Below are 72,089 nucleotides of genomic sequence, written 5' to 3' on the forward strand. Positions count from 1 at the left end.
AAAGTAGTAAAAGGGATAAGAGATGTTTATGGAAGTTCGACGATAAATCGTCTACGTCTATGTCTCCCCTTCTTGGTTAAGATCGATTAACCAAGGATCCACTAGCACTTCAACTCTTGGCCTTGATGGCTCCAAGGATAGTCGTACAACTCAACACGATCACCGCGCCGATACAACTCGAACACTTGGCCTTAAGGGCTCCAAGGATAGCCTCAACACAAACACTTGGCTTCACACTCAAGTGCTTACAACGATAGCACAACACACTTGGCTTCACACTCAAGTGTTTACAACAATAGCACAACCAACTCACAAACTATTTTTACAAACACTCTCAAATATATCACACAAACACTTTGATAGTGAGAAATTGCTTGCAAAGGAGAGAAGAGATGAGTTGGTATATCTCCAAATGAACTTGGATGGCCTCTATTTATAGTTGGCAAAGATTTGAATCTTATTTGAGTACTTGGAGCGTGTGTTAAGAAGTCAAGGAGTAACAAAAAGTGTTTGGCGCTGCTGCCTACTTTTTCCCATCACTGAGCGGATTTTGTGGAAAAATCATATCTCACAATCTAACCGTTGGATTGATCTGAAATTTAAACCAAAGCTTTCAAACATCTGGATCTTTATTCTGAACGGTGAAGATTTTATTTGAACAAATAAATCATGCCCAGTAGTTTTCGAAATTCGCTTCATCATGTTTTCGAACTTGTTCTGTGCAACAAATTTGAAAAATTTATATCTCCTAATCCATCCGTTGGATTGACCTGAAATTTGGAAAGAAGCTTTATAACATCATAAGCTTGTATCTGATAGGTGGAGATTGGATTTAGATTTCTCAAACATTCCCAATTATTTTCTGAAGTCGAATCTTCATGGTTTCGTTCCTTGCAGAAGTGGGTACTATGCAGCATATATGAAAAAATTCATATCTCTCATTCTAGCCGTTGGATTGCTCTCAAATTTAGACAGTGCATGTAACACTTTTTTATCTAGATTATGACCGGTGGAGATCTGATTTGGAGTCATAAAAAATTTCCAGTAATTTTCGGAAGTTGCTGCTCCATACTTTGGCTTCTTCTTGTCTTTTTCTAAATATCTCTTAACAATGTTCCATGACATCCACATAACATTATGTCCATTATATGAGCAAATTGAGACTTCATAAATACATTGATAGCTTCAAAATAACTTCCAATAATTTATTTGTCAATAAATCTAATCTGTAAAATCTCACTTTAAATGGTTAGTAACAATTAACCGAGTTTTGTAATCATCAAAACATAATATTATGAGACTTGTTAATGCATTAAAAACATTAATCTCATCACACGAGATTTGTATGCGTTTAAGGCGTAACAATCATGTATCTATTGCACCAATAATAAACAGGTCACAACAAAATAAATCTGTTACCTGAAATTTCATTCTCATGTGCAATTTCATTCTGATCCTCTGTATACTTCTGGAATTTGTTCTTCATTCGAATCTTCTTAGAATCTATGTGTCTTCGAACAGATTCTAGCACATCTGCCTAAATACTCTTTACATTGCTTGTGCGGATATCTTCCTCCACAATGAGTGTAATAACCTCTAACATACTCTGCATTCAGAATCAAACTATTCCGTCTCGATTCGCTAGAGTTAGAGAATTATTTTCGTATCGTTTACTTCGTACCTGCTCTGGAATAGAAATTGTAACTAAAGTTGTGTTTATCTCACACACTATAGCATCTTTACAATTTCATTCTTTCTGTCTCATCATTCAGCTTCAGTTCTATTAGACAAGGCTATGTCTTTCATAAAATATGTCAATCGTCAACAGTTAATCAAACATAATCTTCGAATTCAAGCCATAATTAAACAACTCAATCTTGAGCTTCATTATTATCATCTACAATTCATAGAATCGTAGTAGTAGGCTTGAAAATCTAGGAATATATTCTTCAGTCTGCAAATTGTTCTAATTCTGATTGGTATATTCTTCTTTTTCTCATCATTCCTATCTGTTGTGGCAAAGAACTATAAGTAAAACTCTGTTCTATGTACTTACCAACAAATTAATATACCTCTGTTCTGTCAGAATTTCTTCATCAGAATCTATCAGCTGGTTGCTAGGTTTCGAAATTGGTAGACAGTCAATCTGATACATCATTCATCTATATCTTTCAGGTATCTGAACGACTGGTCAAGTTCTTCAGGCCAACTTCTCCTGCAATAACATTTATTCATTCACTGATATTCTGTTCTGTTCAATCAGAGATACTTCTTTCAGCTGAGCAATACTGTTCTGTTCAGTCTGACCATACCATTCTGTTCAGTCTGGGGTGCTTACGTCACCCAAAGAACACTGTTCTATTCACTTCTGGATGCCAGGGTGCTGGATGCCAGGGTGCTCGACGCCAGGGTGCTGGGAGGCCAGGGTTCTCTGGCAGGCAAGGGAGGACTCCTCCTGGCAAGGCAAGGGAACACCTGGCAAGGGAAGGGAGGACACCTCCTGGCCAGGGAAGGGAGAACACCTCTTGGCAAGGGAAGAGACCTCTTGGCAAGACAAGACTCCTCCTAGAAAGGCAAGAATCCTCCTGGCAAGGGAAGACTCCTCCTGGCGAGGGAAGGGAAGACACATTTTTCCTATTTTGCTGATCTTCTCTCGCCACCAACCTAGAAACCATCTCGCGTCCGGGCTCTCGACAATCACTCGGGTTTGGTGATAACCCGGCCACCTACCTAGAAACCATCTCGCGTCCGGGCTCTCGAAAATCACTCGGGTTTGGTGATAACCCGGGATATTTCATCGGGGTATCACCACTCATCCTAAAGATAGTTGGGCTAGGACCTGCTCTGCTGTCCCAAAAAAACTAGTCTCCAAACTCGAGTGACATGCTATAGCCTCCCTCCTGAACTCTCCAGTAAATGCTCGGGCCTCAAACCTCCGGGACTTACATGAGAGGTGTCAGAGCGCAGACTGCCCTGGGTTTTTAAATAGATGCTATGGGGCTGCCTTGGACTTTGAGTAGGTGCCATGGGGCTGCCATGGATTTTAAATGAGTATCAGGGTGATAGATCGCCTTGGTTTAAATGCCATGGGGCTGTCATGGGCCTTGAGTACCGGGGTGGCAGATCAGCTGGGTTTAAATGTCATGGGGCTGCCATGGGCTTTGAGTACCAGGGTGGCAGATCACCTGGGTTTAAATGCCATGGGGCTGCCATGGGCTTTGAGTACCAGGGTGGCAGATCACCTGGGTTTAAATACTCGTGAATTACCATGGGCAGTGCCGTGAATTACCACGGGCTTTCCTGGACTGCCATGACGGAGATAGTGTCATGGGCTTTTAGGCGCCAGGGTGGAAGATCGTCTGGGCTTCGAGATAAAGATATCAGGGCCTTACTGCTAGATGGCATGCCCGATAAATAACTTCTGGTGGGGCTTACTGCTAGATCGCATGCCCGAACTCGGTGTGACTGCAAAAAATCATGAAACCAAGGCAAAAATAATCCAAGATAATAATATCTCATATTTTGCACGAATAATATAGGATATTAAATTATAAAGACACATTCACCCCATTTAATGTTCCTATCTCCGAGAACGCAGCTAGGGTAATAATAAAAAAGAGGTGCCCGACTTGCATATCCGTGAGCACACACGAATTGTGAGCAATAATTCACATGAATTTGATTGGTCCATGTGTTGAATGTCAAAGCTCCAATCAAAAAGTTTGTAGCAAAATCCACGTACCCACAAATAAGTTGGCAACCAAATTAAATTATCAAGTAAAGATAATTAATTATAAATGAATGTCCAAGCTCCCGGGTCCTAAATATGCAAGTCTACGTGGAAACTTGTTATTTAAAGCAATGAGAAATACCAAAGCTTTTAAATATTAAAATTTGACTAATTCATATGAAAAGAGAAGCCATCAATGGACTTATCTTGCTCCGGGAATATGAGCCGGGTTCTTAGGATTGGGAAAATGAGAGAAAGCCCGGCTTCCTCCAAGTGTCCATCTCAAGCCTCGGGGGCTCGACTTCTTCAAACCAAAATGCCAAGACTCCAGTCAAGACGCTTTTGTGAGAAATTCCCATGTGCCAGGGACAAGTTGGTAGGAAATGAACAATAAATTATTCATATTTAGGGAAAAGTGTGATAATTTTGGTACGAGAATTCGGGCCTAAATATTAAAATGTGTCAGAGGCATACCTTCTCAATTCATTTATCATACTTTAACATCCATAGATCCACTTTCCTCCTCCCCACCCATTTATAATTTAATATTCTCTCACCCCCCTCACGCGTCACCTTCCACTCCCAAACCTCACCATGTCCAGCAGCCCAGACTCCTCCACAAAGTTATTTAGAATCTTATATATTCCAACACGTATATAAATATACCTGGTCCAAACGCTCGGCAAACCCGGATGAGATTTGGATTTGATATTCCCGGGCTAAAACGCATGCTCTCTCGGCTTCTCCATCTGTGACCGAGGACCCCATCCTGGTTCACACCAGTTGATGCGAGGATCACAAAAAGATTTTCTGGAGTGATGAGTATAGGACCCAGTTGATAAAATAGCAAGTTCTCTCACCTCGGGAATATGAGTCGGGATCTTAGGATTCACAGAATGAGAGAAAGTCCTGCTTCCTTCAATTACCCACTTCAAGATCTGCGAGCCTTGCCTTCGAGAATCCATGGCATGAAACTTTCTTGAGGCTAAATACCAGGTGCCCAGCTTCATCTTCTCGCTGGAGTGAAGTCAGGAGGCTGAAATACGGTAAGTGGTGGTGGTGGTCTGAGAAGTTTCTTCTCCCGGTGAGCACTTCAATCATCTTCCCAGAGGTAAGCCAAGAAAGTCTGCACCCTGCACCACTTTCGAGAATCCATGGCACGACGAACATGAGTTTGAGAAGGCGGCTCACTCAACCCGGGTAGAGGCGTATCGGCCCGGGCTGTTGATTATACAGTTGGTAGAGCCCGGGTGACTCATCACAAACTCGGGCTCCTCCAAGCTCCCTTCCCGGGCTCTTGGCTTGTCGAAAATGGGAAAGCCCTGAGAGCCCTTAATTCCCGGGAGAGGCTCGCGCGGAGGAGTGCACAGAGGCTGGATTGGATGATTTGTTGCATGGGATCGAGTCTCATAAGGCTGGATTTGGTTTCGGCAGTCCAATCCCCGACTTATAGATTACAACGTTATGACCTTGGAGTGCAAGCTCACGGCTCCAATTACAGCTACCAGTCGGCCGGGGTCTTCGGCACGGATGTATAACGTAAATCGGAAGGAAGACGTCGATCCTTTTAAGCTTCCCGAGTGGGATGTCCAATATCCCGGGCCCAAATACTAAAGAACGTCAGCAACTTATCTTCTCTCCCCTCCACGTTTTCTCTCGCCCCCGGATACATGAGCCGGGTTTTTAGGATCCAAAAAAGAGAAATTCCAGCTTCCTCCAAGTGTCCATCTCAAGCCCGGGTGGCCCGACTGCTTCAAACCAATTTGCCAAGATATTTATGTATCATACTTTAATACTCGCAGACCCACTTTCCTCCTCTGCATTAATGCTCCTTTTCTAACGACAGAGTTGGCCATCTTGGCGTCCAACCCATGAACCCGGGCAAAATACACGGGCCCTTGGTTGCTCGTATTCCCGATATCAACTCCTTCCTTCATCTTGTGAAACATATCATATTTAAATAAAATAAATATTTTTCCATGAGGGCCCCAAACCTGACATATTCTCGGCATGGCTTAAATTTGAGCAATAACTCCAACAAGGCAATAAACAGGCTTGGTCCACATGCTGGAATTGAAAAAATGCAATGAAGAAGACAAGAAGTCTTTAATAATCTTTGACCCTGTAATATAATATTGTTCTTATTCTTTGCTGGTAACGGTGTCTTCTCGCCTCGGCAAATCCAGACGAGCTTTGGAGTTGAGATTGGCGGGCTAAAACACGTGCAGCCAGCACTCCCGGTGACCTAGGGCCTCTCCTGCCAAACCTGGTTCACACCGGTGGCAGCAGCGAGGATGCTGGTGAGCGTAATGCTCATGGTGTTCTTGGCTCGGACAGAATTGGCGCCGAGCATGGCAAACCCGGGCTGCACGTACAACACGAGATAAGTGACAATGCAAAAACTCTGCATGAAAAAGATAGTAGCATTTGCGAAAGGGGTCCCTCCTCTTTCCAGCGGAGACAGTGGCGGCAAGGAGGCACCTGGCGGTGTCGCCAACCCCTAAAATATAATTGAATTCGGCTGCGACACTAAACTGGGTATGCCATAGTGGGTACCCTAGATCTCTGATATGTGTCCGACTACTTTGCACCATGTTGTCAAAATATTCACTCCCCGAGACACTCATACCCGGCTCGATAACATCGGGCTCCAGAATGTGCAACCTGACCGTACCGGGCTTCCAGGGGAGACGTGGTCCAGAGCATCTGAATGTGAGCTGCTCTGGAGAAGATCATCTTGCCTTCCCAAATAAGACGAAACTCTGAACGGTCACATGATTAAATCGCCAAAAACCAAGCTTAAACAATGAGGCAGGAGGAAGATGACTGCCCGCAGCAAAGGTGAAGCCCGCAAGCTTTAGAATTATAAAATGAATGTCTGCCATTTATCCATCCAAAATCATTGCAACCACCGGAGAATGAATGCAAGGGGCCATGAGAACAGCCGCAAAACACAAAAAATCGAGCAAGAAACAGCAACAAAAAGCCTTAAATCACGTAGAAACTTAGAAAATCGAAACCAAGCTTCCAAGTCCTAAGTCACCGGAGAAAAGAGGAGCCACCGTCATAGCGAATCAACAGAGACGTCAATGTGAGGGAGGGAAAGGCTTCCAACCAAGAGTCCAGCCAAAGAATCGATCGAGACCAACTCCCGAGCAGCCTCACCACAACGCCCAAAAATCTGCAACTCACGTAACTCAACCCGACGAGCAGTCGAGGGAACGAGGAAGATGGAGCTGTCGAATCAGGAGATTAAGGCAGTGAAATCGATCCAAGATGCGAAGAGGAGCAGCCAAAAAATCGAGACCTAGGGATGTTTCTTTTATTTTTGATTGACCGTGTTATCTACGCCTTACAACTCAATTTTCCACGGACGGTGCCAATGATGCGATTATCATAAAATGTGTACCTGGGGTGGGTATGACCCCGGGATAGAAATAGCAGCAAGCTTCCTCGCCACGTCGTGAAGTTCCTCTACAAACCAGAAACAAGGAAACTCGTCAGTGGGACGCCGGAGGGTTTTCCGGCGTCGCCACTCCGATGCTTAAGTTAGACTAAGATGTATGGAGTGGGCTTATTAGATTTAGAGAAATTGAGTGTGAATGTGAAGATGTATATCAACGTAATAGAACATATCCTAGTCAGGCTAAGGAACCTGGTATTTATAGGAAACTCTTGAAAAAGAGTAATGATTGAATGAAATGGGTCTCCTGATAGCATTAAAGGTGACAAGATGTTTTTCCGCAATTTCTGGACAGTGCCCATGCCTACTCATTATTACTCTCTGTCACTTTCACATGGTGCCCATGCTGTGGGACCCGTGTTATGATTTGGCCTGGGAAGGGTCCCCTGACCTGGATGACGGGGTGCTCAAGGTCAGGGTGCTTGACGCCAGGATGCTGGGAGACCAGGGTTCTCTGGCAGGCAAGGGAGGACACCTCTTGGCAAGGCAAGACTCCTCCTAGAAAGACAAGACTCCTCCTGGCAAGGGAAGACTCCTCCTGGCGAGGGAAGGGAAGACACATTTTTCCTATTTCGCTGATCTTCTCTCGCCACCAACCTAGAAACCATCTCGCGTCCGGGCTCTCGACAATCACTCGTGTTTGGTGATAACCCGGCCACCAACTTAGAAATCATCTCGCGTTCGGGCTCTCGACAATCACTCGGGTTTGGTGATAACCCGGGATATTTCACCGGGGTATCACCATTTCCTAAATAAGATATTTTTTACTCTCCACTTATTATATGAAAATATATAACTTACAAATTTACGTCTTCATGATTTGTAGGCTTGGAAAATATTTCAAATAGTTGAGTGTTTGTGTGCTAGATGAAATTACTGTTAACTGTTTCACACACTTAACCTACATATCCAGCATTATCATTCATATTATACATCTACTGATAATCTACATGATTCGATCATCTAATATATATCACATACCAATAAAATGGTATCACAGACGTCGTTTGTCATTTGAGTCATTAATGAAATGATGAAAGATACATGATATAATGATAATAAATTAATATACTTATGGTAAGATAATGATATATGATACTAATATTTTGTAAAACTAATTGAACCAAACATTGGATCATAAAACAAATTAAGATGAATAATCAATCAAGATTTTATCTTTCACAACATGTGACACTTATTATGATAATCCATAACTTGATATATGATTTAAACTACTAGTCCGCGCCAATAATTTGATGTGAAAATGCATGTGGTTTAGGGATGACAATTATTTTCAAACCTGAAGGAGAATTCAATATTCGACTCGAATAGAGATGAGCATGAAAGGATTTTTTTTGGACCCGATTAAATAAATTGGTAATTGGATGTGATGATTTTTGGGTTTGGTGATGGAAATGGATGTAGTAAGTTAGTAACATCCTACCTATACTCGACCCTAATATATATATATATATATATATATATATATATATATATATATATATATATGCATATTTATTTATATCAAAGAAATTAAATGTTATAAATTCAAACTCACTTTTGTTGAATGACGATAGTTACATGGAACGAAAAAGATTGTTTTTATTTATTTATTTTTTAGAGAACAAACCATTTCATTAGATATTTCGGTAAATCATGGAGCACAACAGTATGCAAAATATATGAGAGGTCATGCACAAAAAAAAGTCATGCAATTAGTACGTGATGATATGTAAAACTAATATTATTTTTGTAAAATAATAGTATTGAAATAAATTGGGGAAATTGGGGATGAGATGAAAGTTGAATACCTATGAAAATAAATTGGAATGGATACAATAAATAAAAATAAAAACACTGACAAAAAATTTTATTTGAACCCGACTTATTGTTATCTTTGATGTAACCGGATGAAAAGTGAAACTGCTCTTAATTTTATGGGTTATTGTGTAATAACTGTAATTTTAGGGGGTACAATGAAATTAAACCAACCCTTGAATATCAACCTATCTTTCTCCTTGTCTGAGACTCTCATCCTCCTCCGAGTTCTACATTCAATATCAGCGCCGCAACAAATAATTTCTACGCTACAGAGGTGGACAGAAAATGGGTCACACGAAGGAGCAGCTCCTGTCTCTTTTGCAGGTTCTTTTTTTTTTGGGGGGGAATTTGTATATATTTTCATTCAAATTCTTGTTTGAGCACGAAATCGGCGAGATGAAATGTTTCAAGTCCGGGCCTCGAGTGATTATTGTATATTAGTGGACCTAAATGGAATAATAGATCGATAGGTTTTGAAAGGGTGTTCGTTGTTTGCTGATATGGTGAATGGGTTTTGTTGTAATTAGAGGATGGCATACCTTTCTTCACTTTGTTCACTTCAAGACTGTAATTTTGAAAATTTCCTTGATTGAGGGGAGTTTGATTTTGCTTATGGCCATTCTTTTGTAGAGAAAGAAATCTTGGAATGTATAGAAGGGGGCTACATACTCATGGAATAACGAAGTGAAAATGTAATTATTTGGTCTAACCGCCTCATTTTGATGAAATCGTTTCGATGTGTTGAATTCTTCGTAGAAGCACGGGAATTTGTGTCGAATGTTTGATTTTCGATGGTATTGGTACTGTTTGTTTTGTTTTCTAGGAATGTGGAAAGTTAATTTTTATTTTTGTTCGAATATTTGGACAATGATGAGATTTGAGATGACTCATAGCTTGTTGGCTGGTTTAATGTCAAGAACTCGCTACATTTGTCAATCAGGCGGTATAATATAGAAAGCGTTAACAGAACTGGAATCAGTTATTCAAGTTATAATTTTGATGACATCTATTGTTAAATTTTATAGTAACCTCTATGCTAATTTATTTTCAGGAACTTAAAATAGAATTTTCCCAGTACGAGCATCCTGTTGTTTTGACAGTTGAAGAGCAGGTAAACAAATTTGGGCGCTTAGAGGTTTCTTATTTTTACTGAAGTTAAAGTAACCTTTTCCTTTCTTTTTAATCAGGCAAAGTATGTTGGTCAAAAAAACGGTGCATTGACCAAAAATTTATTCTTGAAGGTAAAATGATCATGTCTGTAAGAATGCTCACGCATCCACTTGTTTATTGGTCTGGACAAGCATTCCTGATACTGTGATACATTTTGTCTGTGACAGGATAAAAAACAACGATTTTACATTGTTTCGGCTTTGGCAGAGACAAAGGTAGATCTGAAAGGTATGCTCCTTTCAAAGTTGATGGTATCAATGTTCTTATTAATTAGATTTTCTTTTATGTTTCCATTCACTGGCACAATCTTCTTCATTACTTACACATCCGCAAACTCATATGTGTGAACACTAAAAGAATAATTTTATCCCTTGGTATACAGTTATGACTCAGAGGCGTTGAACACTGTAATTTTTTTAGTTATAAACTAAAATTTGTCTTCTGTGATGTACCTAATTTTGTTTCAACCACTGGAGCTCACAGTTTTGTCTCAGAGGCTTGGTCTTGGGAAAGGAGGTCTAAGAATGGCTCCTGAAGAAGCACTTGGAGAAATAATTCAGGTATGTACATGTTAGAAGAATAGATTATGCATTTTACGAGTTTCCTTGCTAATTTGCTTTTCGCTCGTTGACACATTTTGCTAATTTATTTTTAAGGTGCCTTTGGGTTGTGTAACCCCATTTTCGCTTGTGAACGAATCAGCTAGGTATATCTTTTCTCCGGCCCTGTGCCAATGCAGTGTATTTTTATGCTGTTTCTTGCATACTGTGACTAGGCTATATTTTTGCTCACATTTTATTGTGACTTTTGTGAAGGAATGTTTCGATGTTGTTAGATCAAAGACTGAAAACTCAAGAATACTGTTTCTTTCATCCATTGTCTAATGATGTGTCAATTGGTGAGCGACTCTACATTTTTACATAAAATTACAATAAATATGACCTAATGTGAGCCTTTTTTTTCACTGCTTCATTATATTTTTATGTGAATTCACTAGCATGGCTCACCTTATTTGTTAGTTGTTATCTTTCATATTCTCTTACTATACGCCCTACGGATTCTTCTCTTATATTTCTTAAGAACACAGTGACAAGTGTTGTTTATAGAAGTCAGGTGAATTAAGTGATAGTTTTAGAGTTTGGTTATGAAGAAAATTGTCATTCTGCACCTAGAATGTGCTTGAGAAACAAATATGAATTTGCATGTGTATAACCAGAAGCAAATGATTACTACAATCGGCTTCAGTGAGGATTCACCATCCTTCTGAGTTCTGTCTAAGGTGCACTAAAGAATACCTCAAGACTTTTACGTGCCTTGGCCAGGCTTCAGCAAAGGGTTGTCTCTTGGTGTAACCCTAAGAGCGACGATCATGTCTTGCTGTTTCTTGAGCATAGGGGCCACGTGTTTATGATATCTACGCTGCAGTTTCACTCTTTCTTCCTTTTGTGTTTAATGAAGTTGTGTCCATTGGAGTTCAGAGTTCAAGCTATTTGTTGAATCTTCTGTTAGTGATTGCAACTGGTTTCTTCAGATCGTGAGTGATACTTAAAAAATAATTATTGACTTTACTTCCGAAGAGCAAACTGAGACAAGGAATATGAATGATAAATTGGTTTTCGCCAGCCCATAGCATGTCCAGTAAAAAAACTGTCCAAATTGTTAATCCCACTAATAATTTTCAGGACCTTGACCTTCAGTTCTATGCCATTGTTTTATCACTGTTTTGTCATGTTTCATTTCTGGTTCCAGCTCTTAATGCGCATGATCTTGACAAGTTTCTGAATTCAATTGGGAAACCACCGGCATATGTTGACCTAGAGGTAATTAACAACGCTTCGTCAGCGTCCATAAATTTTCTTAACAATAATGGCTTGATTTTTAAAATAACCGTGTTGATTTTGCAGGCCGATCCTACGGTAGGGAAGGATCAACCACCAGATTTAGCTGGTCTTGTTCCGTCGGGTGCAACTGTCTTGTCTGATCCTCCGGAGAACAAAGCTTCCTCTCAAGGCCCTGAAAAAATTCCTGTCTCTGTGAATAACAAGCCAACTGCTGTCACAGGTGTGTATAGTCATCAAGACAGTGTGTAAATTATAGAGAATAAGTAATCAATTTACTTTTAAGGTTAGAAGGAAATATATATTTTTCGAATTTACTCCACAATCATAGTGTTTGTTATACGATGGAGTGAACTTGAATTAATGTGCTGTGTGCATATCTTTGATCAATACCAAAAGCTGTAAAACCATCCGATGCATCTGAAAAGGAGAAATCACGTGCTGCTGCGAATTCGCCCATAGCTTTTGCGGACCCTGACAAATTTGTCGAGGAAATCTTGGAGAAGACTGTGTCCACAGCTCTTTCCGGGGTTTGTATTCTGTTATACATTCTGTGCCTATTACTTCTCAGACATAGCTTTCGATGTCATTTGTTTTTTCCCAACAGATTAAGCAGCACATAGACAAAGATCAGGAACAACTCTCTATTACAATATCAAACCACATGAGAAAACAACTTGGTGCGCAGTTGAAGTTCATTTCTGTAAGTATAAATTTCTCGCAAAGCACTGGCCTGTAGTCCTGTATCATATTTTCTCTCTAGTTCTCCATTTACGTTCAAACAAAATCCTCGCTCTGACACAAAACATAGCCTCTGAAGTTTCTGTTCTGTTCTGATTTTGTTTTTTTTTTTTTTTTTGGGATTTGTTGGCATTTCCGCAACCTCGAAATAGACTTCATTCAAGCTATTGCCGGTTTTTATTTTTTCATTATTGCAGACTATGTTCAAGAACACTGCATACACGGAAGGCTTTCGTGCTGGCATTCACTGTCAACCCAACAAATGGTGAAGTTCTCTACATCAATGAAAAAGAATGTGGTAAAAAAAAAAAAGAAAACCATGATGGAGAAACTGTTCGGTTCCATTTCTTGATGTCCTTATTTATTTATTTATACTTTGCATTGAACCAGTTCTCACATTTCATCTTCCAGTTTATAATGGAAATCCGTTTTAATTTTAGTACCTGTCTCGTGTCATTCAACCTTAGAACATGAAAAATAATACCAGAAGCCCAGAACCTTGTTACATCATATCGCGGCTGGGTTCGTATCCCTGGGTGTAGCCACTGGAAGTTTACTAGGGAAATAACAATCACAAGTCCGAGATTTCGAACCCGTTCGTCCCCTTGAGCTGTTAAAAGTAGGGACCGAGTTTCGGACGCGGCCCCCAAGGGATAAAACTCGAGTACAAAAGATTGTGAGATGGAGGCCAGTGTGAAATTATTAATTGTCCTTCAAGCTCGTATATTTTAGAATGCTGAACTCTACTCAACTATAAAATATATTAAGTTTAATTTTAAACTCTATTTTTAATTATTAATTCAGCATGAATTAGCTTGAGGAAATTTATTCTTGATCATCGAAATATGTCTAATATTTGGTTCCATTCAAATGAATCTCGTTTGCGAGGTAATAAAACAACAAAATGTCATATGACCCATTTGTGACAAAACTTCCACTTATAACAAATTCACTATCGCGTTTCTCGCAAAATTCATATTTTTTAAAATGTAAATATTTTAATTAAATTAGTTCAATCTTGGATAATGAAGACTCGATCATTAAAAAAAATAAATTTTGTTGTATTTATTTTATAATCTGAGGATCGCAATCTCATTATTAATTCCATAGGAGATGCCGTTTTGTAGCAGTCAATTATTGTTCTTTCTCCTTTGTAAGCGTCAACGGTCAGAGTTTTACTAATTTCATTAATTAATGGGCCACTTGATCCCCTTGTATTTATCAAATGAAGCTTTGAGTTTTACTCAAATAGCCTATTTATTTCTTTTTTTTTTTTTTTTAAAAGTCTATTTAAATAACAAAAAGTCATGAGCTTTTTAAAAAATAAAAATAAGAACTAATTAAAATACCCTCTATTAAAAATACGAAAAAAGAAGAATATAAACGAATAGAAAGGGGGGAAAACTATTTAAGCATATCTTTATTTTATGCAAGTAATCTTTATCTTATGCAAGTATTTATTGCATAAAAAAGGGAAAAAAATGAAAAGAAACCCTTTTGAAACATTATTTAAAACTAGTAATCCATGTATGAGAATTTTTGCGTCCATAAATAATTTATCTTACATCTAAAAATAATAAATAATTTTTTATATTATTAAATTGAAAAAATACAGTTGAAAGATGATAATTATAAATAATAAGAAAATTTTTTTTCATCCATTAATTTGATCGAGATGGTTATGCTAAGAGGTTCATGTATTATTATTATTATTATTATTATTATTATTATTATTATAAGTATAGATAATAAGTCAAATGAAGGAGTTGGAATTAGGTGACTTGCCACCATTAATTCATTCATATTTCTTCTCCCCAATAATGAATGAGGTTTTGATAATCTCCTTGTGGACTTAATTATCATTCTTCCAACTCTTGCTGAATTTTATTACATATGCAAGTCAAAACGATTCCGTGAATGTTTCACGATGCATCCACAATAAATAAATATATATATTCCCTGAAAATATATTAATGACACTATCGAGAAAATGTCAAATGATTATAATTTATGTGAAGCAAATAAACAGTAGTGGACCATGCATACCTATATTTATTTGTGAACCTTATAGCCACTCGTTTAAATTTAGCAAAATATATTTATTTGAATACACGTAGAACATAATTTGAATCAAACAAAATGATGTGGATCAGCTAACATTCTACGTCATCTCAGATAAGGAGTGCCAACATTATGCCTTTATCCATTTCATACCATCGTTGGGCCATGCACTTGTTTCACTTTCACACACACACGTAACAAGGTTTGATGGTCTTTTAATTTGTTTGATTTTATTCCATTTATAATCGAGAAAAGGCTCATTAAATCATGGAATCAATTGCATATGTAATAAATATGAATCGGGTCGTTCGAACCTGACTTCAATAACACGAGCTCGACTCAAAAAATTGATTTGTATTCGGGTCTACTCGAGTGACACCCCGACCTCCTATCACATATGGATAATAATTTTGTTAGGAGGGTGGTTTTCATAAGAATCATGCTTATAGGCCATGGTTTCACATCAAATACCGATGTGTTGACACAAATTAGATATGTATGCTTCGTCATCAAAGTTAGATAAGTTTTGAATTAATTGGAAAGGTTGGATCAATTTCCATTTTAAATCTTACATCTCTCAGCATCAATTTCCACTTGGTATTGATAATAATCATAGAAATGGTGGGGACAATTGTTAACTAAAGATTCCTTACACATCAAAATTATATGTGGTACAATTTCATAAACTACGATATCGTGTGTTGTCGTAGGGTAGAAATGTTTGGTATTCAAACAAAATAAATTGAGCATTTTATGAAAGGGTTTCGCGTGCGTGGACGCCCCCCAACAACTCAAAACCTACATTATTTTGGATAAGCTTATGTGTTGTCTTTGATCCATGTGACCATTTTCCTATTCAATAATTTTAGATTGAGGAAAATTGAAAATATTCCTTGAACATCAAATCAATTTAACTTTCAAAATTTGTGTCCTTAGTTCGTTTTTTTTTTTTTTTTTGAAAAAAATTATCTCTATTCTTGGGAGGTGTATCTACGACCCTTACAAACTTTTTCTCTTTGAACTAGCTTTTGTATATGTATCTTGGTGAATGGTACATGTTCAATAAAAACAAATGTCATAAAGTTCCACAAATGAAAAAACAGAAGCCACGAATGAAAATATGTGAAATATAAAGCTAACACACAAATTGAAGTAAGAGATCCACGCTATGGTGATCCATTGACCATTGATCTCATTTTTCAACCACACCAGGGGAGAAAATATGCATTTGTATCAGTTAATGTACAAAAAACTAAACTTTAGGCAAAAATGGAAACTTCCATTGCTGTCTAAATGGGTCTATGTACAAGTTTCAGCCTTCATCAAACCAACCTACGGAAACTCTCAACCTCCCACGAGCTTTTTTAGCTTCACCGGGGGTGTGCGCACATTCGATACATTCCAAGAATTTAATATATTTACATCTACCAATATTGTTTGTATTTTAGAAGTTAATTTCACAATATTTACCATCAATCCTATTCTGAACTGCTTTGACAGCAGCAACTCTTGCCGCTGTAGCTGCCTTGTTTGCAGCAGTCACCGCATTGTTCACTTGTTCGTCCACACGAGGAAGATTAATTGCAATTTCTGCGCTTTTTCGAGCAGCCTGTAGAGGTACAAAGATGTAAGACAAAAGGATCACGCAGGGGAAGAAAACTACGGAGCTGATGGATAGTCTTATCGGTAAAAATATTTTATTTTAACACACAAAAGTTTAAGCATCACACTCCGCTCGTTGTGTCAAATATAGCTAGCTGCACATGAAGTTAGGGACAATTGTTGCTCTCCAAGATGGCAAGATCCCACTCCTAATAATTGCACCAACTTATTTGATTAAGTTGCAACTCAAATATTTTAAAATACTAGCCCAAATGCTACATTTCAATCGCTGTGCCGTATGGGCAACTACACAATACATCAAAGTCAATTATTCCTCCCAAGCATTATGATTTGGGGAACCGTCTCACCTGAACTGCTCGAAGGACTGCATCGGCCATAGGGGGAAGTGGAGTCCTAATATTGCCACCACTCCATTCGCCACATTTGATCTCACCATTTCTGAAAGTATAAATGCCATAACCTTGCTTACCGCCCTCATGCCATGACCCCTCGTAAAGGTGACTGTTGGCAAATTGATACACACCAAAACCATGCATATAATCACCAAAATACTCCCCAGAATATCTATCTCCATTCCTGTAATATCATAAAATTTTACCAATATAAGTTGAGTTCCATTTATACACAGTAACTGGTGCATCCAACATTATATCTACTAAGCTACTATCCAACATCATAACATCACATTTATTAAGCTACTATAAAATTTTACCAATATAAGTTGAGTTCCATTTATACACAGTAACTGGTGCATCCAACATTATATCTACTAAGCTACTATCCAACATCATAACATCACATTTATTAAGCTACAATCTATTTATTTGATCGAGGTGATCAAGGGTCACAGACCAACCCGACAGGAGAGGTTGATACTATAATCTGTATGGCATAATCAACAAGTTTGATTCCAAGTTTCAACTTTTCAACATGGCCACGCAAAGCTTACACTAACCCTTATTCTGTACAACTTTCGTTTTTATAAAAATCTTCAGGCTCAAGTTTAAGACCTCATCACAGCAAAGGATTAAAATCACCATCTTTGAAGTTGAACAATAAAGAGTTCACATATAACAAAACCAAATGAAATGCCAAAAACTTAGCTTACCAAAATGGTTACGAGAAAATAATGTGTGTATGCGCGTGTGGTTTCGAACAAGAACAAAAATCACATCAAATTCAAAAGATTTAGCACAAAAAATACACAGCGAAATTAAAAATTAGAACTTGGAAACCAAAGTTCATTCAAATTCACAATCACCTGAAATGATAACAGCCATGGCCATGTTTAACTCCACCCTTGAACTCTCCACTGTAAGAGCTTCCATCAGCACAAATCTGCTCTCCAATCCCGTTACTCTGCCCATTACACCACTCTCCAGCATAACTATCCCCCGTGTAAAACTTGTAAACTCCATAACCATGTCTCAATCCCTGCCTATACTGCCCTCTGTATCTACTCCCTCTTGCCCAATTCTCAATACCATATCCATCATACCTACCATCTATCCAATCTCCTTCATATCTCCCATTCACAAAGTAATTGTAAACTCCACTCCCACTGCACTTCCCCTTGTGAAACTCTCCTTCGTAGAAATCTCCATTGCTGTAAAAATCCACCCCTTCTCTTATAATCTTTTTCGTACTCTGTTTCTTCTCAGTTTTCCCAATGCCCGGCTCTCCAATAAACCATTGCACAGGTTTTGACGGGCTTTTGGAGCCAAAACAAGAAATCCCAACTCTTCTCACATAATCATCACACAAATTTTTGTAAATAGAAAAGTTTTTCCGGATTAAAGCTTTTATCTTCGATGCAAAGAAGAGCAAAATCGCCATAAAAATCAAGAGCAGCAGTACATTCTCCGACGTGGGTCTGTCATCTCTGTAGAAAAAACCGAAAAGGGTGTAAACCGATAGCAAGAAGATGGCCAGAACAGGTGCCAAATGGCCCGAACCAGATCTCGATCCGGGTCGAAAAAATGGCGAACAAGGTTTCCTGTGTGGCTTCTGCTCTTCAATATCCTGCGTTTCTCGATCAGATGTCACCTCGTTCACCGAAGATATGGTATGGGTTGATGATTCGACGGTGGGAGATGAGCGGAGGAGTGAAGAATGCGTCCTACCAAGATTTGCCTGACTCTGCTGACCGTCCATCCTTAAACGTCCACTGATTCGATCCCCGCCGATCGATCGACCTATCTATCTTATTTTTTTCCGCCACCTCTCTTGTTTCCACTAGTTCCTGTATCTCGATAATCTTGTTGCGCAGTCTGCCGCGGGTTCCATCACCACCAAGCAGTGAAGTAAGTGCGCATGTTCAGAAATTTTGGGCACAGAGAACGCAGAGTGGTGAATTGTTCGGAAAGAAGCTGATTAGATTATTTATATACGCCTAAAATGAGATGATGTGGGCCCATCTGCATTTTGATTTTGACCGTCGATTACTGATTTGATTTCCCATTCTTGGCCGTTGGATGGGACTGTGGACGGGAAATATTTATTGGCACGTCTCCCTTTTTCTTTGAGAAAAAATATATAAAATAGGCTTTCTGTCACACATGACATCTTGCCACTAGCGCTTTATAAAAAAAAATGTTTTTTTAAGTTATAATTTTTTATTTTTGAATAAATTTTAATTTTGACATTTAAAATTCTTTTTAAAACACTTATTTGACCATTCAAACACCTTATTAATGGAAAAAACATTTTTTTTTTGACATTTAAAATTCTTTTTAAAGCACTTATTTGATCATTCAAACACCTTATTAATGGAAAAAACATTTTTTTTTAAAAAAAAATATTTTTTCTGGCCTGACTTTTGATACCAAACGGGACCTAAGAATAGTCAATTTGATCCAAATTTGTAAAAAAATAAAATAAAATAAAAAAATCAGATCTCTTTATTTTAATCGAAATTAACATCATGCAATTCTTGGCAATTTCTTCAATGAATTATGAAAATATATATAGACCAATTCTAGTACTATCAAGGTTCACATTAATATTCAGTCTTATAAGTAAATATATATTGATCTATATATTTGACTATGAAAGTACATGAAAGCATAAGCCATGACTGGCAAGCCTGGTCAGTTTATTATCTCATACAACAACTAACATTTATTTAAAATAATCCAACCGATGATGGATCATAAACTTAGAATTTAACAAGTTCCATAACCGATGCTCCGTAGGCACGACTAGCAACCTTGAACTCGGCGAATCCGGCCTCGGCCGCCAAGGCCTCGTACTCGCCCTTGGTTCTTTCTTTTCCGTTCAACGATAGCATGATGATGCTCATCAGATAGAGTTGTTGTGAATTAACATCAGTTTGTGGGATTTCAGGGAGAATAAATTCTATGACAATCACCTTCCCTTTCTTTGGCAATGCTTTGTAGCAATTTTTTAGAAGCTTCACGCATTCTTCATCACCCCAATTGTGCAGCACTGCCTGCAGCATGCACATCATCTACTTTTTTAATTTATGTGCAATTTTTTTTAAAAAAAAATTGTAATTTCACATCAAATACGTTGAGTTGCGCCTACGAAACTTATAGTTAATTTTTTATATATATATAATTCCGTTGGAGGAGTTTCATTAGTTTGGCTAGTTAACTCATCCAAGGAAATCATTTTATTGATAACTATCAATATATATATAATTTTAATTTGATCTTGAAGTACTAATTGAAATATATAAATATTGCTTGCATGCACCTTCAATATAATTGCATCTCCCTTTGGCACTTCAACGAACATATCTCCGCCAACGTGTTTCACTCCTGCAAACATACAATTATTCAACCAATGATCATGTTATTGAAATTAATCCATATGTTTACATTTTTAACTTTTAATTAATTAATATTCTCTCCGTCTCAATTATATTGTCCACGTTTTTTTTTGTTTGTCCGAAATATATAGTCATATATCATATTTTGTAATATTTTTTTACATTTTTTTTACTATTATAATCCTATTAACTACACCTTGAAAATTGTGCAATAATTTTTTAATACATTGAATAGGAATAAAATAGGAAGTTTATATAAAATTCGCTTTCTCAATACATTTTTCTTAATATGTGTGAAAATACAAAGAGAACGATATATATGCTACGGAGGGAGTATAATATGTCGATTTCAAATTTATGAAAACTAGCTAGAGTCGTTCGAAATTACTTCCTCGGATATAAATCATTCGATTTTGTCGATCAACATGGATCACCGCGTTCCGCCACATGCACCAATATTGCCACACCAATATTAATTGCATGTCTACGAGGCACTATATTAATTGCACTAGAATAGGCAAGATTTTGGTTCAATTAATCTTCTTCAAATTATGATATTCATTACTTGATTTAATTTTCTAGCCTTTTCAACTAGGAGAGAGGTCCACATTATTATCACTTATTAATCAATTCATTCGACATTATAAATCATTAACATTAATTAGTTTTTTACTTATAATTATATGAATATCTAGTACTAGTACTTAGATCGATATATATACCTTCGTAGGTCGGGGCAGTTTGTATGACCTCCGGTGAATCGAAGTTGATGCCCTTGATCCAAGTGTGCTCAGTAGTAATCATATTCAGAGTTGTACCGTTACCGCCACCCACGTCCACTATTGTGCGCAATCCCTCGAAACCATTGTATACCTTAAGAATTCGTTTCATTATTGGAGTAGACACACATCCCATTGCGTCGTTGAATATCTTGTTAGACTCAGGGTTTGATGCCATGTGCTCGTAAAAAGGCTGGGCGCCGTTAGCTTTTTCAAACAAATATCCACCTTCCAGAACCGCATCTTCTAATGGAATGCTGCATGCAAGAAGACTTGTTTATATATATGGCTACTTTGGTTTAATGTTTTAGGAAACAAAACAAATAACCGATCGAAGAAGGTACTTGAAAAATATATATATATATAATTATAAAACAGCCTCCAAAACATGAAACATACAACATATTGGTTGATTCCTGTTGCACTGTTAGGGCATAAAACTGTGCCAATGACACCCCTCTCTCATCTGAAACCAACAACTTTCCTTTCGGGGCAAGTCCGTAACGTAGTTCAGTTGTCGAAGCATGATCAGTAGTGGAACAAGTAAGGAAAGATTGAGTGACCAGCACCCCAAGCATGAAGTCGAGCATGCGGGCTGCTCCCTCGACATCACGAGTATGAAGCTGAGAAGCGATCTCCAAAGCCGAGAAGTGGGACGACTTGTCGATGATCTCGAATAGGTCGAGCTTGATCGAAGCTTTCAGAACCATTCGGAGGACATTGGATCCACATGCAACCAGGCACCCCAGAAATGCGTCTTCATCTTCATCGTTGCCATGTTTGTAGTAATTATTATTATTATTATTATTGATATTATGGACTTGCTTCTCCATATAGTTTTTTGCTAGCTGTTACTGGTGACGATTTTCTTTTCTTTCAAGTCAGTAACTTGTAAGTAATTGTGTGAGTCTATCTTTGGATGATCAAGGATATATATATACACACAAGAATATATATTCACATGCACTGGATTTAATTAATTACGAGATAATTTAAAATATTAAAACTAGGTTTTGGTGACGCAGACATTAATGTGAGCGCTATAAGGAGCCCATAAAATATTAAAACTAGCTAGCTACAATACTATATACATACGCATGCTACGTTCTGGTTTATAGCTAAACTTATAATAACAATTTAGTGGATATGCAAAACCCTAAAATATACAAGCTTTGGATATTGGACGCTAATTACCGCAACCCCTACATATATAATATATATATTTTGGAAATTTAAGTTTTACTAGCTTGCTTATATTTTTATCCTAGCTGCTTTGGAGAAAGCACCTCATCGATCCATGCCACGTTAGCCGACCTGCGGTAGCTATACGTTAACAGTTAACACACACATACACACAATATATATATATATATGTATATATATATATCTATATATGTATGTATAGAGTTATGATATGCTGTCCAATTCCCGTGCCCACCTCTTGTGCCTACCTCCATGCCCACCTATGAGGTGACAATCATCCAATGAATGAGATGAATCATATACAAATGGTTCATCCAATGAATGAGTGTCACCTCATAGGTGGGCATGGTGGTGGGCACGGGAGGTGGGCAGCATAACAAAACTATATATATATATATATATATATATATATATATATATATATATGTTATTATATTATTTATAAAGAGAGAGCCAGAAATTTCAAGGACGTCAAAATGATTTTTCATCGAATTGACGTGAGGTGTTGATAAATTAATTAAAAAAATAACTGTTATTGTTAATTTGGAGTCTAAAATACTAAAAAACTAGTGTAATTAAGGAGGACGAGTGCAACCAGTCAACAAGTGACTATTTATATGTGAAATTTAATCGAGCTACGTTAATATCTTTTTTTAAAAAAAATACATTAGCAGCCGGCATGTGTATACATTAGTGTTTGCAAGAGTTTTTAGGAATTAAGCATTGTACTTCTCAGCTTTTTCTTCGCAAAATTTCACAAAATTTTGTGAAAGAAAAGCTCAGTAGTACTTCCTAAAATATCTCTCAAATACTATCATAATATATATGGCTTGGAAAGGAATAAATTACTAGTAAATTATATTAGATACAACGAGACAATTAAGGAGATCAGTTGTCTAGCCATGCAAGCTAGCTAGCATGCTTGAAATTAAATCTAGAATATCATATATATATATATATATTATTGTATAGTACTCAATGACCTCAATGCAAGTGATTTTAGGGCCATGCATCGAGTCTAGTAAATGGGATATATATATATATATATATATATATATATATAGTTTCTTTCAAGTGCCCACCACCATGCTCACCAATAATGTGACACTATTCTATTGGACGTCATTGGTGGACATGGTATGTGGGCATGATATGTGAACACTTGAAAGAAACTCATATATATATATATATATATATATATATATATATATATATATATATATAACTGGCTTGTTTTTTAATAGAAAGCATCCCTAACCCTAATTTATGAAGCGATCGAACCTGCGCCGCGCCCACACGAACCGACCTAACTTTTCCATTTGTCACTTGATAAAATATATCGCCCTTATGCATTACTTTCCTGATATTTTTAATTTTTTTATCAATATATTATAAAATTTTAATTCACACGGCATTAATACTTATGCATGCATGTTATTAATTATAACATTTATATTTCAAAAAATGTTGTTCATTTTTGTCACATATAAATAAAATATAAAATAACAAAAAAAATTTAATTTGATAGATTTCATATAATAAATATTTGGGAAAATCGCATATATTATCCATGTGTAATCCCACGTTTGCTGATAACCCCCTATGAAAGTTTTTTAAGCTAATAACTTAATGTGATTCTAGATATGTATCATGCACGTCATTTTCAGCTAAAAATAACGAAAAAATGACGAAAATGTCCTGCTTAAAAAATTAAAATATTAATATAAAATAATTAATTATATATAAGTTTCATAGTTATTTAACTAAAATTTGATTATTTTATTCAATTAAATATAAAATTATAAAAAATTTAATTTAATCATTTTTTATGTAGGGGTATTTTCGTCATTTTTTAGTTGTAAAGGTTTGCTTGCTACATATCTAGAATCCTATGGGGTTATTAGCTTAAAAAACTTTCATAGGGGGTTATCAGCAAACTCGGGGGTTATCATGCTTTAGTACCAGAGGTGTATAAATTATTGGTTAAATTATCTTGGCTCTATCCCTGATTATATATAAATATATATGTGAAATTTAATCGAGCTATGTTAATATCTTTTTTAAAAAAATACAATAGCAGCCGGCATGTGTATATATTAATGTTTGGAAGGCCTTCTAAAAAGTACTTTTCAACTTTTTTTTCACAAAATTTCATTTTTTTTGTAAAAAATAGTGAGAAGTGCTTCCTAAAATCTCTCCCAAACACTATTATAATATGTATGGCTTGGCTTGGGAAGGAATAAACTACTAGTAAATTATATTATATCCAACGAGATAATTAAAGAGAGTTGTCTTCTAGCCATGCTGCCATGCAAGCTAGCATGCTTGAAATTAAATCTAGAAAATCATGGTACCAATATGGATTTTTTTCATACCAATATTTCAGAATTCGGTATCGATATGAATTTTTTTCATGCCAATATTTTTTATACGGTATACCGAAAACTCACCCCTAGTAATATCAATGACCCAAAATTACATGCCTTGAGATGCAAATGATTTTCGGGCGATGCAATATCGATTCCAGTAAACGGGATATATCACTAGCTTGTTTTTTTTAAAAAAAAAAATAGAAAGCATCCCTAACCCTAATTTATGAAGCGATCGAACCAGCGCCGCGCCCGCCCACACGAACCGACCTAACTTTTCCATTTGTCACTTGATAAAATATATCTCCCTTATGCATCCCTAACCCTGATATTGTTTCCTGATAAAATATATCTCCCTTATGCATTACTTTCCTAACTATCAATATATTATAAAATTTTAATTCACACGAACAACGTACTCAAAGACAATACTTATGCATGCATGTCATTAATTATAACATTTATATTTCAAAAAATTTTGTTCATTTTTGTCACATATAAATAAAATATAAAATAACAAAAAAAAAATTAATTTGATAGATTTCATATAATAAATATTTTATCATGCTCTAGTACCAGGGGTGTATAAATTATTGGTTAAATTATTTTGCAAAATAATTGGACATATTGGGGCGTACAAGATATTGATTAATTAATTAATTTTGCAAAACACCTAAAACTATTGGATGTATAAAATTTTGATTTAACCAAAATTTTATCTAAATATTGGGATAAAAAATAAAATATATGATATTAAAAGTAAGAATTTTTTGTTCTTTATTTTTTTTCTTACAAAATATCTAATGTATCCCGTAGACCGTAGTGATTAACTATATAATTTTTTAACTTCAAAAAAAAAAAAAAAAACTCTACAAGTTTTATAACATAACAATGTTGTTTTATACTCTATTTATTTATATAGATATAAGCCAGATATTTAAATTAATTAATTTAGAGGGTGTTTAGCTAATCTTATTATAAGCTCTTAGAACTTAAAAGCTAGAGATGTAAATGAGCCGAACAGTTCGTGAACAGTTCGGGGCTCGGCTCGTTAAAAGCTCGTTCGAACTCGTTTAATGAGGCTCGTTAAGGCAAACGAACCAAGATCGAGCTTTACAATATTCGGCTCGTTAGCTCGTGAACATGCTCGTTAACAAACTCGTTAGCTCGTGAACAGGCTCGTTAACAAGCTCGTAAGTCATCTCTTAGACGAAAAAATAATAGTATTGATATTTAATTTATAAATTTATACTTTACTTATGAAAATATTGAAAAATATATAAAAATTAATTTATTAGAATAAAATTACAAATTTTAATAATATTATTATATTTTTTTCAAATATATAATTTAGTTTTTAATTAATTTAATGAATATTTAAAATTATAATTTAAATATATTAAGCTCGTTTAGGCTTGATAAAAGCTCGAATAAGCTCGTGAGCCATGAATATATTTGTTAAATAAGCTCGGGCTCGACTCGGTTATAAATGAACCGAGCTTGAACATTCAAAAACTCTGCTCGGCTCGGCTCGTTTACATCCCTATTAAAATCTGTTTTACGAGCTTATAAGCTGTTAGAACTTATTTTAAAAATAAGCTGTTAAAGTGTTTGGGTAAACTTATTTTAAACAACTTAAATGTGTTGATATGTTTGATATTATAAGATCTTTTTATTGTCTAAATTACCAAAAATAATATAATTTTATGAAAATAATGTTTCGAGTTATAAATATACGAAAACATTTTTAGAATAAACCTATATTAAAAATAAAATTGTTTTAATATTTTACTTTTAGAAAAATTTATGTGATTTGTAATTTTTTTAAAATAATAGTTAATGAGTGGAGGATAAGATGAATATTTATTAAAATAATCAAGGATATTTTAGAGAAATAGAATATTAAAATAAGATTTTTTCCCCCCTTACTTTTTTAAAAACAGCTTATAAGTTGTCAAACAACTTATTTTGATAGCTTATAAGTTGTTTTTTTAAAAAAATTTACCAAACACATTTTCAGAGCTTAAAAACTCTAAAACAGCTTATAAGCTGTTTGAAAGAGCTTTTAAGCTATGCCAAACACCCTCTTATTTCCATTTTATTTTTTTTCCTCGTTTGGGAGAATAACCGGTTCCGGTCAAGGTAATTATCTTGGAACCAATCCGAACTGTTGACCGGCTCTATTAATGGTTATAGATCGGTTATGGTTCGGGTCGAATCGGTTCCATACACATAAATTTAAAATATTTAATATAAAATTCTTAAAGAACCTCAATTTGTTTTTAAAAAATTACCAGTTCCAGTTCTGATCCGGCCTGCCGAATCCTGCACCATAACTGGAACCGGTTGAATAGGTTCCAAAAACAAAGAACTAGTTCAATCCATTCCTTAATGGATTGAAGCCGGTTTTGGGTTTATCGATCGATTTCAGGCCGGAAGGTTCCAGGTTTATCGATCGATTTCAAGCCGTTCCGATCCGAACTGATCCGTTAAACATGCATATTTGTTTTTATCTATATTAGTAATTTTTAAATTGGATAATCAGAATAACTTATTTTAGGAGTTGAGATCATTAGTACGATTTCTTAAAAAAACGAGAACATTATTCAGTGAAAGAGTATTGCATGTTCTCAAGTTATATAACAAAAATGTAGTGCATTTACAGAAAGAGAAAATTATTTTTTTGGTCATGTATATTTTTTTATTTTCGAATTGCGATTTTGGTCACTACAAGAAAACACGTTGAATAGCGACGAAATATTAAAATTCGTCCCTAAATTTAGCGACGAATTTTAAAAAAACGTCGCTATTCGCGACTAATTATAAGAAGGGTGTGCAGATGGGGGGAAAGTTTATGGTTTAGGGCCACAGGCGGTTGGTTTGTAACCTAAGGCCACTGCGCAGCGAGCGCCAGAGTAAGGCTTCTTCCAGTGCCGCTATGAGAGCGGAAGTTGAAGTGGCAAGAGAGGAGATCATGCATCAAGCGAACGAAGAGAACTCAAAGCTCTGTGATCGGATCAAGACACTGGAGAATACAGTTCGTGCCTTGGTGGCGAGTATGGACGCGGGAAAAAAGAAGAAATCCGTTCTTGCGGCCCATTTCACACACGTGTCTGGCACGTATGGAAATCATGAGGATGACGACGATGAAGGAGACTACTTGGTGTATGGAAACAATTGGGAGGACGAGGAGGATGATGACGAGACCCAGCCCCCTTAGTATCTGAACTCAATTAGTATATATGAGTTTCAGGGTTTGAAAAATAATTAAACAAGTATTTTGGTGTTAACATTTTGTAGTAGTAAATTATGTGGAAAAACAATGAACCTATCTAATTAATTTGTAGGTTTTTGTTATTTTAATGTGTGTATGAACATTTTATATATTTAGCTGTATAGTAATTTGTAGGTTTTCGTTATTTAGCTGTATAGTATTGCAACAACAATATAGTATTAAAAAGCAAAACCATTTTAAAAAAATATATTTTGCGAGATTTAGCAACGAACGATGAATAATTTGAGTCACTGAATTAGCGACGAAACACAATATATTTTGTCGCGCTTAATGACGTGTAATCATCTCATATTTGTCGCTATTAGCGACGATATAAAAAAATAAAATATAGATATTTAGCGACGAATGTGAGTACGTTTGTCTCTAAATTAGCGACGCTTATCAAAAAAATCGTCGCTATTAACGACGTACAAAATATGATACATGTCGCCAGTCGCAATTAGCGACGAAATAAATATGATACATGTCGCAATTAGTGACTAAATATTTAAAAAAACGTCGCTAATAGCGACGAAAGCAATACATGAAGATCGTCGCTATTAGCGACAAAAGTTTTTATGAAGATTGTCGCAATTAACTACCAAAATATATATTTGTCGCAGTTAGAGACGATTTAAAAATTGTCGCAAATAGCGACGAATCTGAATTTAATTAGTCGCTAATTGCGAAGTTTTTTAACATTTAGTCATTAATAACCAACGACGAAGAAAATAAGGACGATTGTAAAAATCGTCGGTAAATCGTCGCTATTTTAAATTTAGCGACGATTCAGGACCCTTAAAAACGTCGCTAAAAGTCGATTTTTTTTTTGTAGTGGGTCCTCTATATTATCAAATTTAAGTTTTAATTAGTCCGCTATCTTTGTTTTGAACCAATGCAGTACAAAAACACTAAAATTTCCAAAAATAAAAACTACATGACCAAAAATTAAATTAATAACTTAGGAAACTAAAATGGCAAATGGGCTGACATATATAAAATTACCAAAAAATGCAGTTTTTCATTAAAAAAAATGGAGTGTAAATAAAGCTTTCAACATATATGGTATTGTTATAAATTTATTAGAGAAAACGAGATCATAGAATGATTGGTATGAATGAATGAAATAAGGTATGAATGGAATCAATATTACAATGGAATGGAGATGAAAATGAAATGATATTTTATATTCCATATTTATGATTGGTATCATACGGAATTAAAAACGGAATGGAATGACTAATACCATTTTGATTCCATTCTTACGATTGGTAATGCAAAATAAATCGTAAGAATTGAATGAAATTCTTTGTAACAACAAAATTACCCTTTGTTTATATATAAAAAAAAAAAAAAAAAAAAGAAAGAAAGAAAGTAAGTACAATTATATCAATGAATTCATTAACTTTATCATTCCATTTTATTAATTTTTTAAAAAAATACGTAATCAGATATATATTCTAAAATATATGTATAAATAATCCTGAATTGTAAATAAACAACTTATTTAATTAAAGATAAAATCTACAATAATAAAAAAATTAACCAAATTATTCTAATTGTAAAGTCATAAATAAATCAACCAAATTATTTAAATAAAATATAAAATAACCAACTTAATTGACGGATTATACTTAATAACATAAACATCAAAGCTTATAGAGAAGATAATTTATGCTAAAATAAAAGAGCCAAGCGTGAAATTAAAGGATGGAGTATTTTTTTTTTTCCCGTTGTGAGATTAATTGGTGAGGTTAATTAAAGATAATATTATCACATGAAAATAAATGGAAGTTGAGGAAGGAATGAAATGGTGATTCCAACTTAGTTGGAAAGGAATCAATATTCCCACGGAATTGGGAATGGACATTCCTATTCCCATGAACATACCAAACACAAAAAATGAAATGAGCTTGGGAATGTCCATTTCATTCCTATCCCATTACTGCATACCAATCATGTCCTGAGAGAATGGAATAGAGAAAAGAGGAATGAAATCAGATTTCTCTAATTTGAACTATACACATCTACTTATAGACTAGAGAAAATATTACACAAAACGAATATTACAATCAAATCAATCACCTAAATATCATTTATATATAACACTCCTTAAATGATTGGTGGAGCATCCAATGTTAACTCGTTAAAACCTTGTTGGTAAAACCTAGTGAAAAAACCTGAACGAAGTAAAAAGAGTATAACAATTGATATTTCCCCTGATTTCAATCACCGAATGTTCTTTAATTGATGCATCCCTATCTTGTGCACCAATTTCTTGTGTGTTGACTTCGGTAATACTTTTGTGAATAAATTAGCTACATTGTCATTGGAGTGAATTTGTTGGACATCAATATCATATTTCTTCTGAAGTTCGTGCATGTAGAGGAATTTTGGCAAGATATATTACGTTCGATCACCTTTAATATATACTTCCTTTAATTGTGCAATACAAACAGCTTTATCTTCGAATATTGTCGTCGGGCTATCTTTTGTTGTTGATAGTCTACATGATTATTGAATATGTTGTGTTACAAACCTCAATCATATACATTCTCGCCTTGTTTTATGCATTGCAATTATCTCTGAATGATTTGATGATGTCGTTGTTAAAGTTTTCTTTGTCGACTTCCATGATATAGCAGTGCCCCCTCGTGTAAACACATAACCTGTTCGAGATTTGGCTTTATGTGGATCTGAAAGATAGTTTGCATCTGCATATCCTAATAAAGAGAAATTTGATTTTTTCGAATAAAACAAACTCATGTCAGTTGTATCGCGAAGGTTACGAAATATGTGTTTTACACCATGACAATGTTTTCGGGTTGGAGAAGAGCTATATCTCGCTAGAAGGTTAACATAAAATGTTGTATCTGGTCGAGTACAATTTGCAAGATATGATAATGCACCAATTGCACTCAGATATGGTATTTTCCAGACCAGTGATATTTTCTCCATCTTCAAGTGGACGAAATGGATCTTTCTTAGTATCAAGTGATCTAACGACCATTGGTGGTGCCAACGGATGTGCTTTATCCATGTAAATCATTTTAATATCTTTTATGCGTATAATGATTGATGAACAAATATCCTTCTTATAAATGTTCAATTTGCAAGCCAATACAAAATTTTGTCTTTTCCAAATCCTTCATCTCAAATTCACTTTTTAAATAATTGGCAGTTTTGGTGAGCTCTTTAGCTAGGAGATTTAGATCATCCACACATACTGCCACGATTGCAAAACCTTCATCCGTCATTTTTGTAAAAACGCATGGACAAATAGCATCATTTGTGCAACCTTCTTGTAACAAATACTCGCTAAGGCAATTGTACCACATACGCCCGGATTTTTTGAATCCATATAATGAGTTTGCAGTTTTATTGGCAACAAGGTCTTAGAGATTGTATCACTTGCGTCTGATGACTTAAATTCTTCATGGATTTTCATGTATATGTCGTTATCAAGTGAACCATATAAATATGCAGTAATCACATCCATAAGTCGCATGTCCAATTTTTCTGATACAACCAAGCTAATCAAAAATCGAAAAGAGGTGGCATCCACTGCAGGTGAGTATGTTTCCTCATAGTCGATTCCAGGTCTCTAAGAAAAACCTTGGACTACAAGTCTGGCTTTATATCTTTTAATTTCGTCATTTTCATTTATTTTTCGTACGAACACCCATTTGTATCTTACAGAGATTATATTTTTAGGTGTTTGAACTACGGGACCAAACACTTTACGTTTCTCTAAAAAAAATCTAATTCAGCTTGTATAGCCGCCTTCCATTTTGTCCTGTCATTTCTTTGTTGGAAATTTTTAACAAATTGTGTTTCGGGATCATCATTGTCTTGCATAATATCAAGGGCTACATTTAGAGTGAAAACATCATCGATGTTTGTATTACTTCGATCCATATTTTACGAGATATCAAATAATTTGTTGAAATCTCAATTTTTTTCATGTGATTGTGATTCTTCATGAATAACGTTTTTCACATCTATTTCATTTATTTCTCTTGTTGTGTCATGTAAAGTTGCTTCTTTTGGAGCTGTAACTGATTCTTTATCTTGTACTTTTCTTTTCCTAGGTACCTTTCTTTTTAATTTTTTTTTACAATTGTTTTTGGCAATGATTTAATTTTTTTATTTTTTACAATGATTTAATAAAAAAAACATACTGTACATGAACACAAACATGTAGGATTTTTTCACGGTTTACCGTACACCACACATTTTTTTTCTCGTTTAAAGTGTTTGTGAAGAGTTTTTATTCCTACAGTAACACGCCAGAAAAAGAGGCGTGATTAAATTGACATCACGTTTGCTGGAAAGGCGTGGCTCAATTTTTGTTAAAGTTTGACTAAAAAAATATTTTTTTTAAAAAAAACTTCAAATCACGCCACTCAAAGTGGCGTGACTTTAATTTGTAAAAATTTGGTCAAATTATAAATATGTATATTTACAATGATAATACATTTTATTTAATAATAATAATAATACCAATAATAATAACTGTCCAAAAAAAATAATACCAATAATAATAATATATTTGATAATGAATTTTGATGGATAATATACATTTCGCTTATGTTAAATACATTTTATTTTTTAGTGTTATACTTTAACTAAAATTTTATTATATTGGAATAAGATATTATAACAAAATTATTGTCTAATTAATAAATAAATAAATACAATAGAATGGACGTGATTTAATATTTTATTTATTATTTTTTGTGAAGTTTTTGTTGATATATTTTATTTGTGCATTATAAAATTTATTTTTATAATTATTTTTTTTTTATTGTTATCTTATTTAATTTAATACAAGTATTATTCCATAAATTTTTAATTTGCATTATTATTTTGGTTTGTAATGAAAGTAGTATTTAAAAAAACATTATCAAATATATTATTATTGTTATTTTATCAAGTAGTATGTGAAAATTTCATTATTAATATATTATTAGAATTAAAATAATAATTATTAGTATTAGTAAATATATTTGTTATTACTCTTCTTATTATCTAACCATTATTATATATTTTTTATTTTTTTTAAATAAGTAGTTCATAAACAATTCATTATCAAATTTATTATTGTTGTTGACTTATTTTGTATAATTATTGTCAAAGTTATTATTACAATATTTAAATTATTATTAATAATAATATTATTCCTAATTTATTTAATGCAAATATATAATAAAATAATAAACTATAAAATGTTGTTAATGAATGCTCAACTGTATTTATTTATTTAATCATTAAACAACAATGTTGTTATAATATCTTATCCTAATATAATAAAATTTTAGTTAACGTATAACACTAAAAAATAAAGTGTATTTAACATCAGCGAAGTGTATATCATTTTTCAAAATTCATGATCAAATTATTATTATTATTATTATTAAATAAAATTTATTATAATTGTTATTATATAAATTTATTTATATTTATATTTTGACCATATTTTCATTATTATATTTGTTGTTTTTAATGTTGACATAATTTATTTGAGTACTATAAAATATGTTATTATACTTAATTTGTTGTTGGTAGTATTAACCTTCTTTATTTATTACAAATATTATCAACTAAATTTTCGGTAATTATCTTTTGTTTTTCATGAAATAATATTTTTTTAAAATCATTGTTAAATATATAATAATAATAATAATAATAATAATAATTTTATATAATATTATTATATAAAATGGATTGAATTAAATCACGTCCATTATACTGTATTTATTTATTTATTAGACAATAATTTTGTTATAATATCTTATTCTAATATAATAAAATTTTAGTTAAGATATAACATTAAAAAAATAAAATATATTTAACATAAACGAAATGTATATCATTCTTCAAAATTCATTATCAAATATATTATTATTATTAAATAAAATGTATTATCATTGTTAATATATATTTATTTATATTTATTTTTTGACCAAATTTTTTACAAATTAAAGTAACGCCAGTTTGAGTAGCGTGATTTGAAGCTTTTTTTTTAAAATTTTTTTTAGTCAAGTGGCATGATTTGACGTTTTTTAAACAAAAATTGAGTCACGCCTTTTTAGAGGACGTGATTTTAATTATATCACGCCTCTTCTTGTGGCGTGTTACGGTAGAAACAAAAACTCTCCGCAAATACTTTAAACGAGAAAACAAATATATGTTGTACGGTAAATTGTGAAAAAACCCCAAATATGTACGTAAAAATGTATTATATAAACAAGCAACGCGTGCAATTCGATATTAATTTTAAATTATAGATTTAAAAATTTTACATCGCATTAAAAATTCTACACACGTGCATTTGTATGCACGTAACACCGTAGTCCGTAGCCAAACCAAACAATACTGTCTTGTATTTTTTTTGTTCAACTATTTTCAGCTAGATTTATATGTTATAGGATTGAATTCGTGTCATTTGGTTTGGTGGGGATTAAGTCAATCGGAGATGAAAAATTAAGTTAATTTATTACATAATGTGCACCATTTTTGTTTTTGTTTTTGTTTTTGTTTTTATTTTTATTTTTTTAAAAAAAACCATCACATCAACTCTATGTTTTTTTTTGAAGCGCATCAACTCTATGTTCTGACCAAACTCCTGAATGAAAGCACCTCGTAACTAGACGATTTTTATCAAACCTAACAAGAAGAAATCAACTATAAAGCTCAACTGTTTTATCTTTTTTCCCCTTCCGAGAGCTAAATCACACACCATGCTTCCACTAGTGCTTCTGAGTCTCAGAATATCGATTGGGAACGAAACTGGTGGCAATTTTGACATCATGATAGGCTCAAAGTACAAACAAAGAACGAAAGGAGATCCTCTAAAATTTAAGAGATCCTTGGATGGCTTTGGCATCTCCTACAGCAGAATCTAGCCTCTTGACAATTTGCTCGAGCGCCACAACTTTTTCTGTGAACGAAGTGACACCTGAGTTGGTGGACTCGACCAATTTGTTTGCTGTTTCTAAAGCAGAACAGAGCTAGGTTCCATTAAAGAAACATAGAAACTGTCAGTATGGATCATATCAGTTTCTATTATGAATATTATCAGGCAACATTTCAGCAACATGAGAAACATTACACAAGAACAAAGAAAAAGAGAATGATAGAACAAAGAATGAAAAAGTGCAAGAATATAGTCAAATTCTCAACAATATTACCATATTAATTAATATGAAGTTCTACGAAAATAATTGTAAAAAACTTCAAATACACCAGGAAATTGAAAAGATGAACCCGCTGTGTCACAAATTTCCAAAATGAAAGTGCGTACCTTTAGAGTTAGTGTTGTCCAAGAGTGGTCTGTTCCTTCAAGAGCCATGTTCAATTGGTCAAAATTCTCCTAAACAACAAACAAAAGTTAGAATCTGCCTGCATGAAATGTTGCTTCGGATCAACTTAGCAGGCAGAAAGATAACGGTAACCACAAAACACGTGCAAAACATGGTTTGGATGAGGAAAATATAAATGCCAAGTAGATAGATCAACTGCCGCCACAATAAAATAATCAAACGCAACTGCTTACTTCTCGTTGATGTTACGTTTACTTTCAGCGGCAGAGTAACAGGCATCAAAGATGAATAAGTGTAAACGTAGCTAAACAGAAAGGTAACTAAACATTTCTAGAGAGATCACCCATCTCATAAGTGTGAAAATTTTAATCTCCTTGTTATTTTTCATTTATCTCTTGGCATGGTGTTTCATCCATAATTGAAACTCTCTCTCTTTCGTATATTAAGAGAGAGACCTCATTGTACCAAAGATATTAATCAAAATAAACTTTACATAAAAAAAAAAAAAAAAACTCAAGTTTTAAAGTTGTTTCTGTTCGAGTCATTGAGTCCAAACGATCAAATGAGTCTAGTTACTTTTTTTTTTTTTTAAAGATTCATATATCTCTTCAAGAAAAGAGGAAAATGCAAGCTCCTATGATTTTACTCTACTTAAAAGAATTACAAGAATACAGTATTCCAACACAAACTAACATATATTTTGAAAACGATTAAAAAAAAGAGAAAAAAGAACACAAACTAACATATTAAGCCAGCCTAAAAGGTCAATGAACTCCAGATTTATTTTACTTGAAAAATTATAACGATGGACAATGATAGTGTGATTTATATATTTGGGCAAAATTAAAATTAAAATTTATATGCTTTTAAGGGGTAATAGAAATAAAGCCGGGCTTAAACCTTATCGGCGCACGGTCGATGATAACCAACATATATCGCAGAGATCAAATACAGAAAGTTGAAACCTGAAAGAGCTTAGGAAGATCGGACGGCGGCGGATGAGCGGACGGCGGCACGCGGTGGTGGACGGGACCACCTGAATTGTCCTCGCCGACGTCATTTAGCAGATCGCTGATGCACAGCAACGGTCCCCCGACTCCCCTCATATCTCAAAGTAGAGTTGAGGATTTGTCGGATCTAAATCGAGATCCTTCCAGTGCCCATATAGGAAGCCCGAACAAGTCCCAAATTACATGGCCCAGGTGTGAAGCCCAAACAAGCCCCAATTAATCCCAAGCCCATTTGCAGGGATAATGAAAACCGAAAGGGCTGTCGTCCGTTTCTCAGTTGCGCCGCCTGCTATCTTTTCTCCCCCGCATGTTCGTTAGCCACGCACCACGGAGAAGTCCCCTGTGTCTCCACCACCTGGTCTGGTGAGAACATTTTTCAATTCTCATAGTAAAATTTTCAGTTTTGAATGTTTTGAATTCTTTGTTGGGCCAAATCGTTTCTCGCGATGTGAATTGCTGTTAATTCTTGTTATAAAATACAGTATGGACTAAAAATCCGTTTTTTTTTAAAAAATTCTTTCTTATTAATTATATTATTCCTCTACTTTTTGTATCTCTGTAGATTTGGTATTTGTTCAGTTTATCTCGTTTCTTCTTTGTTTAATTGGGTTCGTGGTGTGACGAAGTTGTGAATCTTGTGCTTTTGAGGAAACTGTCTTTATTGTATATTTGTGTTAAGAGTTGCATTGACCGAAGCTTGTGCTTTTTTGTGGAGAGAATGCGGCAATGGAAGTATTCATGGCCATGAATATAGATTGATAGATTATGTTTTTGGATTTCTCAACTTTTCTCTGCTTGTCCTGGATCAAGGTTTGATTATCCTTTCAAAGAATTTTCTCTTAAGGTTAAAACAGTTTCATTTGTACGTTATTTCTAGAAATAGATTAGTAAAAAACATATATATATATATATATATATATGTATATTTTTATTTATTATTTCTTTGCATGAGTCATTGGCATGAAAGAGATGAAATGAAAAAAAAAATGTCCCATGGATTTGGTTCTTAATGTGGTTTAGTCTTTCTTACATTACATAAATTTATCTGGTTTTCTACAGGATAGACTATTCTTGGAAATTATGGGATTTAGGAACATCAACATAGTAACACGTTTGAACGTGTTCTTGGTGGACATAAAATCTTGAGTGCGATTTTTTTTATTGTGAAACGATTTATGGATTTTGTGTCTCAATGAAATGTGTATGATTTTATTTAATTTCTTGAGAAATTGGTTTCTTTTCCAGTTTGTTATTCAAATAAACTTGCACATATTTGGGATTTTCTATTTCTATTTAATGATAAAAAAAAAAACTATTGGGATATCCTTTTTCGACCTGACGGGATTCCGAAGATTCGGGTCCTAACACTTGTTAAGTATGGAATTGAGAGAGAAAAATGATCATAGTTCTGATCGGGCCAGGGATTGGGTAGGACGGCTACGGGAAGGGCCCAACCCGATCCCAAACCCTAATTACATTGCTTCCCTCTTTCTTTCATTTCACCTAATTTTGCTCTTCTGACAGAGAAATTTAAGACTACAATCAGCGAAAAATATGAAGCTATTCGATGGCAATGACTCTGAAAACGGTGACCTATCGAAGATTCAGATTGACCGCGAATTTGCCAAGCGCTACGAGTACAACAAGAAGCGAGAGGATTTGCAGAGGTATGAGGAGCTAAAAAAGAAAGGCCGGCTCGACGTTTCTGGCTCAGACTCTGAAGATTCTTCGTTTTCGGATGAGGAGCTTTCTCTCGAACCGAGTAAGAGTAAGGAATTTTTCCACGCATTAATTAAGGTTAAAAATAGAGACCCTGTCTTGAAGGATAAGGATGCGAAGTTGTTCGATTCTGATTCTGAGTCTAAGTCCGAAAATGAGAGTGACGGTGGTAATGAGAGAACAAAGGGGGGTACTGGTGATGGTAGAAAAGGTAAGAAGCCAATGTATTTGAAAGATGTTATCTCTAAGCAGTTAATTGAGGAAGGCCCTGAATTTGATGACGAAGATGATGATCAAATGGTCGGCAAGAGTAACAACAATGGTAACAAAGTGAAGACTTATATTGAAGAACAGGAGGAGTTCACGAGAGATATACTGAAGGCCATTGAGGAGGGGGATAATCATGAAGAAGACGACGTAGATTTTTTTAAAGTTAAAGAAGGTGATGGTGTTGAGGGAGAAGAAGAAGAGAGTGAGGTTAGGAATAAGCTGGATGAGTATTTTGGGGAAGATGAGAAGTTGGACACAGACACCATGTTTCTGAAGAATTTTTTTCGAGAAAGATTGTGGCTTGATGATGGGAGAAGTAATGATGCAGGGGGTGGCGAGATTGAGTTTTCGGAGGATGAAGAAGAGATAGAGAGGCAGGAGGATTATGAGAGGGAATTCAACTTTCGTTTTGAAGAGAATGCTGGGGATAGAGTGATGGGTCATTCACGAAGAGTGGAGGGATCCGTGAGGAAGAAGGAGAACTCAAGGAAATTGCAGAGGGATAGGAAGGGTGAGAGAATAGCCCAGGCAGAGTTTGAGAGGAAGGAAGAGTTGAAGTATTTGAAGAACTTGAAGAAGAAGGAGATCAATGAGAAGTTGCAGAAGATTCGGGAGGTGTCTGGGATTGGGAAGAGTGAGAAAAGTTTGTTGGATGAGGATTATTTGGAGGAGGAATTTGATCCTGAGGAATATGATAGGAAGATGGAGGAGACATTTGATGATGAGTATTATAAAGCTGAGGATGTGGATCCAGAGTTTGGGAGTGGGAGTGATGATGATGAGGGTAATTTTCAGAAACCAGATTTTGACAAGGAAGATGAGTTACTTGGACTTCCAAAGAATTGGGATGATTTAAAGGAGTCCGGTGAAGGCTTTGCTTCAGCCAGGCGAAGGATTTTGGAAAGGACAGAGGGTGATGGAGATGAGAATAAGCTTTTAGAGGATGGACATAATGACTCTAAGCGGAATAAGAAAAGGAAGCCTAGTGAAATAGAGATGACAGTCAGAGAGCAGTTGATGGAGGAGTATTATAAATTGGATTATGAAGATACAGTAGGAGACTTGAAAACAAGATTCAAGTACAAACCAGTGAAGCCTAAAAGATATGGGTTGACCCCTGACCAGATAGTGAAGATGGACGAGAAGGATTTGAATCAGTATGTTTCAATAAAGAAGTTGGCCCCATACAGAGAGAAGGAATGGAAGGTTCCTCGTGTTAAGATTATGCAGCTAAAACAGATGAACAAAAACCCTCTTCATGGAGAAACTAAAAATTTCATAAAGAAAGATAAGAAGACGGTACAGCGTGGGGATCAGGAAATAACTAAAGTCGTGGGTTCTATAGAAGATGATAGAACACAGCCTGATGAGTTAAATGGTGATGTGAATGACATATCCAGACGGAGTAAGAGAAGACGGCGCCAAGCTGAGCTTAAGCTATCTCATTCTGCACTTATGGCATATCGGAAAATTCAGCCAAAATCTAAGAGCAAGAAGCAATAGTGGACCATGGTGGAACTTTTTACAATTTCTTCTACAGGAGGTAATATTTATTTTTGCCAAGCTCATTAGTACTCTTAACTTGATTGTTTTAGGCCTTTTGGCCCCTTTCGCATTTTCTAAACTTCGACGATGTTGCTTTTTTCTTTCTTTTTTTCCTTTTCTTTTTATTAAAATAAGGGAATTGCATTGGGAAACAATCTGGAGGAAGTATATATAACGAAATTCTGAAACTTTGATTATTGGAAGCTTTCTCAAATGTTTAGCCAACCATTACTGCCTTCCAGTATTCTCGAAGGACGATTCATGAGCTCGTCAGTGATCATAGTTGAGATCGCCCGTGTTTCACATTGTTTGATATTGAATTAGCAATATATTATTGCGACAGTTTCATACTTGTAAATTTCGAAGTTTGAATGTACTCGAGCATTCTTGATCTTTTCATCTATTGTCTTTACCATTCCTCCCTTATGTTTGTGAGTTTCATGAACTTAAAAAGAGATTGAGACTGACTGGCTTATTGAATGGAGTTAAACAAACTGACAGCTTTGTGTGTTCTACACATCCACCAGAATCTGTGATGATGAGATCTCTTCCTTTAAAATTTCAAATTTGCAACATACCATGTGTTGGAAAACATTAGGCATCGAACTCATAAGAAATCCATTGTGGAGTTTCCGCTAAATACTAGATCATTAGTAGTTTATGTACTGCCCGAATTACATCGGTGATTTGGGCTCTGCTTTTCCAAATATGGGCCAGCATTTGTGTTATACTCTGTGCTTGAAAGTCCTGCACATAATTTAGTTTCGATTTTGTTCAGCAGTTCCATATGCAAAATCTGGCATAAATATTCCGAGTTTAGATCGTGGTTATACATTGATCGTGGTTATAAATTCACATTTGTCATTTGTTTGTTACGCTGTATTCCTTCTCGGCTTCCCCACAAGACATGTCGCCTTATTCTTTTCTTTTCTTTTTTTTTTTTTGTTTTTTATACCTACGGGAATACTTTTGAAATCTATTGTTTGGTTCTCATTTGCATGGTCTATGAAAAATTTACCGAGTGCAGCCTGATAATTTTCGGATCAAAACTCCAGAACCACAATGTGTGATGGATTATGACCGTGATGTGAAGTTCGGCTGCTTTTTGTTTCTTCAGGGTTTTTCTTAATGTCAAGTTGGAAAAACTTATGGAATTAACTCGTCAATACTTCGAACATGTTAAAATTATGTTACATTTTTATGCAGCGACCAAAGATTTCTGCCCTCGGAAAACCACATCTGCTGTTTGTTCACAAGACAACTTTTTATCCGAAGGCTGTATTGAAATTGAGTGGTGAGGCAATAGATAATCTATTTCCGGATTCTTATACAACTTTGAAATTATTTTATCCATTTCATTCGTGAATTAGATTTAAATACATGACCCATATATGATATATGTCATCTACACAATTTAACAATTAGTGGGAATTTTTTTGTTTCGTTGTGCAGTAGTGAAGTCTTTTTTCGATACAATGCGCACACATATATATGCGCTAAATGTTTTAACGTAAATAACTAAGATTTCTTGGCTTAAAATGCATAAAAACCGAGAGTAATGGCAGAGAATTATTCAGGGTGGATATTTATCAATATTTGTCGGATCTATTTAAAAAATAATGGAATCCACATGAATTGATAGATCTAACCTTTGAATTTATATTGAGTACATATAAAATATCATTTATTTCAATCTTTAACATATGTCGGTGTGATTAGCTGTAGACTGGCGCTTCGTAAGTTGTCTTAATTAATGGCGTATAAATTTAGCACATCACATTATTTGATCCTATTATCGGATATTCTTTCATCAGTTGAAGTTATCAAGAAATTTCTGACGATCTTTTTTGGACAAAAAGGTAATGATACGACATTAGTATCCATTTATGTATGTTGAGTTTTTATTAAAATTCAGGAATATTAAATCTCTGTTCATCGAATATTATTCAGGATTTATGTCTCTCAATTTACTTGCCCTCAAATTTTATCAAAATAAGCATTTTAACAAAGTAGAACTTCTCAAGGCGAAATTTATTTATTTATTTATTTTTAAAAAAGGACGTGGAACCTGACATCATTTCGTAAGCGGAGAAAGTTCTTGCTATTCATGCATAATTCCATCAAATGCATGTTTCAACACATAATACAGTGATGCAATTCTTCACAGGTCAAATTACAATAATTTCAAAATATAAATTAGAAAATCGAATATTGCAAAAAAAAAATGCAAATCGATCACCAATTGGAGCGATTTACATTAGCTATTTCAAAATATAAATTAGAAGTCGAGAAAAATGGCACCTGTGCATGCATAAATTACATGTGAGTAGTATACCTAACGTAATCGAGTCTCAACTTGAATAATTTTACCTTGCAAAAGAACAGTCCCCGATTTCTTTCCAAGCCTACGTTTGGCCTTGTGCAAATTGATCGAGTGATTGATGTAAAAGCAATATTTTGGCGAGATGACCATGGAGAACTGCAGGTGAAAACATGTAATGGCAGAGAATTAATCGCCCAAACTATCTCCTGCTGTTTGTTGTCTTTGTTTTGTTTAGGTCGGCAAGTTCCTCAACAAGCTTTCTGCTTAGGAATATCGACTTGAACTTTAACCAACTGGTCACCTCTCTTATTGCTTTTATTCAAAAAAGGGACGCCTTTCTTAGCCATGAACAATGTCGTACCTGGTTGCGTACCAAATGGAAATTTGAGGTCAACCATCCCGTCTACAGTTGGCACCTTCATTGTTGTCCCTAAAATGACATCTATGTAAGAAACCTTGCAAGTGTAAAGGATATTGGTGTCATCCCGTTTCAAAACAGGATCTGGAATCTAACATCTCCAGAACATGTATTGCAAGGAGTTACGTTTTCGCCAGTCCCACCACAAGTGGAACATGTTGAGATCTGTTGGAAAACACCCAGTGGGGTCCTTCCTTGCGGATGAGATTAACTGACCTTGACCTCCACATTTAGATGGTGTGGTTCCAGGTTTCGCTCCTGATCCATCACAAGTGCTGCAGCTCTCAAGACGAGTTATTTCTATCTCTTTCTCCACACCAAATACATACGGCTTCTTTAAAATTCAAAACCAGATTATAGATCTGGTCTTCACCTTCTGTGGCTCGGTTGCGAGATGCCCATGCCACCCATTCCTTCAAATAATGACTCAAATATGTCAAACGGATTGCTGAAATCCTGCCATGGAGAATGCAGAAGAACTATATTTTGAAGAAAAGATCTTTGTGCTACTTATGTAAGAAAAGAGACTTACCCCCATACCCATTCCAGCATCTTTAATCCCCGCCTCTCCATATCGTAGATGGACCGTTTTTCATCATCCGACAAGACCTGTTACACATGTTCTCCAATAATTCATTAAGTTGTACATGCTTCCACAAGCACGCATAGTTCACAAAAGGAAGCCATGTATCATTTATAAGGATCAGACATTATACCTCATAAGCATTGCTAATCTCCTTGAACTTTTGTTCTGCTCCAGGTTCTCTGCAGTTGCAATGCAACATTTTCAGCTGCATAAATGCAATATTTAATGAACTAATTTATTGATTCACTACATTGATGTTATCTTTGGGTCTTGCCAACATGAAATTTTATTTTTGCGCTGGATCACGACAAAGTGCACTGGTTAAGTGAGTGAGAGTGAAAAAATTTAAAAAAATAACACAGAGTGAAACGTGAGATAAGAACAAGCTAAATCATCCATTATCCTTAAAGTATTCATGAATAAATGTCTTGAAATATGAGGAATTGAATGGGGATTGACTTAACCTGGCCTCGGGAGACAGTGTCACGGTCAGGGGTCAAAGAAGTCGGAGTCGGTGGCGGAGATCTGGGCGGCAACAGCCGGTCACCAAAAGCACCGGTGGAGTGGGTCTCGACCTCGACGAGATAAAGGGCTTGAGAGCGAGATTTCAAGTCTACATCTGGAGTGGAAACTCGGTGGATAGAGATATGATCTTCACCGAGAAGAAAATTGGGGAAATTAATTGTTTGACGAGAAGAATTCAAGAATTGGGTACTAGCATCGGGCGGTAACTTCGATCCTAGCCCATGACTATTAGCCGATGCGATTGATGGAACTATTTTATTGGTTTAAATCATATGGGTTTCACATCAATCACATATAATTTGGATCAATTATGTGCTTCTACCTACCTGATGGAATAAAAACCATGGGATAGGACTAAATAAACCCTTCCGGGCCCCTGGTCAGCTGTGAAAATTTTAATTATCACAAAATTTTTATAAAAATTTAATAGACTAATATGTCCTTAAATTTTTAAAATTTTTGCACACAGCACCCTCCAATCCAAGTTGTGGTTGCACGCGCTTATTTATGAGCATTTGGTTTTTTTTTTTCATCTGCTTTGACTTTATTGACCTCTTTTTTTTGAATAAATATCTTATTTTTCTTACCAATAAAAGGCCTATATTACAATAAATTTTTTTTGTCTTTTTAATATTTATGAGAGCAAAACAAAAAAACTAATAAATATTACACCATGTTTGGATGCATTTTTTCCCCAAAAATTATATCCTTAAATCTTGATTGATCTTCATTTATTTGAAAAAAATTACAATTAAAAACTTGAAACACATCATTCCAAAAATCATTATTGGTGAAAACTTTGATAATATCACATTGCATAAATATTTAATGATTTTTCAAGATTATGTAATAAAACTTTAAAATAATATATATTCGTCCAAATATCTAATACATTATTAAAATAAAATAAAATACAAATACAAAATACAACATATATAAAATAAAATCATGTTAACAAATTTCCCATGTCCAAATTATATATATTATATAAATATTTAAATTTTCTCTTATAAATTGATAATGTTACTCTTTAATTGATTAAATATATTTAAAAAATTCATTAGTAATTTCAATTTCTAAATCGATTTATTAAAATATATATTACTCAAAAAATTATAATTAAATATATAAATATCATTAATGTAAAATTTATAATATTAAATATTAATTGTTAATTCGATTTCATTTTAATGCGTGGTTTTAACGTTCTAAATTTTTGTTCTTATAATTTTAAATTTTAAGTTAAAAAATTAATTTTTTAAATCATAATATTTTATTAAAAAAATATAGCAACATCCTAAATTTTTATTTTAAAATAAAATATTATTATCATAGTTAAAATATTTATATTTTAACATTATTGAAATGAAAAACCAAAATAAATATAAATTAGTTTTAGTATTTAATTTTTAACATTATAATATTATATATATATATATATATATATATAGTTTATATTGAAATTTTAGATTATAAAAACTTTGTCTTTAGTTTATTTAAATATACAAACAATAACAGAATAATATTATTTTTAATGTTAATTTTTTTTATTTTTCTCCAAACTTTGATAATATTTGTAAACTAAAATTTTACATTTTAATAATTTTTTTTATATTTTTGTGAAAAACTTTTGATTCATATATATATATATATATATATATATATATATATATATATATGCTAACATTTGGGATATAATATAAATAATATAACATTTTAACATCAAAATAAAAATCTTTCGTTTTACTTATAGGGAATATTGTCAAAATGGTTCTGTAAATTTGCCTATTTTGTGTTTTGGTCCTGTAAGTATTTAATTTTGGGTTTTGGTCCTATAAGTTAAGTTATAATTGGTTTTTAGTCTTTTTTTTCATAGAATGTTGACGTAACATCAGAAAATACTAACGTGACAGCTAAAATGCTTAAGTGGCATCGAGAAATAATGATGTGTCTGTTGTGACATCAACAATTAAATGCTATGTTTTTAAAATCGGACTGTACCGACCGGTTCAACCGGTTCGACCCGGAACCGATCACTGATTTGATCCGAAACAGTCCCAAAAACCATTTTAACGATTGAACCGACAAAACTGGTCAAGAACCGAAAAATTGGTTTTTCGGGTTTTGTTTTGAATTTTTTAAAATTTTTAATTTTTAATTTAATATTTTATTATGTATACATGATTATTTGAAATTTTTTTCTTCGTTAAAAATATTATTTATTAATATTATAGTTTATAATTTTTTGAATATATTTATATAGTTATTTAGTTTTCAAACTACAATAAATATATATATTTTTCTATTTATATAAATTTTTTAGGTTTTTATAATTTAAAGTATATTATTAATTATATTATATTATATAAACGGTTTTTCGATCTGATCATCTGGTTAAAATAGTCCAACCAGTTGGATCGTTTTTTAAGTTAGATCGGTTTGATCACCAGTTCGGTTATAAAAACATTGTTTAAATGAAAAAAGGACTAAAAACAAAATATAACTAAACTTACAGGACCAAAACCCAAAATTAAATAATTATAAGACCAAATCAAAAAAACAAGCAAACTTACAAGACTATTTTGGCTATTATCCCTTACTTATATATGATATAAGAGATTGTGATATTATTTTAAAAAATTTAGTTGCTAAGATATAAAATTTTGTATATGAGTTGTTAAGGTAAGATAAAATTATTATAAAAAAAGTGATATTGTAAAACAAAAATGTGCTCATAATAAATTAATTAAAATTGAGTATTATTAATAGTACTGATGCATATAAAATATTAAAAATACAAAAAAATTATTTATATATATATATATATATATATATATATAATCTAAAACTTTTGTCTTAAGATATTTTAATTATTTCTCATATTAGTTTTTTCGTTTTGTTCTCATTAACATGAATATTTGTTATATAATATATTTAAGAATTAAATATTAATTTGCATGTACTTCTCGTATCCTCTCCATTTTTCATTTTATTTTATTTTTTTGACATTTTTTGTTTCTTTTGTAATAAATGGGTCCACATTTTGTAAGTTTTCTCAAATATAGAACTTTTATTGGTAAGAAAAATAAAAGAGTAATTTATTCTAAAAAATGAGGGCAATAAAGTCAAAGCAAGTGGAAAAAAAAAAACCAAAAAAATCATAAATATGCGCGTGCAACCACAACTTGGATCGGAGGGTGCTTTGTGCAAAAATTTTAAAAATGCAAGGACATATTAGACTATTAAATTTTTATAGTGGGTTTTGGACAATTAAAATTTTTACAGCAAAAATTGTTTTAGATCTGAATTTCCTTAACCATGGTTGGGTTGGAAAGAGAGTGGAGTTAAGGAGAAACAAATATATGCAAGAGATATTTTACTAAACCATCCCATTCTTTTTTTACGTTTCCACGTGTCAACAAATGTCCGTTCAAGGCAGCATCGACTTAGCCCCTATCGGGTTTTTTTTTTAATTTTTAATTTAAAAAAATCAAATATTTCAAAAATAAAACGTGTAAAAAAAAAATTCAAAAATACTTTAAAACACTGTCATTGACAGCAGACCCTGCAAAATAATTTTGCAGCGTCCGCTGTCAGTTGCCACATAGGCACCGTCGTACGCTTCAACTAGCAGCGGACGCTGCTAGTTGTATGGGACTTGCACAGTGTTTTAAAGTATTTTTGAAATATTTTTGTACACGCCTTATTTTTGAAATATTTTATTTTTTTAAAATTAAAAAAAAAAACCCTATCTATCCCACTCTCTCCCATATTCAAAATGTGTGTGTCTATATATATATATATATATATATATATATATTCAGAGAAGATTGAATCGGAGATTAAGAAGTTCCAAACTTTCTATTACATATCCGATTATTATTTGGGTGTTTTTGCTTGAGCTGTACGAGATGAAAGTCTCATATACGGTTCTGAGAGGGGGGTTTTCACCTATCTCAATAAAGTCTATGATTGGTTCGAAGAACGTCTCGAGATTCAGGCAATTGCGGATGATATAACTAGTAAATATGTTCCTCCCCATGTCAATATATTTTATTGTTTAGGGGGAATTACGCTTACTTGTTTTTTAGTACAAGTAGCTACGGGGTTTGCTATGACTTTTTACTATCGTCCGACCGTTACTGAAGCTTTTGCCTCTGTTCAATATATAATGACGGAAGCTAACTTTGGTTGGTTAATCCGATCAGTGATGTAGCACCTGGCGGACTATTAGCTAGTGTGTATCATCTTACCAGAATAGAGTATGGTGTGGATCAACCAGAAGAGGTATGCATAAAAGTATTTGCCTCAAGAAGGAATCCTAAGATTCCGTCTGTTTTCTGGGTTTGGAAAACTGTGGATTTTCAAGAACGAGAATCTTATGATATGTTGGGAATTTCTTATGATAATCATCCACGCTTGAAACGTATCTTAATGCCTGAAAGTTGGATAGGATGGCCGTTACGTAAGGATTATATTGTCCCCAATTTTTATGAAATACAAGATGCTCATTGAATGATAAGAAAGGAATTTCCACTTATATAATTTCAGAGATTCAAGGATTGTACTTTCTGTTCTAGATTCACATTAACCAGAATAATGGAAGTCTCATTTGTATAGTATATTAGCAGTGAATTATGAATAGGTTAACAAAAAAAAGACAGAATTAGTGATTCGTTGGGATTCTTACATTTATTTGTAAGATATTTATTTCGTATGAATTTGCGCCTATTGCTTAGACCGATTCTAGAAAGTCACGTCGGGACGAATTAGGAAATCGAATAGGAAATAAAATACAAAGCAATGAAAGGGTATGGAATTCGATTGATTTGTATTGTATCTCAACCGAATCTTGTCTAATTCAACTTCGGCCCTTTTTTTTTGGTCTTTGAACCAACTAATTGAACCTTTCAAATAGGTATGAAATGAAGTATTGACATTCTTTTTGATAGAATTTTATTTTAGATAATTTATTTTATTATATTTATTATTTATATTTATTTTATAAATATTTAAGAATATTTAATTTACGAAACTCTACCCATCTATTTTATAGATGGGGTATATTTGCTCAAGATAGATAAAAAAAAAGTATCTATTATGATCCAGATTCGAAATCAATATGTATCTCGCTTCATATCAATTTTTTTTCTAAAAAAAGAAGGACCTCATACAATACAAATTAACCATGTGCCAGGAACCAGATTTGAACTGGTGACACGAGGATTTTCAGTCCTCTGCTCTACCAGCTGAGCTATCCCGACCATTCCCAATGTAGCATCCCATCCTCATTTTATTAGAGGACTGAGGTCTATGTCAATTAAAGGGACAAGGGAAAATTGCAAAGTTTTCTCCAAGTCCTCTAATCTCTTGGATCTTTAAAAAGACGACTTTGTAAGTGTCGGTATGTGTAATGCTATTGATTGTGAATAATTCCAATAGGGATTCTTTGAATGTATATTCTATATCACATGTGAGAAGAGAAAATCATTTACGCCCAAAGACATTTGTAAAATAATTAGAAAGATAAAAGAATTTTGAACCGTTAACGAACAAAACGGATAGGATAAATATTTTGGGAGTCAATTATAAGATTTTTTGGGGATAGAGGGTTATATATATATATATATATATATATATATATATATATATATATATATATATATATATATATATATATATATTTATATTTATCTTTATGTATTTTTTCGTTCTTCTCCTAAAAGTATTGGTTTTTTCTTTATTTATCTTCATCTTATTTGAAAATTTTGAACTATTTTGTGCTTTTTAATTTATGATTTATACTAATAATTATAATATTTAATGATAATAATATATGATTCAAAAAATTATAACATGATTTAATTCAAATATTTGAATAGTCGGATAACAGACATGATAAAAAATAAAAATTGACAAATATATTTATATGATATAATTGATAAAACAATTTATAAGTTATCATATGTCTTTTTTAAAAAATTTAACTTTACACAATCGCAAATGTTTTAGTTTTTAATTTTGTTACATTAATATATATATATATATATATATATATATATATACATTTAAAATAAATGAAATTCATTTTCATCTATAAATATAAAAAGTATTTTAAATAAATTTATTATTTATGTTAAATAATTATTACTTCAAAGAGAAAAACAAAAAATAATAAGATATATTAAAGATACAAATTTCTGTAATTGTATGAAAAGTTTACAAATCTCTATAAAAGTCATACGAAAAGTCAAAAAAAATACATGGAAATCTATTTGTAACTTCGTGAGATTCTATAAAATTCAATAAAAATCCATCAATTCCACAAAAGTCTATTATTTTAAAAAGTCACTAAAAGTCATTAAAACTCTGAATTGAATACACCTCCCTAAATCTTTCCCATGGAATACACCCCTAACAAGTGAAAATTTAATAAATCTTGAAACAACATAATATTTATATAACATGAAAATTAACAACATTAATTTTGGTTCTTTAAAGTACCGATGCATGTGGCACACGTACATCGACAATGACACTACATACATCAGCGTTATGTAAACGTCTTGCAAGTGCCACATAAAATAAAAATCATGTTATAAGAAAAAAAAAATCTAAAACGATATATAGAAGACCAAAATCGTACAAAGATAATTATACTTAAAGTATAATAGTTTACATGTATAAAGATCGAACAACAGAAAATCAAGATTAATAATATTGTAACAAACATCTATTATTATTATTATTATTATTATTATATATAAATGCAAGTTAATTAATTTTATTCTTTACCGAACGTGTGCAGTATTAATTATTTTTTTTGAAAGGTGTGCAGTATTAATTATTAAGATCATTTAATAAGTTCCATAACCCAATGTCCGTAAGCACAACAAACAACCTTAAAATCCGCAAAACCAACATGAACTGAGAGGGCCTCAAATTCAGATTTGGTTCTTTCTTTTCCACCTGGAATAGCCCACATGTTAATATCCAATTGAGACACATATTTCGAATAAAAATCAGTTCGTGGCTTTTGAGGAAGAATATTTTCCACCACGATCACCTTTCCTTTGTCTGCCAATGCTTTGTAGCATTTTTCTAGAAGTTTTAAGCATTCTTCGTCCTCCCAATTGTGCAGCACTGCCTATATATATATATATATATATATATATATATATATATATTCAAACTATATCATCAGCACATATATATAGATAAAAATACGATTGAATAAATGTTGCACGCACACACCTTCAACATAATTGCATCTCCTTTGGGCACTTGGAGGAACATATCTCCGCCTATGTGTTCCACTCCTACAACATTATTCAAACAAAAAACGATAAAAAAAAAAAATTTAATATAAAACGATTATTCGTCTTTTTTTTTTTATTATTTGCAAACACTACCTAACTCTCGTACTTACCTTTGTAGGCCGGGGCATTTTTCACCACATGAGGCAAATCCAAGTTGATGCCTCTAACGTGAGGGTATTTTGAGATTATCAAATCGAGAGTCGAGCCATTCCCACCGCCAACATTCACTAGTGTACTTAGTCCCTCGAAACCATTGTATTTCTCGACAATTTTTCTCATGGTAAGAGTAGATAGAGTTGCCATTGCACTGTTGAATATGTCGTTGGATTTGGGATTTGATGCCATGTGTTCCACCCAACTTTGGCCATGGAAATTTTCGAATAAATTTGAACCTTCAAGAACCGCATCTTTTAGTCCCTCACTGCAAGATAAATTTTTATTTAATTTGTTGGTGAAACAAAAACATAACCAAAGTCAATGATATAATAATAAAAATAATTTAATTAACCCCACACACACACACATATATATATATATATATATTAATATCACTTGATCAATGAATGATTAATACGAACCGCATGGCTTCAATCCATTTCAGTTGGATTTGTAGGGCAAGAAAATGCGCCAACGACATCCCGTTTGCGTCCGCGACGAAGAATTTTCCTGCCGGTGCAAGCCCGTAACATACTCGATCATGAGACGTTGTAGGAACATCACGATCAGTACTACTCAGAAATATTGAGTGAGTGGCCAGCACCCGAAGCATGGACTCCAGCACTCGGGTTGCTCCCTGAACATCACGTGTCGGAAGCTTTGAAGCGATTTCGAAGGCCGACATGTGGGCCCCATCTCCGGACTTGCTGATGATCCCGAATAGGTCGAGTTGGATTGCAGCTTTCAAAACCGTTTGGAGGATACCCGAATTGCACGCCATGATGCTAGTCACATATGCTTCATCTTCTTCGTCGCCGCGGTATACGAAATCGTCGTCGCGATTAGGATTGCCTTGCCTCTCCATATGTTTATCGAGCAGCTGCTTTGATCTTATCTCAAGAATTTCTCAAAGTCCATGTGACCTATATATAAGCACCTGTTACGCCTTAAACGCATACAAATCTCGTGTTATGAGATTGATGTTTCTAATGCATTAACAAGTCTCATAATATTATGTTTTGATGATTACAAAACTCGGTTAATTGTTACTAACCATTTAAAGTGAGATTTTGCAGATTAGATTTATTGAAAAATAAATTATTGGAAGTTATTTTGAAGTTATACATGTATTTATAAAGTCTTGTATTGCTCATTGAATGGATGAAACATTGTTAAAAGATATGAAGAAAAAGACAAGAAGAAGCCAAAGAATGGAGCAGCAACTTCCGAAAATTACTGGAAATTTTCTATGACTCTAAATCGGATCTCCACCGGTCATAATCTAGATAAAGAAGTGTTACAAGTACTGTCCAGCTTTGAGAGCAATCCAACGGCTAGAATGAGAGATATGAATTTTTCCATATATGCTGCACAGTACCCACTTCTGCAAGGAACGAAACCATGAAGATTCGACTTCAGAAATTAACTGGGATTGTTTGAGACATCCAAATCAAATCTCACCAATCAGATTCAAATTTAGGATGTTTTACAACCTCTGTCCAAAATTCAGATCAATCCAACGGATGGATATGGAGATATGAATTTTTCAAATTTGTTGCACAGAACAGGTTCGAAAACATGATGAAGCGACTTCCAAAAATTACTGGAAATGTTTGACTGTTCAAATCAAATCTTCACCGTTCAGAATGAAGCTCTGGATGTTTTAAAGCTTCATTTCAAATTTCAGATCAATCCAACGGTTAGATTGGAAGATATGATTTTTCCACAAAATCCGCTCAGTGCTGGGAAAAAGATGGCAGCGACGCCGAACACTTTTTGTCTCTCCTTGACTTCTTAACACACGCTCCAAGCACTCAAATCATATTCAAATCTTTGCCAACTATAAATAGAGGTCATCCAAGGTCATTTGGAGACATCCCAACTCATCTTTTCTCTCTTTTGCAAGCAATTTCTCACTATCAAAGTGTTTGTGTGATATATTTGAGAGTGTTTGTAAAAATAGTTTGTGAGTTGGTTGTGCTATTATTGTAAGCACTTGAGTGTGAAGCCAAGTGTGTTGTGCTATCGTTGTAAGCACTTGAGTGTGAAGCCAAGTGTGTTGTGTTGAGGCTATTCTTGGAGCCCTTAAGGCCAAGTGTTCGAGTTGTATCGGCGCGGTGATCGTGTCAAGTTGTAAGGCTATCCTTGGAGCCATCAAGGCCAAGACGTTCGAAGTGCTAGTGGATCCTTGGTTAATCGACTTAACCAAGAAGGGGAGACATAGACGATTTATCGTCGAACTTCCATAAACATCTCTTATCCCTTTTACTGCTTTATTTACATTACGCATTTATTTACCGCACTTATTATTTGATTGCTTAAGTCTTCCGCTTGCGTACTTGCATAATCGCTTTAAATTGCTAAAGTTGCCAATAAAACCTAAATCCCCCCCCCCCATTAGGTTCTAACAAGTGGTATCAGAGCCACTTTTTTACAAAATATTTTCAAAAAAAACTCTATGGCAAATCTAGCGAGCGACTATGCTCAAGGGCAATCAACAAATCGTCCTCCTCTTTTCAATGGCATAAACTACGGATATTGAAAAAACCGAATGTCCCTATATATCCAATCCGTAGATTATGATCTTTGGAAAGTTACTGTGAAAGGCCCCTACATACCTACTAAAGAGGTTGAGGGTGTCAAAATTCCCAAGGGAATGGACGACTTTTTCAAGGAGGACATGCGATTAATTTCTCAAAATGCTAAAGCCATGAATATTCTTCATTGTTCCTTAGATATGAATGAGTACAATCGGATCTCAATGTGCTCATCATCTAAAGAGATATGGGACAAATTGGAGATATGCCATGAAGGGACTAATCAAGTCAAAGAAACGAAGATCGATCTACTCCAACTCAAATATGAAACATTCGAGATGAAATCAAACGAAGATGTAGATACTATGTTCCGAAGGCTTACTCAAATTATCAATGAGCTAGCCCAACTCGGGGAACAATATCCAACCAAACAAGTGTGGAGGAGAGCTCTACGCGCCTTACCCAAGGAGTGGGATACCAAGAAGACGGCCATCATCGAGTCAAACAAAGGCGACACTGCATCCTACGATCTTGATCAACTACATGGGACTCTAAAAACCCATGAGCTGGAATTATCAACCAGAAAGGAATTAAAGAAAGAAGATACAAAGGCAAAGGGGATTGCTCTATCTAGCCAATCCAAAGAAGATGATGATGATGATGATATGGCGCTCTTCGCAAGAAAATTCAAACGATTCATGCGAGGAAACAAATTTCAAAAGAAGCTGGATAAGGAAGTTACTTGCTACAACTGTCAACAACAAGACCACTATGCAAATGAGTGTCCTCTCAAGAAGAAAGTTGACAAGGGAAAAAAGAAAGCACTTCTAGCCACTTGGAGCGATAGCGACGATGAAGAGGAGGAAGCCAACATCTGCCTCATGGCTAAAAGTGATGACATCGTCTCCGACGACGATGATGAGGTACCTTCCTATGACGAACTACTACATGCATATAAAAACATGTTTGATATGGCTAAATCTCTTAGAAAAGAAAATAGAAAGCTCAAACATGAATTAGAACCTAAGGAGCATGAAAACCTAAGATTAAAGGATGACATAGCTCACTTAGAGAAATCTTTTGATAAATTCAATGTAAGTAGTAATAACTTGAATAATTTACTAAGCATGCAAAAATGTAGTTTTGATAAGGGTGGAATAGGGTATGGTAAAAAATCTATAGATTTCACTAGTCTAATTGCTAAAACAAAAATGAGATCACCCCCTGCATGTTCTTACTGTTGTAAAATAGGACATGCTAGACATAAGTGTAGATACTTAAAATATCAATATGATAAAAAGAGCTATATGAAATGGAGGTCTAAGAGTACTTAACAACTCATCAGTTGGAATTATGAGATCATGATCTAAGGGAGTTCATCATAGACCGGTTTAAATTGCCTTGATGCGACTGGTCTTCCTGATGAACGCTGCTCTGTCCAAGAAAATAGGTTTTTAAAGAGGCATAGCCCTACCTACTACTGGGAGCACTCTTAGAAAGTGGCGATGATGTCGCTATGAGAGACTGAACTCTTGGAAATCTGTTTTGTATTTTTCTTTTCTAACACTGTGGACCCAAAAGAACTAAAAGGTACCAAAATCTCTTCTTGTAGGGAAATAGGAAAATTGTTCTCCCTAGCATATGGTATCTAGACATTGGATATTCTAGACATATGACGGGGAACAAGGAGCTACTTCAATCAGTCAAACCAAAGGAGAAGGGAACTGTAACCTTTGGAGACAACAACAAAAGAATCATTGAAGGAATCGGCTCAATAGGTATATCTGAATCTTGCCTGATTGATGATGTACTCCTAGTGAAAGAGCTTAAGCATAATCTATTAAGCATAAGTCAATTGTGCGATAGAGGTTATGAAGTCAAATTCACTCCCCAACACTGCACTATATCACTCACGACTGACAAATCCATAAATTTCAAAGGATATAGAAGTGAAAATGTTTACAAGGTTTCTTTAAACAATTTATCTTTATCAAATATTAAAAGCCTTGTATCCTTGAATGTTGATGACAACATTCTTTGGCATAGACGACTAGGTCATGTTGGTCCTAATACCATAGAAAAACTTTTTAAACTTGATTTAGTTGTTGGTATGCCAAAACTCAATTTAAAATTAGATTCTATTTGTGATGCATGTCAACTTGGCAAACATACAAGGGAATCTTTTAAAAGCAAAAATTTTATATCAACTTCTATGCCCCTTGAACTTCTTCACCTAGATCTATGTGGTCCCTCGAGGAACGCTAGCCTAGGAGGGAAGCTTTATGCATTTGTCATTGTGGATGATTTCTCACGATTCACGTGGACATTGTTTTTAGCCCACAAAAATGATGCCTTTGATTATTTTAAAACTTTTGTGAAACGTGTTGAGAATGAGAAAAATCTTTCAATAAAGCAGATCCGTAGTGACCACGGAACTGAATTTCAAAATGAGAGTTTTTCAAACTTTTGTGAAGAGAAAGGCATCGGTCATAATTTTTCTTGTCCTAGGACTCCTCAACAAACGGGGTCGTTGAGAGGAAAAATAGGACACTTGTGGAGATTGCGAGGACCATGATATGTGAGCATTCTCTACCAAAATATTTTTGGGCTGAAGCAATGAACACTGCCTGTTACATTATCAATCGCGTATCAATAAGGTCAATTCTCAAGAAAACTCCATATGAATTATGGAGAGGGAGAAAGCCTAACATTTCTTACTTTCAACTTTCGGTTCCAAATGCTACATACATAACAATGGTAAGGACAACCTTGGCAAATTTGATGTCAAATCCGACAAAGGTATCTTTCTCGGATATTCTACCTCAAGTAAGGCCTTTAGAGTTTTTAATAAACGCACTTTACTTGTTGAAGAATCTATGCATGTTATTTTTGATGAATCTATGTCTACTATTGTTCGCACTAACATTGATGATGTAGAATTACTCGAAGAAGAGTTGGCTTCCTCAAGCCTAAATGATATAGATGTTTCCGTTGAGAAAACACCACTTCCGAAGGATTGGACGCTTCACAAAGATCACCCAATGGATCTTATCATCGGAAGTCCTTCGAAGGGAGTAGCCACTCGTTCTTCTCTTAATAATATTTGTAATCATCTTGCCTTTGTTTCGCATGTTGAACCTAAATGCATAGATGATGCTTTGTTAGATGATGCATGGATAATTGCGATGCAAGATGAGTTGAATGAGTTTAAACGCAATGATGTTTGGTTTCTTGTTCCTAGGCCGCATGATAGATCTATCATTGGTACTAAATGGGTGTTTAGGAATAAACTTGACGAGCATGACACTATCACTAGAAATAAAGCTAGGCTTGTTGCTAAAGGATATAATCAAGAAGAAGGCATAGATTATGATGAAACTTATGCGCCTGTTGCTAGACTAGAATCTATTCGCATGCTACTTGCTTTTGCTTGCTCTATAAATTTCAAGTTATTTCAAATGGATGTCAAGAGTGCATTTCTTAATGGTGAATTGAAAGAAGAGGTTTATATTGAGCAACCTGATGTCTTTGTTGATCTTTCTTTGCCTGATCATGTGTTTAGACTAAACAAAGCTTTGTATGGTTTGAAACAAGCTCCTCGAGCTTGGTATGATAAAATGTCTACTTTCTTGCTTTCAAATGGTTTTTCAAGAGGAAAGATCGACATTACCTTATTTACCAAGAATGTCAAAAATGATCTTTTGATTATGCAAATTTATGTTGATGATATAATTTTTGGTTCTACTGACGAAACTCTTTGTCAAGATTTCTCTAAGTTGATGCAGGAACACTTCGAGATGAGTATGATGGGAGAACTTAACTATTTCCTCGGATTACAAATCAAACAGTGCAAGGATGGGTTCTTTGTGAACTTTGGCAAATACATCAAGGAGATTCTAAAGAAGTTTAGAATGGAGAACACAAAATCATCATCCACACCGATGAGCACAGCAATCAGACTCGACAAGGATGAAAATGGTAAAACTGTAGATCAATCTTCCTTTCGTAGTATGATTGGCTCCTTACTTTATGCTACTGCTAGTAGACCGAACATTATGTTTAGTGTTTGCTTGTGTGCACGATTTCAATCATGTCCAAAGGAACGCATTTTCAAATATCTTTCAAATACTCCAAATCTCGGCTTGTGGTATTCGAAAAATTCTTTCTTTGATTTAAAAGCATACTGTGATGCCGACTTTGGTGGATATAAGGTGGACAGGAAAAGCACTAGTGGAACTTGTTTCTTTTTAGGAAACTGTTTAGTTTCTTGGTTTTCAAAGAAACAAAATTGTGTTGCGTTGTCAACGACCGAAGCCGAATATATGGCTGCTGGTAGTTGTTGTGCGCAAATTCTTTGGATGAAGCATCAATTGCTCGACTATGGTGTCTCTTTTTCAAAAATCCCTATTTTCTGTGACAACACTAGTGTCATATGTCTAACAAAGAATCCGATTCAACATTCGCGCACCAAACATATTGACATTCGTCATCATTTTATTCGTGACCACATCGAACGAAATGAAGTTGAACTTCAATATGTTGACACGACAAATCAAATTGCCGATATTTTTACAAAACCACTAGATGAAAATACTTTTATTCGTTTGCGTGGTGAACTTGGCATGATTGAGTTGTAATCATTTGTTGACATATTCTAAAGATAATGACATATTAAGGGGGAGCTTAATATAAAATTCGAGCAACTTAATTTTGGATAATACAAATTAATTGTATTTATTCAATATTATACGCTCATATTTTGTTATTTATATGAAATTTATGTGTTGCATTTTAGAAATCATATTTCAATTCTCATGTTTTTGCATACTTTTCCAGTCTTTTTGATTATCACAAAAAGGGGGAGAATTAGTTTGGTTAAATACTTTAACTAAAGGGGAGAGTTAGTATGGTTAAATGCATGAAGAATAAAATCGGTTATTTGATAAACAAACTCTTCTTCACTAAAATCGGTTATTTGATAAACAAACTCTTCTTCACTAATTGTTTAATTTAGGGGGAGTTTTATTCAAGCAATTATATTGTGCAAATTTGAATTATTTATTTAATATTGTACATTTATTTCTCCTATTTAACCAAGTTTTGTGATCATCAAAAAGGGGGAGATTGTTACGCCTTAAACGCATACAAATCTCGTGTTATGAGATTAATGTTTCTAATGCATTAACAAGTCTCATAATATTATGTTTTGATGATTACAAAACTCGGTTAATTGTTACTAACCATTTAAAGTGAGATTTTGCAGATTAGATTTATTGAAAAATAAATTATTGAAAGTTATTTTGAAGCTATACATGTATTTATAAAGTCTTGTATTGATCATTGAATGGATGAAACATTGTTAAAAGATATGAAGAAAAAGACAAGAAGAAGCCAAAGTATGGAGCAGCAACTTCCAAAAATTACTGAAAATTTTCTATGACTCCAAATCGGATCTCCACCTGTCATAATCTAAATAAAGAAGTGTTACAAGTACTGTCCAGCTTTGAGAGCAATCCAACGGCTAGAATGAGAGATATGAATTTTTCCATAAATGCTGCACAGTACCCACTTTTGCAAGGAACGAAACCATGAAGATTCGACTTAAGAAATTAACTGGGATTGTTTGAGACATCCAAATCAAATCTCCACCAATCAGATTCAAATGTAGGATGTTTTACAACCTCTGTCCAAAATTCAGATCAATCCAACGGATGAATATGGAGATATGAATTTTTCAAATTTGTTGCACAGAACAGGTTTGAAAACATGATGAAGCGACTTCCGAAAATTACTGGAAATGTTTGACTCGTTCAAATCAAATCTTACCGTTCAGAATAAAGATCTGGATGTTGTAAAGCTTCATTTCAAATTTCAGATCAATCCAACGGTTATATTGGAAGATATGATATTTCCACAAAATCCGCTCAGTGCTGGGAAAAAGATGGCAGCGGCGCCGAATACTTTTTGTCTCTCCTTGACTTCTTAACACACGCTCCAAGCACTCAAATCAGATTCAAATCTTTGCCAACTATAAATAGAGGCCATCCAAGGTCATTTGGAGACATCCCAACTCATCTCTTCTCTCCTTTGCAAGCAATTTCTCACTATCAAAGTGTTTGTGTGATATATTTGAGAGTGTTTGTAAAATAGTTTGTGAGTTGGTTGTGCTATTATTGTAAGCACTTGAGTGTGAAGCCAAGTGTGTTGTGCTATCGTTGTAAGCACTTGAGTGTGAAGCCAAGTGTGTTGTGTTGAGGCTATCCTTGGAGCCCTTAAGGCCAAGTGTTCGAGTTGTATCAGCGCGGTGATCGTGTCAAGTTGTAAGACTATCCTTGGAGCCATCAAGGCCAAGACGTTCGAAGTGCTAGTGGATCCTTGTTTAATCGACTTAACCAAGAAGGGGAGACGTAGACGATTTATCGTCGAACTTCCATAAACATCTCTTATCCCTTTTACTGCTTTATTTACATTACGCATTTATTTACCGCACTTATTATTTGATTGCTTAAGTCTTCCGCTTGCGTACTTGCATAATCGCTTTAAATTGCTAAAGTTGTCAATAGAACCTAAATCCCCCCCCCCCATTAGGTTATAACAAGTGGTATCAGAGCCACTTTTTTACAAAATATTTTCAAAAAGGCTCTATGACAAATCTTGCGAGCGACTATGCTCAAGGGCAATCAACAAATCGTCCTCCTCTTTTCAATGGCATAAACTACGGATATTGGAAAAACCGAATGTCCCTATATATCCAATCCGTAGATTATGATCTTTGGAAAGTTACTGTGAAAGGCCCCTACATACCTACTAAAGAGGTTGAGGGTGTCAAAATTCCCAAGGGAATGGACGAATTTTCCAAGGAGGACATGCGATTAATTTCTCAAAATGCTAAAGCCATAAATATTCTTCATTGTTCCTTAGATATGAATGAGTACAATCGGATCTCAATGTGCTCATCAGCTAAAGAGATATTGGACAAATTGGAGATATGCCATGAAGGGACTAATCAAGTCAAAGAAACGAAGATCGATCTACTCCAACTCAAATATGAAACATTCGAGATGGAATCAAACGAAGATGTAGATACTATGTTCCTAAGGCTTACTCAAATTATCAATGAGCTAGCCCAACTCGGGGAACAATATCCAACCAAACAAGTGTGGAGGAGAGCTCTACGCGCCTTACCCAAGGAGTGGGATGCCAAGAGGACGGCCATCATCGAGTCAAACAAAGGCGACACTGCATCCTACGATCTTGATCAACTACATGGGACTCTAAAAACCCATGAGCTGGAATTATCAACAAGAAAGGAATTAAAGAAAGAAGATACAAAGGCAAAGGGGATTGCTCTATCTAGCCAATCCAAAGAAGATGATGATGATGATGATATGGCGCTCTTCGCAACAAAGTTCAAACGATTCATGCGAGGAAACAAATTTCAAAAGAAGCTGGATAAGGAAATTACTTGCTACAACTGTCAACAACAAGGCCACTATGCAAATGAGTGTCCTCTCAAGAAGAAAGTTGACAAGGGAAAGAAGAAAGCACTTCTAGCCACTTGGAGCGATAGCGACGATGACGAGGAGGAAGCCAACATTTGCCTCATGGCTAAAAGTGATGACATCGTCTCCGACGACGATGATGAGGTACCTTCCTATGACGAACTACTACATGCATATAAAAACATGTTTGATATGGCTAAATTTCTTAGAAAAGAAAATAGAAAGCTCAAACATGAATTAGAACCTAAGGAGCATGAAAACCTAAGATTAAAGGATGACATAGCTCACTTAGAGAAATCTTTTGATAAATTCAATGTAAGTAGTAATAACTTGAATAATTTACTAAGCATGCAAAAATGTAGTTTTGATAAGGGTGGAATAGGGTATGGTAAGAAATCTATAGATTTCACTAGTCTAATTGCTAAAACAAAAATGAGATCACCCCCTGCATGTTCTTACTGTTGTAAAATAGGACATGCTAGACATAAGTGTAGATCCTTAAAATATCAATATGATAAAAAGAGCTATATGAAATGGAGGTCTAAGAGTACTTAACAACTCATCAGTTGGCATTATGAGATCATGATCTAAGGGAGTTCATCATAGACCGGTTTAAATTGCCTTGATGCGACTGGTCTTCCTGATGAACGCTGCTCTGTCCAAGAAAATAGGTTTTTAAAGAGGCATAGCCCTACCTACTACTGGGAGCACTCTTAGAAAGTGGCGATGATGTCGCTATGAGAGACTGAACTCTTGGAAATCTGTTTTGTATTTTTCTTTTCTAACACTGTGGACCCAAAAGAACTAAAGGGTACCAAAATCTCTTCTTGTAGGGAAATAAGAAAATTGTTCTCCCTAGCATATGGTATCTAGACAGTGGATGTTCTAGACATATGACGGGGAACAAGGACCTACTTCAATCAGTCAAACCAAAGGAGAAGGGAACTGTAACCTTTGGAGACAACAGCAAAGGAATCATTGAAGGAATCGGCTCAATAGGTATATCTGAATCTTGCCTGATTGATGATGTACTCCCAGTGAAAGAGCTTAAGAATAATCTACTAAGGATAAGTCAATTGTGCGATAGAGGTTATGAAGTCAAATTCACTCCCCAACACTGCACTATATCACTCACGACTGACAAATCCATAAATTTCAAAGGATATAGAAGTGAAAATGTTTACAAGGTTTCTTTAAACAATTTATCTTTATCAAATATTAAAAGCCTTGTATCCTTGAATGTTGATGACAACATTCTTTGGCATAGACGACTAGGTCATGTTGGTCCTAGTACCATAGAAAAACTTTTTAAACTTGATTTAGTTGTTGGTATGCCAAAACTCAATTTAAAATTAGATTTTATTTGTAATGCATGTCAACTTGGCAAACATACAAGGAAATCTTTTAAAAGCAAAAATTTTATATCAACTTCTATGCCCCTTGAACTTCTTCACCTAGATCTATGTGGTCACTCGAGGAACGCTAGCCTAGGAGAGAAGCTTTATGCATTTGTCATTGTGGATGATTTCTCACGATTCACGTGGACATTGTTTTTAGTCCACAAAAATGATGCCTTTGATTATTTTAAAACTTTTGTGAAACGTGTTGAGAATGAAAAAAATCTTTCAATAAAGCAGATCCGTAGTGACCACGGAACTGAATTTCAAAATGAGAGTTTTTCAAACTTTTGTGAAGAGAAAGGCATCGGTCATAATTTTTATTGTCCTAGGACTCCTCAACAAACAGGGTCGTTGAGAGGAAAAATAGGACACTTGTGGAGATTGCGAGGACCATGATATGTGAGCATTCTCTACCAAAATATTTTTGGGCTGAAGCAATGAACACTGCCTGTTACATTATCAATCGCGTATCAATAAGGCCAATTCTCAAGAAAACTCCATATGAATTATGGAGAGGGAGAAAGCCTAACATTTCTTACTTTCAAGCTTTCGGTTCCAAATGCTACATACATAACAATGGTAAGGACAACCTTGGCAAATTTGATGTCAAATCCGACAAAGATATCTTTCTCGGATATTCTACCTCAAGTAAGGCCTTTAGAGTTTTTAATAAACGCACTTTACTTGTTGAAGAATCTATGCATGTTATTTTTGATGAATCTATGTCTACTATTGTTCGCACTAACATTGATGATGTAGAATTACTCGAAGAAGACTTGGCTTCCTCAAGCCTAAATTATATAGATGTTTCCGTTGAGAAAACACCACTTCCGAAGGATTGGACGCTTCACAAAGTTCACCCAATGGATCTTATCATCGGAAGTCCTTCGAAGGGAGTAGCCACTCGTTCTTCTCTTAATAATATTTGTAATCATCTTGCCTTTGTTTCGCATGTTGAACCTAAATGCATAGATAATGTTTTGTTAGATGATGCATGGATAATTGCGATGCAAGATGAGTTGAATGAGTTTAAACGCAATGATGTTTGGTTTCTTGTTCCTAGGCCGCATGATAGATCTATCATTGGTACTAAATGGGTGTTTAGGAATAAACTTGACGAGCATGACACTATCACTAGAAATAAAGCTAGGCTTGTTGCTAAACGATATAGTTAAGAAGAAGGCATAGATTATGATGAAACTTATGCGCCTGTTGCTAGACTAGAATCTATTCGCATGCTACTTGCTTTTGCTTGCTCTATAAATTTCAAGTTATTTCAAATGGATGTCAAGAGTGCATTTCTTAATGGTGAATTGAAAGAAGAGGTTTATATTGAGCAACCTGATGTCTTTGTTGATCTTTCTTTGCCTGATCATGTGTTTAGACTAAACAAAGCTTTGTATGGTTTGAAACAAGCTCCTCGAGCTTGGTATGATAAAATGTCTACTTTCTTGCTTTCAAATGGTTTTTCAAGAGGAAAGATCGACATTACCTTATTTACCAAGAATGTCAAAAATGATCTTTTGATTGTGCAAATTTATGTTGATGATATAATTTTTGGTTCTACTGACGAAACTCTTTGTCAAGATTTCTCTAAGTTGATGCAGGAACACTTCGAGATGAGTATGATGGGGGAACTTAACTATTTCCTCGGATTACAAATCAAACAGTGCAAGGATGGGTTCTTTGTGACCCAAAGCAAATACATCAAGGAGATTCTAAAGAAGTTTAGAATGGAGAACACAAAATCATCATTCACACCGATGAGCACAGCAATCAGACTCGACAAGGATGAAAATGGTAAAACTGTAGATCAATCTTCCTTTCGTAGTATGATTGGCTCCTTACTTTATGCTACTGCTAGTAGACCGAACATTATGTTTAGTATTTGCTTGTGTGCACGATTTCAATCATGTCCAAAGGAATCACATTTGTTCGCCTTAAAACGCATTTTCAAATATCTTTCAAATACTCCAAATCTCGGCTTGTGGTATTCGAAAAATTCTTTCTTTGATTTAAAAGCATACTGTGATGCCGACTTTGGTGGATATAAGGTGGACAGGAAAAGCACTAGTGGAACTTGTTTCTTTTTAGGAAACTGTTTAGTTTCTTGGTTTTCAAAGAAACAAAATTGTGTTGCGTTGTTAATGACCGAAGCCGAATATATGGCTGCTGGTAGTTGTTGTGCGCAAATTCTTTGGATGAAGCATCAATTGCTCGACTATGGCGTCTCTTTTTCAAAAATCCCTATTTTCTGTGACAACACTAGTGCCATATGTCTAACAAAGAATCCGATTCAACATTCGCGCACCAAACATATTAACATTCGTCATCATTTTATTCGTGACCACATCGAACGAAATGAAGTTGAAATTCAATATGTTGACACGACAAATCAAATTGCCGATATTTTTACAAAACCACTAGATGAAAATACTTTTATTCGTTTGCGTGGTGAACTTGGCATGATTGAGTTGTAATCACTTGTTGACATATTCTAAAGATAATGACATATTAAGGGGGAGCTTAATATAAAATTCGAGCAACTTAATTTTGGATAATACAAATTAATTGTATTTATTCAATATTATACGCTCATATTTTGTTATTTATGTGAAATTTATGTGTTGCATTTTAGAAATCATATTTCAATTCTCATGTTTTTGCATACTTTTCCAGTCTTTTTGATTATCACAAAAAGGGGGAGAATTAGTTTGGTTAAATACTTTAACTAAAGGGGAGAGTTAGTATGGTTAAATGCATGAAGAATAAAATCGGTTATTTGATAAACAAACTCTTCTTCACTAAAATCGGTTATTTGATAAACAAACTCTTCTTCACTAATTGTTTAATTTAGGGGGAGTTTTATTTATGCAATTATATTGTGCAAATTTAAATTATTTATTTAATATTGTACATTTATTTCTCCTATTTAACCAAGTTTTGTGATCATCAAAAAGGGGGAGATTGTTACGCCTTAAACGCATACAAATCTCGTGTTATGATATTAATGTTTCTAATGCATTAACAAGTCTCATAATATTATGTTTTGATGATTACAAAACTCGTTTAATTGTTACTAACCATTTAAAGTGAGATTTTGCAGATTAGATTTATTGAAAAATAAATTATTGGAAGTTATTTTGAAGCTATAGATGTATTTATAAATTCTTGTATTGCTCATTGAATGGATGAAACATTGTTAAAAGATATGAAGAAAAAGACAAGAAGAAGCCAAAGTATGGAGCAGCAACTTCCGAAAATTACTGGAAATTTTCTATGACTCCAAATCAGATCTCCACCTGTCATAATCTAGATAAAAAATTGTTACAAATACTGTCCAGATTTGAGAGCAATCCAACGGCTAGAATGAGATATATGAATTTTTCCATATATGCTGCATAGTACCCACTTCTGCAAGGAACGAAACCATGAAGATTCGACTTCAGAAATTAACTGGGATTGTTTGAGAAATCCAAATCAAATCTCCACCAATCAGATTCAAATTTAGGATGTTTTACAACCTCTGTCCAAAATTCAGATCAATCCAATGGATGGATATGGAGATATGAATTTTTCAAATTTGTTGCACAGAACAGGTTCGAAAACATGATGAAGCGACTTCCGAAAATTACTGGAAATGTTTGACTCGTTCAAATCAAATCTTCACCATTCAGAATAAAGATCTGGATGTTTTAAAGCTTCATTTCAAATTTCAGATCAATCCAACGGTTAGATTGGAAGATATGTTTTTTCCACAAAATTTGCTCAGTGCTGGGAAAAAGATGGCAAAGGCGCCGAACACTTTTTGTCTCTCCTTGACTTCTTAACACACGCTCCAAGAACTCAAATCAGATTCAAATCTTTGCCAACTATAAATAGAGGTCATCCAAGGTCATTTGGAGACATCCCAACTCATCTCTTCTCTCCTTTGCAAGTAATTTCTCACTATCAAAGTGTTTGTGTGATATATTTGAGAGTGTTTGTAAAAATAGTTTGTGAGTTGGTTGTGATATTATTGTAAGCACTTGAGTGTGAAGCCAAGTGTGTTGTGCTATCGTTGTAAGCACTTGAGTGTGAAGCCAAGTGTGTTGTGTTGAGGCTATCCTTGGAGCCCTTAAGGCCAAGTGTTCGAGTTGTATCGGCGCGGTGATCGTGTCAAGTTGTAAGACTATCCTTGGAGCCATCAAGGTCAAGAAGTTCGAAGTGCTAGTGGATCCTTGGTTAATCGACTTAACCAAGAAGGGGAGAAGTAGACGATTTATCGTCGAACTTCCATAAACATCTCTTATCCCTTTTACTGCTTTATTTACATTACGTATTTATTTACCGCACTTATTATTTGATTGCTTAAGTCTTCCGCTTGCGTACTTGCATAATCGCTTTAAATTGCTAAAGTTGCCAATAGAACCTAAATCCCCCCCCCCCCCCATTAGGTTCTAACAAGTGGTATCAGAGCCACTTTTTTACAAAATATTTTCAAAAAGGCTCTATGGCAAATCTAGCGAGCGACTATGCTCAAGGGCAATCAACAAATCGTCCTCCTCTTTTCAATGACATAAACTACGGATATTGGAAAAACCGAATGTCCCTATATATCCAATCCGTAGATTATGATCTTTGGAAAGTTACTGTGAAAGGCCCCTACATACCTACTAAAGAGGTTGAGGGTGTCAAAATTCCCAAGGGAATGGACGACTTTTCCAAGGAGGACATGCGATTAATTTCTCAAAATGCTAAAGCCATAAATATTCTTCATTGTTCCTTAGATATGAATGAGTACAACCGGATCTCAATGTGCTCATCAGTTAAAGAGATATGGGACAAATTGGAGATATGCCATGAAGGAACTAATAAAGTCAAAGAAACGAAGATCGATCTACTCCAACTCAAATATGAAACATTCGAGATGGAATCAAACGAAGATGTAGATACTATGTTCCTAAGGCTTACTCAAATTATCAATGAGCTAGCCCAACTCGGGGAACAATATCCAACCAAACAAGTGTGGAGGAGAGCTCTACGCGCCTTACCCAAGGAGTGGGATGCCAAGAGGACGGCCATCATCGAGTCAAACAAAGGAGACACTGCATCCTACGATCTTGATCAACTACATGGGACTCTAAAAACCCATGAGCTGGAATTATCAACAAGAAAGGAATTAAAGAAAGAAGATACAAAGGCAAAGGGGATTGCTTTATCTAGCCAATCCAAAGAAGATGATGATGATGATGATATGGCGCTCTTCGCAAGAAAGTTCAAACGATTCATGCGAGGAAACAAATTTCAAAAGAAGCTGGATAAGGAAGTTACTTGCTACAACTGTCAACAACAAGGCCACTATGCAAATGAGTGTCCTCTCAAGAAGAAAGTTGACAAGGGAAAGAAGAAAGCACTTCTAGCCACTTGGAGCGATAGCGACGATGACGAGGAGGAAGCCAACATCTGCCTCATGGCTAAAAGTGATGACATCGTCTCCGACGACGATGATGAGGTACCTTCCTATGACGAACTACTACATGCATATAAAAACATGTTTGATATGGCTAAATCTCTTAGAAAAGAAAATAGAAAGCTCAAACATGAATTAGAACCTAAGGAACATGAAAACCTAAGATTAAAGGATGACATAGCTCACTTAGAGAAATCTTTTGATAAATTCAATGTAAGTAGTAATAACTTGAATAATTTACTAAGCATGCAAAAATGTAGTTTTGATAAGGGTGGAATAGGGTATGGTAAGAAATCTATAGATTTCACTAGTCTAATTGCTAAAACAAAAATGAGATCACCCCCTGCATGTTCTTACTATTGTAAAATAGGACATGCTAGACATAAGTGTAGATCCTTAAAATATCAATATGATAAAAAGAGCTATATGAAATGGAGGTCTAAGAGTACTTAACAACTCATCAGTTGGCATTATGAGATCATGATCTAAGGGAGTTCATCATAGACCGGTTTAAATTGCCTTGATGCGACTGGTCTTCCTGATGAACGCTGCTCTGTCCAAGTGTGTTGTGCTATCGTTGTAAGCACTTGAGTGTGAAGCCAAGTGTGTTGTGTTGAGGCTATCCTTGGAGCCCTTAAGGCCAAGTGTTCGAGTTGTATCGGCGCGGTGATCATGTCAAGTTGTAAGGCTATCCTTGGAGCCATCAAGGCCAAGACGTTCGAAGTGCTAGTAGATCTTTGGTTAATCGACTTAACCAAGAAGGGGAGACGTAGACGATTTATCGTCGAACTTCCATAAACATCTCTTATCCCTTTTACTGCTTTATTTACATTACGCATTTATTTACCGCACTTATTATTTGATTGCTTAAGTCTTCCGCTTGCGTACTTGCATAATCGCTTTAAATTGCTAAAGTTGCCAATAGAACCTAAATCCCCCCCCCCCCCCTTCCCAATTAGGTTCTAACAGCACCAATGGGTATATAGTACTTTTGTTTATACTAAAAAATTGCATGCGCGTTGCATGTGACAATAATTTTATTAGTTGAGATTGAAGTTATTCGTATTATATCTTAAATTGTTTAGATTTTTTAATTAAGTGTTATATATTTTACTATCAATTTCAAACTTCGGTTATAATGATTTGATCTCTAATTAGTTATTAAAATGAAAACATTATGTCTTTAACTTTTCTCTTTTGCATGCGATCGATTTTTGATATCTAATCAATGTTTTTATGTTTTATACCTTGACTTTAATTTATTTTTTTAACTAATGACTTTAAAACAATAACATATGTTATATATTTGTCGAGAAACGTAAAAAAATACATTTGATATTTGCTATAAACCGTAGAAATGAGCATTTTTCATATTACTAAAAGTTATAGTTGATGATATATAATTGTGCAATGTCAATCGAAGTCATGATCTTCACTTCGATACATATTGTATGGTCGAATGCTTATTGCTTTTTCAAAAATTATAGTCATTGACAACCAATATTTTAAATTATGTTGTATCTCAAACATCATGTTTCGATTGTTCTATTCAGTATGAATATTTATTGCACTTTAGCAAAAGCAATATCTGTTAAATAATAATTTTACTTCTATTGATAATTGATTTGTAAGTTAAAACAATAATTTATTTGAGAGAAAATAGTTTTTTTTAGTCCATTAACACATCACATTTTGATTTTTAGTCAGTTGATTTGTCAAATTTTAGTTTTGATACTTTTAATTTCGACTATTTTTAGTCCAATTGCTGACGTGACATCTGACAAGTCAACAATTTTTTATGTCGCATCATCATCATTATGCCCATGTCAGCATTTTTCGATGCAAAACAAGCATTTTCCAGTGTCACCACAACAATTAGGTCTAAATAGCTGAAAATAAAATTTAGCGTACAAAAAACAAACTTTGAAAACTTAGTGCCCAAAACATAAAATTAAGCAAGTTAGTGAAAAAATAATTATTTTTCTTTATTTGAAAGTTTTAGTTGGAGATAAAATTTGATCTTCTATGGATAAAATGTATCTAAAGCATATATATTTTTTACGTCTGATAAAACATGTTGTCCATATGACTTGCTTTGATTCTCAAGTATCTTGCTCATGCATAATACATTCAAAATTTTCTTGTGTATATTTTCGAGCGTATTGAATAACTTTATTTCGTTAGCTTTGATGATTAAATTTAATATACATTGATTAATAATTTAGCATATAAAATAATTAATGTCCTAACAAAAATACAATGCAAAAATAAATTTTTCTAACATAAACTCTGGTGTTAAAGTATTAACAAATTTATGCCAAAAAAATTAATTTATTCATACAATTATTTATTTAATTAATGATAAACATAATTGTTTCATAAGTTTGTCATAATCTTATTTTAAAATCTAAAATATTTATATGTAATAAATCTTTTTTCTTTTTTTTTCTTTTTTTTTTTCTGGAAAATCATATACATATAATATGCAACAATCAAAGTAAACTTTTTATTTATAATTTTATTTGTTCAAATCTTGTAATATTTTTTTTCAGTAAACTATCATAGTTAGATTACATAGTCATCACCATTAGTTTTATAATCATTATTCCTAAAATCTGGAACACCAAAAATTTTAGTTATATTATTAAATTCAAAAAATAAATGAATTGAAACAAATTGATTGAATAAAATAGAAGAATATCTTTCATATATATGTGAAATATAGTCTCGATTATTTATGATATGGTTTTATTTGTCTTGAACCTGATGACTAAGTTAATGATTCAATTTATTTTTTTTCGTGAAAGTATAATAACCAAAATATTGTGTTAAAAATTTTAGAAGACTAAAACACAGCGATGCAGATAAAGGTTGAAAGTGAGTTCACAAATTAATATATTTTTTAGATTAAGATAGCTTTCAATTAATAGAACTTTAACTTTAGAACATGAATTAAATATTAACAATTAATTCACATAAAATAAATAAATAAATAAACAAAAATTAAATACTCATTGAAAAAAGCTACAAAATGACATAAAAAGAACCTTGAAAATGACAAAAAAAAAATAATCATTAAATGAAAAAAAAAATAAGGACAAAACTGTAAATTCATAACTAAATGACCATTTTTATATAGATAAAGATTATATTATAATGTTGTTCAAACATTAACATGAAAGTCATTTATTATTATATTTTTTAACTTGGACAAAAAAATATTACACTTTTAGTTCAACACTACAATATCATCACCATTAGTTTTGTAGTCCTCCTTCTTAAAAAATGGAATAACAAAATTTTTTATTAGATTACCAAATTCAAAAAAATAAACGAAATGATTGAATAAAAGAGGGGAATACATCTCTAATATAAGTGAAATAAAATCTAGATTTATGATACGCTTTTATTTATTTTGAACAGGACGGTAAAAATTGATAACTCGATTGAATTTTTTGGTTTCTAGAAGATTAATACTAAATTATGTTAAAAATTTTAAAAGTCTAAAACAATAGCGATGAAGATAAAACTTGAAAGTAAGTTAAAAAAATTTAATAAATTTTTAGATTTATAGACAAAGAAAAAATATAGCTTTCAATTAATAAAACTTTTGTTTAGAATATGAATTAAATATTAGCAATTAATTTTACCTACAATAAATACATGAACACAAATTAAATGCTCATTGAACAAACTATACAATGAATAAAAAAACCTCAAAAAACCTTAAAAATGACAAAACTAATTATTAAATAAAAACAAAGCTGTAAATTCATAAAAAAAAGTGCTACTTTTATATAGATATACATATAGAAATAGACAAATTGTCAGTTATATATATATATATATATATATATATATATATTATATTATTATAAGTAAGTATTATACCGTAGTTCAAACATCAACATGAAACTTACTTATAATCATGATATATTTGTTTACCTTCGATAAAAAAATATAAATGTTGTTGATTACACATTTAGTTCATCACTAAAATATTTTTGGTCCCCAAAATTTTTGAAAATATTACTTAGTTAGACATCACTATTAGTTTTATAGTTATCCTTCCTAAAAATTGGAATATAAAAAGTTTTAGTTAAATTATCAAATTCCAAAAAATAAACGAATTGATTG

General features: G+C 34.0%; 6 protein-coding genes, 1 non-coding gene and 1 pseudogene across 8 annotated transcripts; 2 read left to right on the forward strand and 6 right to left on the reverse strand.

Annotated features, from left to right (window-relative positions):
• The first annotated feature begins 9,111 nt into the window (after positions 1-9,111).
• On the forward strand, positions 9,112-13,202 carry LOC140881248 (uncharacterized). Its single transcript, XM_073286408.1, has 12 exons — positions 9,112-9,338; positions 10,066-10,125; positions 10,202-10,255; positions 10,352-10,412; positions 10,668-10,744; positions 10,841-10,890; positions 11,000-11,082; positions 11,934-12,004; positions 12,089-12,245; positions 12,422-12,552; positions 12,630-12,725; positions 12,961-13,202. The coding sequence occupies exons 1-12, from the start codon at positions 9,300-9,302 to the stop codon at positions 13,030-13,032; spliced, it is 951 nt and encodes a 316-aa protein (XP_073142509.1). The 5' UTR covers positions 9,112-9,299; the 3' UTR covers positions 13,033-13,202.
• Positions 13,203-15,955: 2,753 nt separating this feature from the next.
• LOC140883127 (uncharacterized) lies at positions 15,956-18,782 on the reverse strand. The gene is made up of 3 exons (XM_073289471.1): positions 17,709-18,782; positions 16,795-17,023; positions 15,956-16,433 (listed from the first exon to the last, which is right to left on the reverse strand). Exons 1-3 carry the CDS (start codon positions 18,599-18,601, stop codon positions 16,269-16,271), a joined length of 1,287 nt encoding a protein of 428 aa, XP_073145572.1. The 5' UTR covers positions 18,602-18,782; the 3' UTR covers positions 15,956-16,268.
• An 822-nt stretch (positions 18,783-19,604) lies between these two features.
• On the reverse strand, positions 19,605-21,852 carry LOC140878348 (caffeic acid 3-O-methyltransferase-like). Its single transcript, XM_073281950.1, has 4 exons — positions 21,419-21,852; positions 20,963-21,276; positions 20,165-20,229; positions 19,605-19,898 (listed from the first exon to the last, which is right to left on the reverse strand). Exons 1-4 carry the CDS (start codon positions 21,850-21,852, stop codon positions 19,605-19,607), a joined length of 1,107 nt encoding a protein of 368 aa, XP_073138051.1.
• A 12,570-nt stretch (positions 21,853-34,422) lies between these two features.
• Positions 34,423-36,443, reverse strand: LOC140882724 (uncharacterized). Its single transcript, XM_073288893.1, has 3 exons — positions 36,156-36,443; positions 35,172-35,240; positions 34,423-34,878 (listed from the first exon to the last, which is right to left on the reverse strand). Exons 1-3 carry the CDS (start codon positions 36,294-36,296, stop codon positions 34,720-34,722), a joined length of 369 nt encoding a protein of 122 aa, XP_073144994.1. The 5' UTR covers positions 36,297-36,443; the 3' UTR covers positions 34,423-34,719.
• On the forward strand, positions 36,431-40,160 carry LOC140882723 (protein kri1). Of its 2 annotated transcripts, XM_073288891.1 has the most exons (4): positions 36,540-36,563; positions 36,918-37,010; positions 37,725-39,732; positions 39,870-40,160. In XM_073288891.1, the coding sequence occupies exons 2-3, from the start codon at positions 36,966-36,968 to the stop codon at positions 39,690-39,692; spliced, it is 2,013 nt and encodes a 670-aa protein (XP_073144992.1). In that variant the 5' UTR covers positions 36,540-36,563; positions 36,918-36,965; the 3' UTR covers positions 39,693-39,732; positions 39,870-40,160. The 2 variants fall into 2 exon arrangements, with proteins under 2 accessions (XP_073144993.1, XP_073144992.1); XM_073288892.1 differs by lacking the exon at positions 36,918-37,010 and having other exon boundaries at positions 36,431-36,563.
• Positions 40,161-41,861: 1,701 nt separating this feature from the next.
• LOC140878349 (chaperone protein dnaJ A7A, chloroplastic-like) lies at positions 41,862-43,931 on the reverse strand (annotated as a pseudogene).
• Positions 43,932-48,777: 4,846 nt separating this feature from the next.
• Positions 48,778-48,850, reverse strand: TRNAF-GAA (transfer RNA phenylalanine (anticodon GAA)). Its single transcript has one exon. It is a non-coding gene; the product is annotated as a tRNA-Phe (tRNA).
• Positions 48,851-50,439: 1,589 nt separating this feature from the next.
• Positions 50,440-51,886, reverse strand: LOC140878350 (caffeic acid 3-O-methyltransferase-like). Its single transcript, XM_073281951.1, has 4 exons — positions 51,484-51,886; positions 51,016-51,326; positions 50,841-50,905; positions 50,440-50,733 (listed from the first exon to the last, which is right to left on the reverse strand). Exons 1-4 carry the CDS (start codon positions 51,840-51,842, stop codon positions 50,440-50,442), a joined length of 1,029 nt encoding a protein of 342 aa, XP_073138052.1. The 5' UTR covers positions 51,843-51,886.
• Between the last annotated feature and the right edge of the window lie 20,203 nt (positions 51,887-72,089).

This window comes from Henckelia pumila, chromosome 2 (assembly GCF_033568475.1).
Source record: "Henckelia pumila isolate YLH828 chromosome 2, ASM3356847v2, whole genome shotgun sequence".
NCBI lineage: Eukaryota > Viridiplantae > Streptophyta > Magnoliopsida > Lamiales > Gesneriaceae > Henckelia > Henckelia pumila.

Coding starts and splice junctions, on each gene's coding strand:
- LOC140881248 (XM_073286408.1), top strand. CDS start 9,300: ATGGGTCACACGAAGGAGCAGCTCCTGTCTCTTTTGCAG. Junction 9,339..10,065: donor AGCTCCTGTCTCTTTTGCAG/GTTCTTTTTTTT, acceptor ATTTATTTTCAG/GAACTTAAAATAGAATTTTC. Junction 12,246..12,421: donor CAAGCCAACTGCTGTCACAG/GTGTGTATAGTC, acceptor CAATACCAAAAG/CTGTAAAACCATCCGATGCA.
- LOC140883127 (XM_073289471.1), bottom strand. CDS start 18,601: ATGGACGGTCAGCAGAGTCAGGCAAATCTTGGTAGGACGCATTCTTCA. Junction 17,024..17,708: donor CATGGCTGTTATCATTTCAG/GTGATTGTGAAT, acceptor ATGATATTACAG/GAATGGAGATAGATATTCTG. Junction 16,434..16,794: donor CAGTCCTTCGAGCAGTTCAG/GTGAGACGGTTC, acceptor GTACCTCTACAG/GCTGCTCGAAAAAGCGCAGA.
- LOC140878348 (XM_073281950.1), bottom strand. CDS start 21,852: ATGGAGAAGCAAGTCCATAATATCAATAATAATAATAATAATAATTAC. Junction 21,277..21,418: donor CAGGAATCAACCAATATGTT/GTATGTTTCATG, acceptor TCTTGCATGCAG/CATTCCATTAGAAGATGCGG. Junction 19,899..20,164: donor GAGATGCAATTATATTGAAG/GTGCATGCAAGC, acceptor TGCATGCTGCAG/GCAGTGCTGCACAATTGGGG.
- LOC140882724 (XM_073288893.1), bottom strand. CDS start 36,296: ATGAGGGGAGTCGGGGGACCGTTGCTGTGCATCAGCGATCTGCTAAAT. Junction 35,241..36,155: donor ATCTTCCTAAGCTCTTTCAG/GTTTCAACTTTC, acceptor TTTGTTGTTTAG/GAGAATTTTGACCAATTGAA. Junction 34,879..35,171: donor GGACAACACTAACTCTAAAG/GTACGCACTTTC, acceptor AATGGAACCTAG/CTCTGTTCTGCTTTAGAAAC.
- LOC140882723 (XM_073288891.1), top strand. CDS start 36,966: ATGTTTTTGGATTTCTCAACTTTTCTCTGCTTGTCCTGGATCAAG. Junction 37,011..37,724: donor TCTGCTTGTCCTGGATCAAG/GTTTGATTATCC, acceptor CTCTTCTGACAG/AGAAATTTAAGACTACAATC.
- LOC140878350 (XM_073281951.1), bottom strand. CDS start 51,842: ATGGCGTGCAATTCGGGTATCCTCCAAACGGTTTTGAAAGCTGCAATC. Junction 51,327..51,483: donor AAATGGATTGAAGCCATGCG/GTTCGTATTAAT, acceptor TTTATCTTGCAG/TGAGGGACTAAAAGATGCGG. Junction 50,734..50,840: donor GAGATGCAATTATGTTGAAG/GTGTGTGCGTGC, acceptor ATATATATATAG/GCAGTGCTGCACAATTGGGA.